General features: G+C 33.8%; 3 protein-coding genes across 7 annotated transcripts; 2 read left to right on the top strand and 1 right to left on the bottom strand.

Annotated features, from left to right (window-relative positions):
* Positions 1-16,420: 16,420 nt before the first annotated feature.
* LOC141675271 (ABC transporter I family member 11, chloroplastic) lies at positions 16,421-21,348 on the top strand. The gene is made up of 10 exons (XM_074481982.1): positions 16,421-16,574; positions 16,650-16,866; positions 17,009-17,069; positions 18,046-18,125; positions 18,269-18,320; positions 18,389-18,522; positions 20,489-20,603; positions 20,713-20,799; positions 21,000-21,048; positions 21,260-21,348. The coding sequence occupies exons 2-10, from the start codon at positions 16,811-16,813 to the stop codon at positions 21,346-21,348; spliced, it is 723 nt and encodes a 240-aa protein (XP_074338083.1). The 5' UTR covers positions 16,421-16,574; positions 16,650-16,810.
* Positions 21,349-32,601: 11,253 nt separating this feature from the next.
* On the top strand, positions 32,602-47,901 carry LOC141675268 (uncharacterized). Of its 4 annotated transcripts, none has more exons than XM_074481978.1 (6): positions 32,602-32,655; positions 38,813-38,896; positions 42,681-44,014; positions 44,185-45,477; positions 45,562-45,795; positions 45,884-47,900. In XM_074481978.1, exons 4-6 carry the CDS (start codon positions 44,186-44,188, stop codon positions 47,199-47,201), a joined length of 2,844 nt encoding a protein of 947 aa, XP_074338079.1. In that variant the 5' UTR covers positions 32,602-32,655; positions 38,813-38,896; positions 42,681-44,014; position 44,185; the 3' UTR covers positions 47,202-47,900. The 4 variants fall into 4 exon arrangements, with proteins under 4 accessions (XP_074338079.1, XP_074338081.1, XP_074338078.1 ...); XM_074481977.1 differs by lacking the exon at positions 32,602-32,655 and adding an exon at positions 36,214-36,353; XM_074481980.1 differs by lacking the exon at positions 42,681-44,014 and having other exon boundaries at positions 32,624-32,655; positions 45,884-47,901.
* Positions 32,662-36,862, bottom strand: LOC141675270 (protein LAZY 1-like). Of its 2 annotated transcripts, XR_012555966.1 has the most exons (5): positions 36,746-36,862; positions 36,613-36,679; positions 35,572-36,332; positions 34,841-35,100; positions 33,597-34,563 (listed from the first exon to the last, which is right to left on the bottom strand). XR_012555966.1 is itself a non-coding variant. In XM_074481981.1 (4 exons), the coding sequence occupies exons 1-4, from the start codon at positions 36,749-36,751 to the stop codon at positions 34,909-34,911; spliced, it is 1,026 nt and encodes a 341-aa protein (XP_074338082.1). In that variant the 5' UTR covers positions 36,752-36,862; the 3' UTR covers positions 32,662-34,908. The 2 variants fall into 2 exon arrangements, 1 of the variants encoding a protein (XP_074338082.1); XM_074481981.1 differs by having other exon boundaries at positions 32,662-35,100.
* Positions 47,902-72,089: the final 24,188 nt, after the last annotated feature.

Here is a 72,089-nt window from a genome sequence, read left to right as displayed (position 1 = left end):
CTTAAAAACAGATTGTTCTCTTTAATCCTACTATTTTCTTTAGCAAGAGATTTAAGAGATACACGCAAATGATACAGTTCAGTAGACATGTCATTAAAAGCATCATTGCACTCTTCTTTAGTAAGCTGTGTTATATCAGTAGTAATTACCTGGTTGCTTGATGAACTAACTTCATTCTCCTCAGAATCAGCCATGAGAGCCAAGTTAACATATTCCATGTCTTCATCCTCTTCTTCTCCATCAGCTGCCCAGTCTCTTTCTTGAGTAATGAAAGCCCTTTCCTTCTGTTTGAGCAGATCAAAATATTTCTTTTTGTAATCTACTTGTTCAAATTTCTTCTTTTCAGAGGTTGGCTTTCTGCACTCACTTGCAAAGTGTCCACTCATACCACAATTAAAACACTTGAACTTGGATTTGTCCACCATGTTCTTATGGGGTTTAGTGGCTCTAGTGTTTTTCCTGAACTTCATCTTTGCAAATCTCCTGGACAGAAATGCAAGATGCTCATCAATACCATCAGAGTCATCTTGACTGGAGTTGTCTTCATTTTCAGCAACTTGCCCTTTACCCTTGTCTGATTCTGGATTTCTTACACCATCTTTGGAGCTTGATGTAGATCTCACAGTTTCTTTTCTGCATTCTTTCTCATTTTCAGCTACCAATGCAACTGAACCTCCTTTCTTTCTCCCCCTCTCCAATACCTCATCCTGTTCCAACTCTAGTTCATAAGTCTTCAAGATTCCATATAATCTTTCAAGAGTAAAGTCCTTATAATCTTGAGAGTTTCTTAAGGAAACAGTCATGGGTTTCCATTCCTTTGGTAAGGATCTCAAAAATTTAAGATTTGAATCCTTCACCTGGTACACTCTACCATACAGCTTCAGTCCATTCAACAGTTTTTGGAATCTATTGAATGTGTCATTTAAAGATTCATTTTCTTCAAAATGAAAGTGCTCATACTGTTGAATGAGAAGCTGCATTTTGTTCTCTCTTACTTGTTCTGTACCTTCACACAGCAGCTGAACTGTGTCCCAAACCTCTTTGGCAGTTGAACAATTTATCACATTATCAAACATATCCTTGTCAAGACCATTAAACAAAATGTTCATAGCCTTCTTATCCTTGTGGACTTCTTCTGTGTCTTCCATTGTCCATTCTGCTCTGGGTTTTGGAATGGATTGACCAACAGCAATTGTGGCCGTAGCAACTGTGGCTACTTTGTGGGGAATGTGAGGACCATTCTCAATGCAGTTTACATAACCTTCATCTTGGGAGAGTAGATGAAGGTGCATTTTCACCTTCCAGTGGTGATAACTGTCTTTGTCAAGAACTGGGATCTTTACTCCAATATCCTTCTTACTCATCTTTGTTAGATTCCAAGATCTTTAAACTCTTTGTGTGTCAAGAGCCTGCTCTGATACCAATTGTTATTCCTAGAAGACTAACAATGAGATTTACAGAAGGGGGGTTGAATGTAAATCTCAAAACTTTTTCAAGTTTTGAGCAGTTTATAAAGTTGTGTGTTCAAGAAGAACAAGTGTGTGAATTGCTTTAAGCTAATACAGACAGATATATATTCAAGCACAAATGTAAAGAACACAACAGACCTTAAAAACTTTTCTGGTGGATTTGTTGTTCCACCAGAGATGGTATATTAGAAAATCTGTGTTCAACAATGTTGATCACAGCTGCATCCTAGTACAAACTAGATGAATTTTCTCTCAAGATATTTCTTAACAGCTCTGGAAAAATCTCTCTAATTACTAGCTTCTTCTTGGTTCATATATATTACCAAGTGTACAAGTGAAAAACAATATAAAATTACAATAGTAAAATAAGTTCTTCACTTGCTTCTTTTCCTGTTCACTCAAGTACTTTGTTGACTATTGCAACTTTGTACAAAAGAAGAACGGCTGCTTTTTCTGTTGATCCTGAAATTCGGCTACCACATCTCAGTTTTCTCTGTCAACCCACGTGCCTCTGCTTGTAGGTACAACTACCACTTATCAACGGCTGATTAGCAGAACATCCGTTGAAGCTTTCATCCGTTGATGACTTCATCCGTTGAAGGATGTTATCCGTTGAAGCTTTCATCCGTTGATGCTCTCATCCGTTGAAGGATGTTATCCGTTGAAGCTTTCATCCGTTGATGCTCTCATCCGTTGAAGGATGTTATCCGTTGAAGCTTTCATCCGTTGATGCTCTCATCCGTTGAAGGATGTTATCCGTTGAAGCTTTAGAGACATCCGTTGAAGCTTAGCTTCTCATCCGTTGAAGGTCTTTTAAGTCATCCGTTGATACCACTTCATTTATACAAAATTACAAGGCATGAAATATTTACAATTGGCCTTCCTATCTGCATATCATCTAGTAGTCAACATGACTCATAGTTTCTCTCAACTTCTAAGAATTACAATTTTAAATACAGAGACTGAAATATGCTACAATACTAGACTTATTTCTAAGTAAAGCTACACCATCAACGGATAGCCAAAGTGGTCTTATCCGTTGAGGCTACAGACACTAAATTTCTACTTAAGTGTTTTGTTAAACATATCATCAAACTAATGCACATATATTCCTAACAATTACTTATTTCTCGTGCCCACTAACTCATGCTTTAACTATTGACTATTCACATGTTGTCAGGTATAAATTGTCTGCCATACTTCATGTGGGTTGTATAAATAAGAAAGTTAAAAGATTTTATAATCTTTTACCTACTTCTCTCATTCTCTTATCTCTCTTATTTTCTCTCACCCACTAATATTCTATGAAGCTCTTTTTCATACAGGCATTTTATCAAACACCTTGCAAACACTCTTTTTCTCACTTGATTTTTAACAGAAATGGCACCAAAAGATTTGATTTTCAATAGAGCTAAGTTTGTTCCTAACAATTACTTAGTTATTCTGAGTAAGGATGAAGCCCCAACAGATCTTCATTTCATCCAGGATTTCCTTGCTCACAGTGAGATAGGTTATGCTTTGACTCAACCTGAAGCTATCTCAGGGACTCAAGTGCTAGAGTTCTGGAGGTCAGGTATGTATGATGATGGTGGAGAAAATGGGTCCCCTAGTCTGATTTTCACAATTGGGAAGGATGAACATGTGGTGACTGTGGCCACAGTTTGACATGCACTTCACCTGCCAGAAAACTGCAATTATTCAACAGTTGAGGAGCCAGCTCTTCAACAAATGATGGCCAATCTGGGGTATGAAAAGAAATTGCAAAGCTGGGCCAGTTGAAGAGACCGAACATAAGGAGGGAATGGAGTTTCTTCTTCGACTACATCACAAGAACCTTTGTAAACAAGTGTTCAAATTTTGATACCATTCCTATCCTCAGTCAGCAAATTGGGTATGCTCTAATTACTCAATCTCATTTTGACTATGCTAGTGTTGTACTAGGTTTTATTGGTGATAGAATGACAGAAGACAGAAACACAGTCTATTTTGCTAGATTATGTCAACTATTATACAGTTTTTGCTGCTCTGATGCACCACAACTTGTCAGTGAGTTGATCTCACCATTTCAGCTAACTAAGAGAGCTTTTACTGACTTATTATCCACTGATAATAAGAAAACTATTTTGAGACCCCTCCAAATTCCAATTTTAGTCAAACAGTTTTTAGTAAACTCTGATCCAGCCACATACACCTCCATATATGCTGATGTCCAACCAACCCAACCTCCATCAGCACCTACCACCACTACACAAACACCTCAAACTTCTCAACCTCAACCAACTCAAACCACCATCAGGACATATTTCAAACCAACACAATCATCTCAACCTCAACCATCAGCATATACCATTAGACCTTCATCTTCCAGGCCAAAAAGGGCTCAATATGTTCCTAAATCTCCAATAAAGAGAAGAATGATGCTTCTAAGGGATGAGTCTGATGATGAGGAGGAAGCACAGGTTCATGCATCAGAACATGTGACAGTTGAAGCTGAAACTGTGGATTCTCAGAAAGCAATTGCAGTTGAAGGTTCTGATACCTTAAAGAGATAGAGAACTGTAAACTCTAATGATAAAGCAACTCCTTCATTTGCAAGGAGATTAAAGAAAATGAGGGCTAAGAGGCATTTGGCTAAGCCTCCATCAGAGAATACTGAAGAATCTAAGGAAAGGGATCAGGAATCTCTGATCTCAAATCCAACTGTGATTGAATCTCTACCGCCTCCAGTTACAACCCAAGATACTGTTCTTGATACAGTGGTTACACCTCCAGTCTCTCCTCTTCATGAAGATATTACAGTTGAAGATTCAGGCTTAAGTCCTGAAATTGACATCAACAGGCTGCACACTCCTACTATTCTGTATTTGGAAGCTCCAACAGCAGCTCAGACATCTCCAACTCATTCTCCAATCATAAATACTGATGCTGAGATACCATCTACTCCAACAACACCTATTCTGGAGATAAATTCTGATGCTCAGAATCCAGATGAAGTCATTTCTGCTTCTCCAGTTGCTTCACACACTCTAAAGCTGTCAGAACATACTGAGTCTTCTTCAAGTTCTGAAGACAGTATTTCTGTACAAACTCCAGCTCATGTACTTGGAAAGGAGGAATTGGTCAAGAAATTTGTTTAACAGGATGCTAATGTACCTTGGGATGAAACTCATAGAGGAGTAGAGTGGACCAAGAAGTGGAATGATTCTGAATTCATTCCATGCTCTAAAGTTCTGACAGAGCACATTGCTAAAGCTGATAAGCTTGTGATAAATTCTGATATCAAGACACAGCTCAAGATCACTGCTCTATCTACCAAGAACCTTCAAGGTCTACAGTCACAAACTCAAGTAAAGGCTGATACACTACAAGAATCATTTAACAAGCTAGATATGCAGATCAAGCTTGACAAGACAAAGATTATCAGACCTACACTTGAGAAAGTACAAGCAATTGAGAAAGATCAAGAGAAGCAACATGCCCAAATCTCTGAGGTCCTGGCTAATCAGGCTTCTCAACAGGCTCAATTAAATGATATTTAATCTTCAGTGGAACTTCTTCTCTCACTCCTACTATCAGATGATGCCAAAAAAGGGGAAGTTAAGTCCAAATACTCTAATGATCAAATACTGAGGAAGAAAGATGATGAAGATGATGACCAGGGAACCCTAGCAAGGGTAGAGGTCAAGTTCAAGGAAAAGAGCACAGCAACAAGGTTTCTTCAAGGAAACTAATTACTGATATAAGCAGATCTTCTATTCATAAGAAGACAAGTTCTGAAGCTGCTAAAACTCAAAATCTGATAGCAAGTGCTGATACTCAAAATCTGATATCAAGTTTTGATGAGCAAAGTCTGATGACAAAGCCTGATGTTCTGATACAAGGTGGAAGTCAAGATTCTCAAAAGTTCATACAAACTCTGAAGCTCAAGGGGAAGCAGACTATAGTCTACTACAAAGATCCCAAGATTCAGACACTTGATGAGGAAAATTCTAGAAGATTATTTCTGAAGCATAATCCAGGAATGGATTTAGAAAATCTCAAGGAAAAAGAAGCTAGATTTAAAGCTGAAAAGAAAAATCTAAAGCCAAAAGCTTCTGTTGCAAAGAAACCTCTAAGGCCTAAGGTAAAAGGCATTGTGATCAAGGAGAAGTCACATACTGAGGTATCAAAGCCCAAAACTATATCACAGACTGAGATTGATCTCAAAGACAAAGGAAAGGGAAAAGTTGATGAACCGACCAAGCCATTGGAGATGAAAATTCCTCAAATCCTAGTGAAATCAGTGTGCAAAATGGTTCAAGTTACTGATGATACTCTTGCTGAAGATAAAGATGTTCAAACTCTGAAAAGAAAGAAGATTACTGAAGAATTCAAGATAACCTCTAACAAGGCTCAAGTTGTTCAGAGTGAAGAAGTACAATCTACACCAGAAACAACAAGTTCTGATAAAGTCATCAAGACATCAACCTCTGACAGTGCTCAAGTTGATTTAGACAAAATGAAAGTAGTTGATAAAAAGAAACTTCTGTGGAAAAATGTCAAACCATCAGATCCAAAGAAAAGCCAATTGTTATCTGATTTCATGACTGTTGGATTGAAAGCCAGAGACAGAGCAGGGCTAGGTTCTGATGAAGCTAAGATAAAAACAGGAGTTGAAGTGCTTACTAGAGATCCATTTATGCTGACAGACCTCTTGAAGATGTTACACAGAAACATATTGATAATGTTATCTCTGTTCAAGTGGTACTGGATGCTCATGACAAGCACAAAGTCAAGGAAAATCTGATTCTATTTCTTGAAGATGGAAGGACATATCAGATGTCAGAATCAGATGTGCTAAACAAATCATTGAAAGAACTTAAATTCTTTCATTACCTTTTATAGGTAAAGTCTAATATTACCAGGAGATGGTCTAATTTCATATTGAAGACCATCAGAGATAAAGCAATAATTTCTGGTTCAAGAGTTACAGAATTCATTCCTAATATTGTTAAAGATGATGGAAGTAAGATTCTAATGAATAAGGATTCTTCTAAGCTTGAAGTGATACTGAAAGAGAAATATCTGTGCTACAATGAAGATTCTTCTCATCCTAGGGTAATAAGACTGAATGATGGTTTAGAAAAAACCATCTCTCTGCTTTAAGGACTGCAATCTACCATATTGGGAGTCAGAATGAAGAGATGAAGCAAGTCAAGACTACACTCTCTCAAGTCCTGAGGATTAAAGAAGAAAAGCTGATATTAAGCTTTGTCAAGAATCATTTTGGATTCAGATTGACTCAGTGAGATTGATAAAAGCTACAAGGACCGTAAGTTGTAGTTAGTTATCTAGTTAAACTCTTATTGCATTTGTACTTAAATGTTTTTGACATCATCAAATCTATTAACTTGTATATTTTGCATAATTTACAAGTTGGGGGAGATTGTTAGATATATTTGAGATGTCATGTCTAATGTGATTCATGTTTAGTTTTCAGATCTTAACAAACAGGACATATCAGGACTTACTGAAATCAGGACTTACTGGAAGTCAGAACTTAATATCAGAACTTAAGGTCATATCAAAACTTAAGTGCGGGAAGACTTACAGATAAGGAAGGAAGCTGATTTACAGTAGAAGATCGAGACTAAAATAAAAGAAGATATGCATGGAAAGAGTTAGAAGACTGGAAGACTTGTGGAAGATATCTGATTGATATATTTTAGGAGACAGAATTGTATTCCATATCAATTAGAAGTTATCTTGTAACTGTGTACTATATAAACACAGACATATGGTTTACACTATATGTGTTATCATTATCGAGAAGATTATACATTGTAACCTAGCAGCTCTTAGTGATATTTGTTCATCACTGAGAGAGAACAACAGTTCTTATTGTAACAGAGTTTATTCAATATACTTGATCTTTATTACATACTTGTGTTAAATCGATTTGATTGTATAAACACTGTATTCAACCCCCTTCTACAGTGTTGTGTGACCTAACAAGGAACCTGTCAATTTCTAGAGAACAAGCTTGTGTCCTGGTTCAGTAAAAAGCAAAATTCAGTTTCTACTTCTACAGCTGAAGCTGAATATATTGTTGCTGGTGCACAGATTTTGTGGATGAAAAAACAATTGTTAGACTATGGTCTACAAGTGGATATGATTCTTATTTTTTGTGATAACACAAGTGCAATTGCCATCACTGAAAATCCAGTACAACATTCAAGAACAAAGCACATAGACATCAAGTACCACTTCATAAGGGAACATATAATGAATGGTACTGTGAAACTGCATTTTGTTCCAAGTGAAAAACAGCTTGTAGATATATTTACCAAGCCACTTGATGAATCCACCTTTTCAAGGTTGGTAAATGAGTTAGGCATGCTTAATTTTTCTTGAATCATTTCAGATATTTTTATAAGTTGCAATGTAGCCAGAAATTTAATTGATTTTTCTGTTTTGGATGAAATTTTGGCTAAGTCGAAATTTACATCCCGACAGATGATCATTATCCATCGAGTTTGATCATCCGTCAGAATAAAATTTGTCAATAAAAATCAAACATTTTTCGGGAATATTTTATAACTCGACGGATAACTGATTTATCCTCATCCGTCGAATTGTCTCAATCTTAGCCGTTAAAACTCTGAACATTATCCATCGAGTATACTTACAGCTTTTAAGCATGACACAACGGATAAGTGACATAATTTTTACAGTTTATTTATTTTTAAACGGCTATTTTGGGCAATTTTTATTGGTCACTTTATTTTGCTTTATTATTTTTGTTAGTTTATTTCTAAGATTGTATAAAAGCTTAATTCATTTTCAATCTTTTCTCTTATCATTCTTAAGATTCAATTGCTCTAACTTCTTTCTTCTCAAAAGCAAATTCTCTCTCTACAAACTTTCAAATCTTTAATAATGGCACCTGTAGTGAAAATCATGTCTCAAACCGGTTACATCTATGAGAAAAATAACTTCTCATCTTTAGTAAACAAGGAGATTCAACAGTCTGGTGACTATCACAAAATGATGGATTTTATGAAGAACTACAAACTCAACTATGCCATGCTAGAATCACCCACTATTTACAGTGAGGTTGTAGAATCAAAAGGTAAGCAATTTTGCATAAATAGTGATATTGTCAAAGCATGCTTTAAAATCCCTGATAACAATATTACTACTCCACACACATACACTGATATTGTTAACATGCTTAACTCTATGGGCTATGCACTCACTACCTCTAAGTTAAGTGAAATTAGAAGGTCGGGTCTTAGAAAAGAATGGAGTTATCTGTGTGATGTAGTAACTAAAGTGTTTTCTGGAAAGGTTAGCAATTTTGATTCCATCAATATATCCATGTTTAATATACTTTACATGCTAGTTACTAATAAGTATTTCAATTTCAGTGACTTGGTTTTGTTTGAGTTAGGCTTTAAGTTAGGAGAACTTAATAAGAGAGGTAAAATTGTCTATTATACTACATTCTTTATGATGCTTGCAAACCATCTTATTGAGAATATTGTGATTGAGAACCCAACCAACAAGCTGAATTGTTGGGTTCAAGAAAGAAGAATAATTACAAATCTTAATAGAGCAAATCATCACAAGGAGGTACCCTTATACTATTTTCCAGTAATGGAGGGACCTCAGGTAAGTGAGGTAATTTCTACCGTCTCTACTCTTCCAACCTCACACATTTCTTTGCCTTCTAGTGTAGCTATGACATATGTGCCAATGACCAAACAGATACCTACCCAAGTTGCCAAAACTAAAATTCCAAAATCCAAAGCTAAGAAAGCCCCCTCTGATTTCTTTCAAAAGAAATCAGTTGTAAAATCTACTAAACCTAAAGAGGGGAGTGTGAAGGAGGGTAAGAAAGGTGAGGGACAAGGTGAAAATCAAAGAAGCCCTAAGAATAAGGTTGGAGAGGTGAGTGTTTCCCAGCCTAGCCATACTGCAGTTTCTCAACAAACTGCAGTGCTTAAAAAGGATTTAAGCCCATTACTAGTTACATCCTCCCAAAAGGATGTGACTATTGAACAAAGCTCTCAGCCAAGAGCACATGCCAAGAGGGTAAGAGACACAAGCTCACCCCAAACTTATATCAGAAAGAATAAATAAAAAACCCTTGGGGATGCACAGGGCACACACTTAGTGCAAACTGGTGCTAAAGACCCAGTCACTGCACCTTCTCAAAGTCAGGTTGATGTGGCTCCAATAAATGTGGAGTCACAACTAAAATCTCTCATAATTGAAGCACCTGATACACTAAATTCTCCCATACACTCACTGGATGTTGTCATGATCAATACATCACTTCCAAATTCTCCATCTTTAACTCTCTTGGAGAAGTCAAAAATCCAAGTAAGTGAGCATCATCTTTTAGATGATTTGTTGGCTCATTTACCATTCCTTTCTGAGACTGTTGAGACATTTGTGCCAAAATTTTCATCAATTTGCACAGAGTCTACAATAGTCTCCACTCCAAACTCTTTCATTTCTACTATCCCGATGGATATTCATCATCCGTCGAGTAGTGATTGTATCCCGACGAATAAGCCTAACAGCAGTCATCTGTCGGATAGCCATACTACTAACCTGATGGATATTCATCATCCATCGGGTCTCTCTGCATAATTTCAAATTTCTTCAATTCTTACAAGTGCAGAAGACTTAGTAGTAGTGCAATCACTCTTAGGACTGAGGGAATGGAGTGATTTGAGTGAGAGTCTGGGTTGCTCCCAAGAAAAAGGAGAGAAAAAGAGTGAACAAATGTAGTCCATTTCTTCAAGACTGGCAAAAGTGAGTGAGAGGTGTCCCACCTTAGATGGTGAAGGTGAGGGTGTGAGGGTGGGGAGCAAAGGGGAGCCCTTGATGCAAAAAGAGAGAGAAATTGAGAGAAATGCAGTTACAAGAGGAATAAGGGTGGATATCATTGCTAGTGAGTCAATGAATGCCAATGATGCAGACATTGAGGGAGTATCTCAGCATAATCAAGCTATTATAAGTTTCATCTCTTTGAATGCTGAGGCATTTACTCATCCTGTTCCAGCATATCAAATTTTGGCTGGACAGGGCAATAAACATGCAGAATAAATACCGAACTTAGTGCACACCACCCAGTCAATGCAAAGAGCTAAGGATGCCATTACAGCTATGCCACCTAGAGCTGATGATGATGTTGACTATGGGACTGTGAAATTTGTTGATTTCTTTGGTGATGCAAGTGAAGAGGGGTCATCGAACATAGGGGAGAAGTAGGCCCTAGTTCCAGATCTGGTATGCCATCTTGGGCATTTTCAAAGCAATGTGATGAACACTATTTCAAGACCACCCTTATTCAACTTATAAGTCAGACACACTCTGCTCTTCAATCCACAACAAATGCCAGCACCAAGAAGCTCCTATAAGCACACCTTGCTTCTCTTCAATTACAACAAATCCAAGGTTTTCAACACACTCAGAATATCACTTCTATCAAAGGTGAAATTGATCAAATGAAAAAGGACATTTCTGAAAGGTTGGATTCTAAACTTCCAGAAGCTACAATGCTTGATATTAAGAGACAACTCAAGAAGAATTCTGATCTTGCCACAAAGATAGATTCCTTGGATACCAGAATGACTGCAATGGGAAACTTCTTTAACAGCTATACATCTACATCAAGCTCAGCAAACTCAAATGCTACAACAACTAGTGGCTGCACAATCTTCATCCTCCACTCTACTTGATGATAACAAAAAGGGGGAGAAAAGCTCAAGTAAGGGGGATGGGGAGAAAGACTCAAGTGAGGGGGAGCTACAACTAAAAATACAAGTCAGCAAAGTGATTGTGCCAACAATTGCTTTCACTAAGCCACCAGTGTTGGATAACATTGATCTAATCTAAATAGCAGTTGAAAAGTTTGAGTCAAAGTCCAATCCTAAAATGCTTGATGTTACAGCTATAGAGAAGGAACTAGAAGAAAAATGGAGAAAGATAGATGCAAATATATAACAAAAGTTTGGGCCAATTCAGAAACCAGATAAAGTCTTCAGTCATCACTCTCAAGTCATGAAAATCTCTGTGAATGACATAAATATGAACTATCTGGAAAAGGGTCAAACTTCCTGCATAAAATCTCCAAAAGCAAATTTCATCATGAAGCCTAAAAGAAACTACTCCAAGTTCTCAGACAAAAATTCTATGGATACTGTGTATGAGATACCTAGGCCAGATGAGAAGAAGCTGTTGGCTAGGTCAATTGCATTTTACAAGGATCCAGCAGATTCAGCACTTAAAAAGAGAATTGCAAATATCTACAGAAATGGTAAAGAGATATGTGTGGTGGCTGGACACCCTCAGTTTGTAGAAGCCAAAAGGGAAGAGAAAGAGAGAATAAGGCAAGAAAAGAAGCAAGCTGCCTTAGATGCTAAGAAGCTCAAACAAAAGAAAAAGCAAGCTATTATCTTAGCCAAACTTCAGGTTGTGAAGACTTCAACTGAGATCTCTGCACAACCATCTGTGATTGCTGAACCTCAAATCAGAAAATGCAACAGGAATCACAATAGAAGAAAATTCAAATACAAGCTCCATTTCAAGAGAAAATTGGACTTTAGTGATGAGGAAAAGGAAAACTCTATTCCCAAGAAGCCTACAACTTCAACTCAAACATCAAAACCCTCTGTGGTATTTGAAGAATTCAAAGTGGTGGATCCAACAAGGAATATTCATGGTGAGCCCATAATTTCTAAGGATGAGCCAGTAGACTGGGATAGTTTACCAATTTCTGAGCTAAATTTTCCTATCTTTACAAAGCTAAAGAAGACAAAGACAAGAGCAAGCAAGAAAGTGATGCCTGTGATTCTCAAATCCAAGACCCCAATCAAAGCTAAATCTATAGTCAATAAGGGAGACATGTTGTACATCTGTGACATCAAGGAGTTTTCTGACATAAACCTTTATTTAGATGAATTGGATGAAGTTAGAGGAATTGATGCTCACAGACATCTCCCTGAAAGGATGGTATTCAAATACAAGGGAGGAAGAGAGATCATATGGCCACTTCACATGATTCTTCTAGAAAGCCAATATGTGCTAATAAAGGTCTACTCTTCATTCAAAAAGAATTTTGGTTGCAATGTGACTGCAAGAAGACTAGTTCTAAAGAAGATTGAGGAGCTGATGAGTACTAGAGCCAAAGATGCACTTCCAAAAACTCTATCTATTCCTTTTACAGGAAGGAGAGTGCATCTGAGGCCCTATTGGCTGATGAAATTCAGGGATGAAAAAGGAGTTAGAAGATTCTTCAGATTGGAGGACCAATTGAGTATCTCTAGCAATAAGACTCTTTTGGAAATACAGGAAATGCTAAATCTCTCAGAAGCTGAAGAACTTGAATTCCACAGATAACTCCAGAACCAGATTGAAGAAAACAACAGAAGGCTTGGAAAGAAATCCAGACAATCAAGAAAATAGATTTATCTGCTCAGACTAGAGGAGCACCTTGATAATTATTGTGAGAAATTTCTTTGTGAACTTTGCATTGGTCAATTTTTAGTAAATTGCAGCACTTATCAGTTTTATCTACTACTTTTAATTTGTATTCTTAGAGTGTTTTGTTATCATCAAGTTTCTCTTAATTTATAGCTACAATTCCAGTAGACATAAATTGGGGGAGATTGTTAGGAATATGTTGTGTACTTGATGATAAGCTAAACAAAACACCTTACTAGATTTAACTTAGTGTATTTTGTAGCACCCGACGGATGATCAATTATAGTCCCGACGAATGATTCAATATAGTCCCGACGGATGACTAATTGATATCCACCGGGTGAGTAGCTTATGTAATAATAAGTAATGTAGCACATTTCTGCAAACAACTTTGTGTAGATTCTGTAGTAGCATATGAGTTATGTTGACTAATAGTAGATATGCAGAATATGTTAATTAATTGTAAATATTAGATGTCTTGTAATTCTGTATAAATGAAATGGAGTCAAGTGTCAAATAGCTACCCGACGGATGATCAACAAAGTTACCCGACGGATGATCAACAAGGCTATCGACGGATAACAAGCATGTACCCGACAGATGATCAATTCAAATATCTGTTGACAGTAGCAACATAGTCACATGCGTTGGGTGTTTGTAAAAGGAATGTGGCAGCCTATTTAGCAGAGTTTTGAGAACAAAGAAGTATTACCATTTCCATGCAAGTTATGAAGATTTTCAAAGATGCTGGAATAGAGTAGTGAAGCAGCATGGAGTTAGACTTGATAGGTTTTATTTTATTATCCTGTCTTATTACCATGTAAACTTGGTGATATGTAAACCAAGTGTAGCTAGTAGAACAAACAACTAAGCAAACATATTTTAAAAGAGAAATAGAAAAGGCTGTAACTGTTAAGAATTTCTCTGTAGTTTGTTTGTTCACTTGTAAAAGCAGCTGTAAGCTATTCAAGCTTCACAGGGTTCTCGATATATATATATATATATATATATATATATATATATATATATATATATATATATATATATATATATATATATATATATATATACCGGAAAGTTTTAAAGACCTGTGTTTTTATTACTTGTATTTTGATTTATATAATTCTTTCATTTCGCACTTTACAAATCAAACACTTATATATTATTGAGTTTAAACAGTTTTAAAAATCGCAAAAAGAAACTAGAATTCCATTCAACCCCCCTTCTGTAATTCTTGTTGTATTGTTAGGGAATAACAAACACAGAGATACGTAGGCATCTTGCGAGGACAGACAATCCCTACCGCGAGAGCAGCCATTAAAACTCGAAGCTCACAAACCCTAATATTAATTACTAATGCACCTTAATTTTTTATTCCACACGAAAAACTTATTTATATTGATAAATTATGATATATATATATATATATGTTCGTTATTTGAGGGATTCGAACCTGGTAGCATGGGTTGTGCATTATTTGAATATTTAACTAATTTTTATTGTTGGTGGAATTCGAACATGAGATCTTACATGTATCTTTATAAATAATAATATAAATATTTGTTGTTGGGTATTCAAATTTATAAAATTTGGTAGTGCATTATTTTATTATTTCAATCTAACAGTTCTGATCGATTAAAAAGATCTCTCGGCCATGATATAAGATAACCAAAATGAAGGTTAAATTAAATTATATATCATTCTTTTTTTGTCGGATAAATTATATATCATTCTAATTATTATAGTTTAGTATAATTAACACCATGTATCATATTAATACTAATATTTAGATCCATTTTAAATATTTATGAATTAAATATTTGAAAATATATCAACTGAATATATATATATATAAATATATATATATTAAGCACACATATGTGCATTGTAACCATTTATGCCCCTAATTGAATAAATTGTACATACTCCTGTCATATTTTAAGTAATATATTTTAATGGTACAAATTCACATAAATATAACAAATTAAAGAATTTTCATGTATAAAATAATAATACAAACGTGTATTCACACCAAGTGTTGTATGATTTATTATTCAAAATTTTAACATAATAAACACACAAAATATTTTTGATCACATTTTTAACATACAAACAAACATAATAATTTTGAAAAATTTAATATTTTATACATTTACAGAATTCTCGTGCACCATATTGACTAAAGATTATATTGTGTATAAATAGTCGACCTTGAAGATATTTTCTTATTATTTTGTCTATCGTCCGGACCTAATAAACCATTCTCTTTCTAAAGTAATGTTACTTACTTTTTTGAAATGTATGGTAGGAAATAAATACACCACAACTTTAGCTAATATTCTTCACAAAAAATTTGATCATGTTGATTTATATTGGCATTTGGATGCACATTAACACATCATAACTTGAAAAATAGTATCGATTGAAACGGATAAACCTGATAAAATTTATGTATCAAAAACAACTAGGAGGAGCCAAACATGTTTAATGATATGCATTTGTTAATAATGAACAAATAAGAGAGAAGGATTACTAAGACTCTGTTTGGGATTGCTGTTAAAAATTGTTGTGCTGTTAGAAAAAGTGCTGCTGAAAAAAGTGCTGTTGTAAAAATCAGATGACTGTTTGGTAATTTTTTTGATACGTATATGTGTTGATGAAAAAATTAAAAATAATGATGCTTTTGGTAAGCTTTGATGGTGAAATCAACATCTGCTTCCCGCAACAGCTGAAAAGCAGCTTTTTCTAAAAGTATGGGGAGACTTACTTTCTCTAACAACAACTTTTAGGTCAAAAGCACTTTTCCAAAAAACAGCTTTTAAATTTTACCAAATAATTTTTTAATTGCTTTTCAGCGAAAAGCTGCTGTTACTGTCTGCAACAGCAATACCAAACACACCCTAAGATCAAGAATAGAAATTCAATTGACTTAAATTCAAATAACAATTACTTAATAAAATTATAAGTGTATAAACTACTAGATTCTACGATAGTTTAAACAACCACATATATATTTACAACAATCCATAAATCGCATTTAGTGGTGGAGAATAAGGAACTCACTATATACCTCTATCCAATCTAATGTCAAATAACCAAGAACATGTTCAACACTAATATTAGCACACCTCTTATATACACAAACAAATATGTATTCGTCGATAATATGAATATAGCGTGAACAATTATGTCAAATATGTGTTCATCGATAATATGAATATAGCGTGAACAATTACGTCAAAAACATGCCCGTGCATTAGAGCTAACTTATATATGAGTTAAGTGTCCCGTTCATTGACAATTGTGTGTTTGTTAAACCTTATCTAACATACTACTCCAGAGACGTCAGATTTATATTTGAAGAATTTTTTTAGTCTTTCGCGAATATTTTCCATAAAAAATATTCGTAAAAGGCCATTTTTCTTTTTCGCGGATATTATTAGCGAAAAGGAGAAATGCCCTTCCACCTTTGATCTGAACCCGTGGGCCGCCCTTGAATTAAACAGTGAGGGTTGAATAAACCCCAAATTAACCCGTAAGTCGATATCGTCGCAATCAAACGCCGACAACGAACAAGAACAAAATTCAGTTCCACCTTATCATCATCTATATCCGCCTTCCGCCCAGGTACTTCACCCAAACATATACTTACAACCTTCTGTATATATATTGACACTAATTAAATGAAACAATGCACTTCAGGTGTTTGATAAAATGCCAGACAGGGGCTTATAAAATTGGTTACACACTGTTATCTTTTGTATAGTTCTAAAGTCTAGAACACAAAGTACCGAGCGGCCAGACTCTGCCCTCTGGTCTGAATTATTTTATATTTGTGCCATATCATCTAATTGAAGAGGGCCATGACGACAAGCTTAAGCTTAAACTGCTCTTTTGGCTTCAAACTGCCCAATTCAAGGCAACTCCTCTCTCTCCACTTGATGTATTATATAGACACGCGCAAACACAATGCAAACCATCCTTTTTTTTGTAATTCTTTTCTCTACAATTCACAATCTATGCTTTTGTCTTTATTCATTCAATCTGTTTCTTATGCATAGATCAAAAAAATTCAGAGATACTCGACCACTCTACATCTCGTGTGATTACTCTCGCTTTGAAGTAAGTTTTCGATGGTCATTTACGCACTAGCTACAAGTTCTTTAATGCGGATATGTTGCATCATATGTTGTTTTCTGTTTGTAAATGATGTTTATGTTAAATTTAATTGATGCTGAGCATATCATTGCTGTTAATTACAGTTAATTTGATGGTAAATGGTCTAGGGTTTGGTGTAATGGTGATCCGTTGGTGAAATCTCTGTTTAGTAACAGAGTGTAGGTACATTGTGTTTTTAGTCAGGTAGTATAACTATTCATTCTAAATGCTCTACCAGTTATAACTACTAATCATGATCGCGAATACCATAACCAAATGGATTTCAATGATTGCTATTTTTGGTCTTTAATATCGTTATTTGCCCGAAAGAATTATTAATATTATTCTAGTAGGAGGAATGGGGATAATAAATCATGTCAAATTCTTAGAATACCCTCGTAACTTTGTTCATGGATAATGTATATATAGTGTCATTAAAAGTTATTTTGTTTTGAAGTCATTGACATTTTGAATAATCGGCTTTGCAGAGTCTTTAGATGTCTATATTCAGGATCACCCTATTTTCTTAAGTCTCAGGTTGAAGAACAGCAAACTTTTGTAAAGTCCTTAAATGTTTAAATGAATCTCTCATGATTTTTGAAGTAATCAAAAGTCATTTCATGCCTTACAAGCTTTGGCATATTAGTATGCTTGTTTTTACATAATATTTGGTGCATTTTAATGGTGCATGACCTTTTCTTAGTCGTCTAATTTATACAATTAAGCTAGTGGTTGATGATATGTTGACCTCCATTGACTTTCGCACAATGTCAAATTTCTGAATGAATCCTAACATGTCACCTTTGTCGAATACTTCAGTTTGTAGACATTTTTACACGATGGATCCCGTATTTCCACCAAATTCTTTTGCAAGACACATTGGTTATTAAGTGGGAGTGCATTAAAATTGCTGACTAAGTAAATTTTGTTTTATTTTGAGATAAGGGACGTCAGCTATCGCCCTCCAGGAACACAAACTAACATACTGAGTGGGGTCAGTCTATCTCTTAAAGAGAGAAGGTAAAGGGGTTTCCAGTCTGTCTCGATCACTTTAAGTTTAAAATTTCCAATTTTATCAGTTGCAATTTTTCGTTTCCGTCTCTCTTTACACGGAGCACAGCTAATGGTTTGAACTGAAATGATTACTGACTGTTTTGCTGCAGTTTTGGCCTAATTTTTGGGCGAAGTGGAAGTGGAAAATCTACTCTCTTGCAGGTTGTTTATCAGACTTTGTATCCCAAGTTTTAATTCATGATCACAACCTTATAACATCTTGTGTACAGCTTATTGCAGGGCTCAGTAAACCAACGTCGGGCTCTATTTGCATTCAAAGATTTCGCGATGATGGTAGTCCACACCAGTCTCCTATATTATCATCTCCGGAAAGAGTTGGCATTGTGTTTCAGTTTCCTGAAAGGTAATAATGTTATCAATTTAAATAGACATAATTTTTAAGTCACAGTTAGATGTTGGTAAAATTGCAATGTATTTAGAGTTGCAGAAGTCACTGCAGCTAATGTATAGTGTCATTACTTTTCTGAACTCTTAGTCAGTCATCTAATTTGATGATTGATGATTATGCATGTTGAACACCTGCTGCTTGCTGTTGTGTGATGACTGCCACAAAGTTGTTTTATACTTCTCTACTTTTCTTTTTAAAAATAGAGTGTTATGATCTTTCTGCCGACACGATTGTAAAATGGAAGGTGTGGAAGATTGGATGGCCACGTTGTATGTTGGTACACAAGATGTATGTTATCATTAGGCTATTGTTACAACAAAACATTATTCACTTGTATATGTATACAATCATACAAAGATATGTTTATTTTATTTTTAAATTAGGTATTGTACATCTTAGGAAAAAGGGCTTGTTGGACATCTTAGTCAGTCATCTAATTTGATGATTGATGATTATGCATGTTGAACACCTGCTGCTTGCTGTTATGTGATGACTGCCACGAAGTTGTTTTATACTTCTCTACTTTTCTTTTTAAAAATAGAGTGTTATGATCATTCTGCCGACACGATTGTAAAATGGAAGGTGTGGAAGATTGGATGGCCACGTTGTATGTTGGTACACAAGATGTATGTTATCATTAGGCTATTGTTACAACAAAACATTATTCACTTGTATATGTATACAATCATACAAAGATATGTTTATTTTAATTTTAAATTAGGTATTGTACATCTTAGGAAAAAGGGCTTGTTGGAAATGTAGACATAATCAAGGATTAGGATACTCAAGATCAGCAAAATAAATTCAGAATATTCTGGAAATATTCTAGAATAATCTGATGCCTATATCACTCCTTAATTCAAGGAGATGATTACTATTGTATCTCTCTACATAAGCTCATGCATTGTAAACTAAATGATTAAGGAAAATAAGATATTCACTCCTTCAAAAACTTTTAGGGCTTTATGGGTGACTTTAGTTTATATTCAACGCTGTTTAATAATGAACCTCGTAGTAACTAGTAAGGTTGAGAAAAAAGATTAAACAGAAGTAGTGAAATATAGGTTTGTTGAGAATTGTTCAGAGAAGAAATGTTAAAATGTTAAAGTGAGAGGGATTTACACATGTCTATCGGGATATAATTTGCAAGCCTTTATAAACTCTCACACATGTGTGTATGGAAAAGATATTTAAAATCCATTAGGAAATAGTTTTTCAAGACTGCACTTAAAATGACGATCTTTGGAATATATTATACACTTTTTAGTAATTATTATGATAATAATAATAATAATTATAATATAAATATTATTTATTGTGCTGCATGCAGCATGTGCATCTTAAATAGAATAAGATATAGTGTCTTCGGCCTCACCGATTCTGCCATAGGGCGTAGGTATTGCCGTTTTGATACTTATATGAACTTTTAGGAATATAATTTTTGTAATGTGTTGGTAATTTCTTATTTCCGTCATGATATTTATACACTTTACATGTTTTACCAAAAGTTAGTGAATATACGAACAAAAGCATAGTGTATCCGGATGCATGCATCCAAAATAGATAGGTTTCTGTAGTATAGATTCAATGTGTTAATCCCTTCAACATATCTAGGCTTAGTGCAACCGAGCACTTTATGGATGTTCTCCCAATTTCACGACACTAAAGTACTATATCTTTTTTTAAAGAGTTTCATCACAGTTCTCGTAACCTTATTTGAAGTCCTATTGAGGTTGGGAGCCATGAACTAGATTATATTTACTTTCATAATTTTATTATAACAGAGTAATCAAAAGAAATTTTTCTGTGTTAATTTGTCAATTGAAAAACCTTACTGATGTGAAGATTAGAGCGTTGAAAGTAAAAAAAAGTACGTGGTGCAAAATTGCATATTTGAGTATGGTATTTTTCTGTTGTCTAGGTATTTTCTTGCAGACAATATTCTAGATGAAGTTACATTTGGGTGGCCAAGACAAAAGACAGGCCTTCCGTTGAAAGAGCATCTTGCTTCTAGACTACAAAGAGCTATTTCTTCGGTATTATACTTTGCTTAGCTTTTTTGAACTTTATAATTCTATTTTATAACATAGGGTCTATGTAGTTTGATTTAAAATGACCTAATGTCTTGTAAAACTAACCCCTTAGGTTGGTCTAAGTGGAATTTCTTTGGATAAAGATCCTAGGTCACTCAGTGGTGGCTACAAGCGTCGGCTTGCCCTCGCAATTCAGTTAGTAAGATCCTCGTATGCCCTAATTTTCTACAACAAATGTTATGCATTAAATTTGATGTGGTATATTCATATTTAAATATTAAGTTATTAACACAATTGAAGAATAATGCTCAATTTTACTTTCACATTTGTAAAATGATTTGGTTAACTTTTGATTACTTTTTGATGTTTAACCTTGGATTATTCTGTTTGACTATTCAGGTGCAGTCTCCAAATTTGTTAGTGCTAGATGAGCCTCTAGCTGGTCTTGGTATGCTTTGACAACTCTATAACCAATTGATTTACGTGAGCTCTTTTACTATTAAAATAAAATGATGATTAATCTTTATATTGCATTTTCTTTTGGCATGTAGTTACATTTCTTCTGTACTGTACCAACCAATGCACTTTTTATGCGTCGCTTCCATTCTAGTACTATATCTCATGTTAATAGCATATCATCTTTGGGGTCTTGTATTCAGATTGGAAGGCACGTGCAGACGTTGTAAAGCTTTTAAAGAATCTAAAAGAAAAATTAACCATACTTGTTGTCAGCCATGATCTCCAGTAAGTTTTTAATTATTCTCACAACTGATCTGTTATTGTTTTGTGAGTTGGTTGTTGTAGAAATTGGTGTTGTAGTGTGTATATTACATTAGTTCATTATCACAAACCTACTTTAAAACGCTCAACAGTCAGCCTATAGTTATACTAATGGAAGCAAATCATTTTATTATTCTACTAATGTAATCTAGAATATTGCTTATAATGTACTTATCTAACATAATCAAATGTTATAACTAATTAAAATTAACTTAATTCCGAAATAATAACATAAATACCATCTGTGATGCTCGGAATCGCCTGTTTACCTTGCCGTACCCGTGTCGACATGACACGACCCGGGTACGGACACGGAATCCGGGTCCGATCCTGCCGGTAAAATCTGGACACGGCCGCCGGCGATAAGATTCCGGCGAGTCAAAATTCAGGCGATAAGAATCCAATTCCGGCAGAGATAAGAATGCAAATGACGAAGAAAATGAATGACGGGTTCTTTAAATATTAAAGATTATGTGGGTATACATACAGATCTGATGAAGAGAGAAGAAAAAGTGGTTTGGAGATGGAGAAGACGAAGTGGGTGAGGTTGTTGGGGGGAAAACGAGGAGGAACAGTATAAAGGGTTATAAAATGGTATATAGATACGGTCATTTGTATGTGAGTATGGATGAATCTGGACTGTATCATGTCCATATTCATGATTTATTATTAATTATGGAGCCAACTGTTCACCAAATACCTTACCGTTTTATAATTTGGATATGGACTTGCATATCGATGTTTTAATTTCAAAAAATAATCAACTTATATAAATTCAAAATATTAATTTATAAAATAAATAATTTTAGTTGTTACAAATGTTAATTTTAGTTGTTACAAATGTTAATTTTTAAAAAATTAATCAACTTATATAAATTCAAATTATTAATCTATAAAATAAATAATTTTAGTTGTTACAAATGTTATTTTTTTTTAAAAAATAAATTAATAATGAATATAATCCTTAAAATGTATAGAAAGATTTTTTAATATACATTTAAAAAATAAAAAAGGCGTGTCCATATCCCCGTGTCCGATCCTTTTTAAACGTGTCCCCTAGTCGTTGATTTTGGAGTTCAAAGAGTCAGACACCCCGATCCGTGTCCGTGTTGGATCCTTTCAAACGAGTCCGAGCACCCTAGATTCCATTAATTAATCTTTGATTTCTTGCTGCACATCATTCGCCTCCCCTTTAAAAAAGGCTTGACCGAGGGTTTATAATGAAGAAACCTAATCCTCAATAACGACCACACATTAGGGGTGCATGTACTTTTGGAAGCCATTTAGAGATATTATTCATAAATTTGACTTTGTTGAAGATCTAGAGATGTCTTCAAGTAAAGAGTTTAAATTATTGATGTCTTCTTGTACGATCACCACATCAACTTGTATCTCTTTATTGTGTTTCCAACGGGGACCTTATAGATGAGGGGGAAATAAACTCCTCTTCAACTTGTACATTGTATTTGTTTCAAGAGTTTTATTGCACAAATCGTTAAATAACTTGTGTTGATGCATCTTGGATTTCTTGTACTCTTCATATGATTATTAACAGTACAACAATTGACTACCCAATAATAATTCGAAGCATGTAGATAAGAAATTCTAAGCACACTTTGAGATGTACTAAGGTAAAACATTTGAATTGCGGTACCAGAGGATCATCTGAGATCTATACAAGAACATGTGTAGATTTGAGACTAAGCAACAATGATCCAGAGAGAGCGTGCTTTTGTCTCGGTTGAGTGTCGACTCTCCTTGCAAACTTCGATGAATGGGTAAGGCCAGTGTTATTAAAAGTGCGCATATGCGCGCGCATAAGCGAGAAGCACAGCTCATGCGCATCGCTTTGTTAATGCGATGCGAGTTCAATGATGCGCTCGCCTTTGCGCATCTAGAGATTAAGCGAGATGCGAAAAGCACAGAAAAAGTGCGCTTTTGTATTAACAGTTGACTGGGCCATTGACTAAGCTCTCTAAATAAGCATTAATAGATATGGGTCATAGAGAAAACCCTAAATCACTTCCGGCAATGGAACCAAATGGAAAAAAATTGGTAGTATTGTGATGATGCCTGGTTTTTGGAATAGTGTCGTTCGTTATGGAAAGTGGCTGATCCTCTTGTTGGTGTTCTTCGTTATGTAACGTGGATATTTGCTTCGCATTTCTTTGCCACTGTGCCTTTAAATTATTCTAGGCTTTAAATTTATGTAATTTGACTGCATAATCATTTATGATGACTCAGTTTTGCTTATAAATATTTTATTATGTAATACCCCGACTTTTCAGACAATAATTGTACTTAAATATTCAGCTAAAACTCCAAATTATTGCCAAACAAATCCTAAGTTTCAATTAATCAAATCAATTAAAATTAATAAATAATCCATATATAATGGTAAGGCGTAAACAATATAACTTCAATGTATAGATATGCTATACAGTGCTAAACCATACTAGTTAACAATAAACATATACCATTTTGATATTTCTGAACTATAAATAAGAAGAGAAAGTACTTAATACACTTTAGTACAAAATTATATTTTAGTAATATGCAATTTACAAAATCATATAATAGTTTAAAATTAAAAATATATCAATTCAACTAAAACGTAAATCATGCTATCATTGTTCCAAAATAATTGAAATCACATATAAATAATGTATTGCATTTCATGTATAAATCATTTAATAAAAAAATTTATTTTCTAATGCATCAAAATCTTAAGACTTTCTAAGTGTGTGTGTATATATATAGATCCATATACATAATATTATATTTACTATCTAATATACAAAAAATTTAATGCATAAACATGCATATTTAATACAAATATAACTTTGGGAGCACATGAAAATTTATACGACCAACGTCAAAAAAATAAAAGCAATAAATATCTTGTAGAAAAGAATATTTTAATAATTAATTTGAAAGTAATATCATTGACATATTTGTACAAAGAATGTAAACAGTAACATGCTCTATAAAATAAGGAGGATGATTTAATCATAGCTAAAAAGTAAACATTACATGAGTAGTAATAGTTCAAGTGCATAGTAAAAATATAGAATAATATATAAAACATGTATGTATGCTGAAAAAGAAGTATAATAAACATACCTTGATAAAAGATTGCTCTCCAAACAAAAATGAACTTGATACAGGTCTATTTATTTACAAATTAGTTAAAGCCCAATCCTAGGTTTCTGGGTAGTTGTCACCCCATTACTTTTGAACTCACGTACACATTATCTTTTAAAGTACTAGTTTTTGACCAAGTAAAACATCTAAAGATTTAAAAATAAAGTATACTTAATTATATAGATATTTATAACCAAATACATTATTTTGTAATGTATTAAATAAAATCTAACATACATACATAGCATGCGAATCATACTATTTTGTAAACTATACATATAAGAAAATATTATTTTTTTATCAAAACAAATAATTTAAAATTTCAAAGACAAATATATTAGTGTAACAAAAATCCGGGTTATCACATTCTACCTTAACAAAATTTGGTCCCCAAATTTAAAAATACCAAAAATACATAAGATACCAAAAACATATAAGTGTAAACAAGTCAAAAAATATTTAACGAAAGAAAAATATAAGTAGTTTCTTGAAAATACACGCAGTAAACTCATAACTCACAGGTTTAGCGTAAAAGGCAGTTTACAGGAAGCTAACCTAGGCCCTGATTCCAACTGTAATACCCCGACTTTTAAGTCAATAATTGTACTTAAATATTCAGCTAAAAATCCAAATTATGTTCATAATAAGAATATGTTTATAGTTATCTATAAAATTCTAAAATCCGAGACAGAAATAAAATCATCTAAGCCGGAAATAAAGCAAATCCTGGGAGATGCAGCTCCAATACAAACATAATCACCAAAATATTATTCCAAAGCAAGCTCAAATCAAGTCCATCTTTAAGATGCCCCAAAAGCTAAGCACCTGAAAATTTGTAAGTAATGATCCAAAGAGCCCAACAAGAAAACAATTCTACACTAGTGGATCAAGTATCATAATTTTATAAAACCGAAATCGTTGTCCAAAAATCCATATGACATAAAACATAATTTAATTCCACAGCTCGCTAAGACCACAAATACCTGGTGTCACAGTATCAAAAATTCATAATTTCTGTTTATAATGCGCCCCTTACGAAGGTATCATAGAGTGTGCGCTCCCGAATGCATCATAAGTAGCACTCCATAGTAAGGTATCAAAAGCTAGTTCCGGAATTATACGCAATTACTAACTGGTTCATAAGTCAGAGATCACTGGGAATTCTTATTTTTAAAACAGGGTACTTGATCCATAAAATTTAAAATAAAAGCAATGGAAAAATATTTAAAAGATTTCAAATAAAAATAATAATGTGAAAGGTTAACTTACCTTAGCTGCAAAAATGGTGATCCAAAATATTGCCAAACAAATCCTAAGTTTCAATTAATCAAACGAATTAAAATTAATAAATAATCCATATATAATGGTATGGCGTAAACAATATAACTTCAATGTGTATATATGCTATACAGTGCTAAATCATACTAGTTAACAATAAACATATACCATTTTGATATTTCTGAACAATAAATAAGAAAAGAAAGTACTTAATACACTTTAGTACAAAATTATATTTTATTAACATGCAATTTACAAAATCATATAATAGTTTAAAATTAAAAATATATCAAGTCAACTAAAATGTAAAACCATGCTATCATTGTTCCAAAATAATTGAAATCACATATAAATAATGTATTGCATTTCATGTATAAATCATTTAATAAAAAAATTTATTTTCTAATGCATCAATATCTTAAGACTTTCTAAGTGTGTGTGTGTATATATATATATAGATCCATTTACATAATATTATATTTACTATCTAATATACAAAAAATTTAATGCATAAACATGCATATTTAATACAACTATAACTATGGGAGCACATGAAAATTTATAAGACCAATGTCAAAAAAATAAAAGCAATAAATATCTTATAGAAAAGAATATTTTAATAATTAATTTGAAATTAATATCATTGACATATTTGTACAAAGAATGTAAAAAATAACATGCTCTATAAAATAAGGAGGATGATTTAACCATAGCTAAAAAGTAAACATTACAAGAGTAGTAATAGTTCAAGTGCATAGTAAAAATATAGAATAATATATAAACCATGTATATATGCTGAAAAAGAAGTAGAATAAAACATACCGTGATAAAAGATTGCTCTGCAAATAAAAATGAACTTGATACAGGTCTATTTATTTACAAATTAGTTAAAGCCCACTCCTAGGTTTCTGGGTAGTTATCACCCCTCTACTTTTGAACTCACGTACACATTATCTTTTTATAGTAGTAGTTTTTGACTAAGTAAAACATCTAAAGATTTAAAAATAAAGTATACTTAATTATATAGATATTTATAACCAAATACATTATTTTGTAATGTATTAAATAAAATCTACATACATAACATGCTAATCATACTATTTTGTAAACTATACATATAAGAAAATATTATTTTTTTATCAAAACAAATAATTTAAAATTTCAAAGACAGATATATTAGTGTAACAAAAATCCGGGTTATCACATTCTACCTCCTTAACAAAATTTGGTCCCCAAATTTAAAAATACCAAAAATACATAAGATACCAAAAACATATAAGTGTAAACAAGTCAAAAAATATTTAACGAAAGAAAAATATAAGTAGTTTCTTGAAAATACACGCAGTAAACTCATAACTCACAGGTGTAGCGTAAAAGGCAGTTTACAAGAAGCTAACCTAGGCCCTGATTCCAACTGTAATACCCCGACTTTTAAGTCAATAATTGTACTTAAATATTCAGCTAAAAATCCAAATTATGTTCATAATAAGAATATGTTTATAGTTATCTATAAAATTCTAAAATCCTAGACAGAAATAAAATCATCTAAGCCAGAAATAAAGCAAATCCTGGGAGATGCAGCTCCAATACAAACATAATCACTAAAATATTATTTCAAAACAAGCTCAAATCAAGTCCACCTTTAAGATGCCCCAAAAGCTAAGCACCTGAAAATTTGTAAGTAATGAGCCAAAGAGCACAACAAGAAAACAATTCTACACTAGTGGATCAAGTATCATAATTTTATAAAACCAAAATCGTTGTCCAAAAATCCATGACATAAAACATAATTTAATTCCACAGCTCGCTATGGCCACAAATACCTGGTGGCACAGTATCAAAAATTCATAATTTTTGTCAATAATGCGCCCCTTACTAAGGTATCATAGAGTGTGCGCTCCCGAAGGCATCATAAGTAGCACTCCCTAGTAAGGTATCAAAGGCTAGTTCCGGAACTATACGCAATTAGTAACTGGTTCATAAGTCAGAGATCACTGGGAATTCTTATTTTTAAAACAGGGTACTTGATCCATAAAATTTAAAATAAAACCAGTGGAAAAATATTTAAAAGATTTCAAATAAAAATAAGTGGGAAAAGTTAACTTACCTTAGCTGCAAAAATGGTGATCCAAAATATTGCCAAACAAATCCTAAGTTTCAATTAATCAAACCAATTAAAATTAATAAATAATCCATATATAATGGTAAGGCATAAACAATATAACTTCAATGTATATATATGCTATACAGTGCTAAACCATACTAGTTAACAATAAACATATACCATTTTGATATTTCTGAACAGTAAATAAGAAAAGAAAGTACTTAATACACTTTAGTACAAAATTATATTTTAGTAACATGCAATTTACAAAATCATATAATAGTTTAAAATTAAAAATATATCAATTCAACTAAAACGTAAATACATGCTATCATTGTTCCAAAATAATTGAAATCACATATAAATAATGTATTGCATTTCATGTATAATCATTTAATAAAAAAATTTATTTTCTAATGCATCAAAATCTTAAGACTTTCTAAGTGTGTGTGTATATATATAGATCAATTTACATAATATTATATTTACTATCTAATATACAAAAAATTTAATGCATAAACATGCATATTTAATACAACTATAACTTTGGGAGCACATGAAAATTTATACGACCAATGTCAAAAAAATAAAAGCAATAAATATCTTGTAGAAAAGAATATTTTAATAATTAATTTGAAAGTAATATCATTGACATATTTGTACAAAGAATGTAAACAATAACATGCTCTATAAAATAAGGAGGATGATTTAACCATAGCTAAAAAGTAAACATTACATGAGTAGTAATAGTTCAAGTGCATAGTAAAAATATAGAATAATATATAAAACATGTAGGGGTGGGTTCTATGGAGTCCACCTTTTTATCGGAGTCCTTGGAGTCCATCTACGTTCTGCAAATAAAATATATTGTAAAACGTGTTATTTTGCAAAACATGTTACACAAATAGCATAACTTCAACAAAATTATGCAAATCTCATATATTTACGGTACAATATGTATGTTCTGCAATATGTTCTGCAACATGAACATTTATGTTCTGCAAACTAAACATGTTTTGTAGAATATATATTTTTGCAATGTTCTGCTTGTAAAATGTATGCAATCTACAAGATTTTTGATAGAATAGTGATGTTTGTCGAAAAATAATATGTTTTGCAATATTTTAAGCTATATTTTACTTGCAGAACATATATGGACTCCGAGGACTCCAATTAAAGGTGGACTCCATAGAACTTTACTCAAAACATGTATGTATGCTGAAAAAGAAGAAGTAGAATAAAACATACCTTGATAAAAGATTGCTCTGCATACAAAAATGAACTTGATACAGGTTTATTTATTTACAAGTTAGTTAAAACCCACTCCTAGGTTTCTGGGTAGTTATCACCCCACTACTTTTGAACTCACGTACACATTATCTTTTTATAGTAGTAGTTTTTGACCAAGTAAAACATCTAAAAATTTAAAAATAAAGTATACTTAATTATATTGATATTTATAACCCAATACATTATTTTGTAAGAGAATAAGGGATATCAGATTAACCTTGTATAAGCAAGGTGTTTTGGTCATATTAAACGACTAGAAATAAGCGTTTAGAGTATTAGTGGGGCACATGTCGTGTAAATATAGGTCGACATAATAATTACTTTATGCTGTTGTACGAACCATGTGCATGTATTGAAATCTTATTTTTTGAATTTATCTTTTACTCACATATTATTTGAATCTTATTTTTTGAATTTATCTACTTCCCTTTCTTCAAATAATTTCATTTAATATGATTTTGATGTTTTTATTAATATGTATGTATTGTAATTCAAGAGAAGGTTCAAATTATTTTAAATTATTTTACTTCAATAAAAACTAGTTGTTTTTAATATTATGTAAATGTTTAAGAAATAAAAACTTGTACTTAATATTTAAATAAATTAATAGTAAATCACAACCAACCTATATAATTAGATACCCACATTAATATCAATTTTTAAATTTACTTAATTTAATTTATTTACAAGAAAATGAAGTAATTCAAAAAACTTAAAAATACAGGAATAATTCCCTGTACATGACATGTGACCCGTTGATACACTAAACGCTAGATCCGTAGTCATTTAACCTGACCTACCTAATTACCCTGCTTAACTGAGGTCAATCTATTATCCCTTATTCTCATTTTGTAATGTATTAAATAAAATCTACATGCATAACATGCGTATCATACTATTTTGTAAACTATACATATAAGAAAATATTATTTTTTTATCAAAACAAATAATTTAAAATTTCAAAGACAAATATATTAGTGTAACAAAAATCCGGGTTATGACATATTATCCGTATGTACATAATGTTTTACAATATAGATAATAATTATATATATATATATTTCATGTCTTCGATGAATCAGCGCGTTGCGCTTTTGCCCCACGAGGCCTTTGCGCTTCGGTGCACATATCGCGTTTAATAACACTGGGTAAGGCTGGAAAGTTGGATCGAAAAAAATTAGCTAAATTGAAGTGTATTCGGGATTTTGGCTTTATTGGACATTGGATTGGGTAGAGAGGGAGTTTAAACAAAGGACAAAAACTATATTTACAAAGAATTGATAGAGACAGATGGATTCTACGATTCATCAAATAAATGTCATTATATAAAATTTATTTTCTCTAATGAATGATAAGAATTAAAATAATTGTTATAATGGAATTCATGTTACTTAAAAGTTAAAAGTGAATTTTTAATAGAAGAAACTGATCTGTATTCTACTAAATCTAGAATATTCTTTATACTGTAATTGTTAAATTTACTAATAATTTGCTATAAACCTTATTCCAGAACAATATATCTATTATTTAATGTTTAAATTTCTTGATCCACATAATTTACATCTTTACAATTTGTATGTTTAAAATATGAATATGATTGATATCAAAGTGGTCAGTAAAGTGAACTACATGTTTCGATTGTTTGATTGTAGTTTTCATGGTTTCATTTGACTTGATAAACTGATGCATAATATGTTGCTTGGATGGAAAAAATGACGACATTAATGTGGGCATTTCGGCTTATTGACATGTCATAAATGTTAAATCGGTTTTTACACGAGCACTTGTTATTAAAATATTTATTATTTTTATCATATATATAATTTTACATGTTAAGATTTTCGTTCAGACCTTAAGTTTTATACTTCAAAAATTAAACTATATATTTAGAACCAATATACACTATTTAATGATGATATTAGTACTTAAATAGTGTTTAAAAATTATTGACCAATAATATCATTTGTTTGTTATTATGTAATTTTTAAATATATTGTTTTATAATAAAAATTAATTTAGCACAAATTGAAGTAATAAAGCTAGGAAGTATGTATGTATATATATGTATGTAATTTTAATTTAAAATAATATTATTTATTTTTATGATTTTACATTATCAATATGTGTACATTGATGCGTTCAATAATAACGTGACTCCGACTAATAATTACAATACCTGATCATATCTACCATTTAAATTTATAATTTTGTGGGCCTTTTCATCTATTTATTAATTTTGAAACTAATTTATGATGAACAAATATATTATTTTAACTATAATTATGAAACGTAGAATGATATTTAATATGAAGCATACACATTTAAAATAAATCAAACTAAAAAAAGTTGCTCACAAATATGTTGACAAGTTTAGCGTGATCTATGTATTTTAATCATAAATATATGTTTCAGAACGTGCCTATGTTGCTAAAGTAAGGTCGATACATATACGGATATATGCGCGTGTGCAATATTGTATTTTTCTTGTCGTATTATATATTTTATAATTACATGAATATCTGATTGAATCTAATATTACGTACAATTAGTTGAAATTTGACTATATTTAACTACTCCTTCCATTCCACCCATTTATTTACATTTGGGTTGGCATGGAGGTTAAGAAAACATGTAAAGTAATAGTGAAAAATAAGAAAAGTGAGTAAAGTGGTGGAAGCTATCAATATTTTATGCATAAAGTGAGCGTTGTGGAGAAAAGTTGTGGATGTAGTTGATTTTTATATTATAAAACTCTACTACTTTTAGAAACTTTTGAAATGTAAAGAATTGAGAGGGACATCGAAAAAAGGAAAGTGTAAAGAAATGGTTGCGACGGAAGGAGTATTTATTTAATTAAAATATTTAGTATTTATAGTTTATGTGTAGTAAGAATATTTGAATACACTTCTTTTTTTTAGAATAGTTAATTGTAGAAATGGATGTGATCGTGAGGGTTTGCTCCGTGAATTTCTTCCTTGTTAGCCAGAGAGGCCAAAAGTTATTTTTTTTTTCTTTCAAAATCGAGGTAGTTGGGTTTTAAGACAAAAGCTCTTCTTTTGAAAAACAGCTTTTTAAGTTCAACCAAAAACTTTACTGTTTTTTAGTTGTGTTGCCATCCACGACGTGACCATAGTTGAGGACTTAAGCTAGCTCTATTTGAATATTGCTAAATTCTTTTTAATAATGAATAAGCGATTTGTAAGGTTAGCTGTGTATGATTATCTATCATAATTATAGATAGCAATGTATCATCATGCATTGTACTCTCTTTTTTTGGTTAGTTATGTGTAAAAACTGTTTTACAATGGGGCTGTTGTACGTGCAGAGAAATGGCAGCTCTAGTTGACCAATCATGGCACATGTATATGGGCGGAATGCTCAAGGAAGAGCCTCTTCCTCTTTAAACTTAATTGTTGGGCTTGCTGGCTTATGCATCATGTTGTATTGTTACAAAATGAGGTACTATTTTAACGCTTACGTTTTGCGTGGTTTTGTATTCGGTTTTTATAATGATATTTTTTCTTAAAAAAATGAATCATGACTACATGAATTACACTTATAATTATTTTATATAGTGATGATTTTAATCTTGAGACTCACGTCTCAGGAGCCAATTGCTGACGTCAAAGAATAGATAAAATTTGCATATTCTCATTTAGTATTAGTACTTTAAAAGTGAAATTCTTGATGATAGATGAAAATGTGCAGTAATTTAGATAACTATTTTGCAAAAACCCAGGGCTTTGGAAAAGCACTTATATGAATTACCTATATTTGAAACTCCTCCTTGGAAACAACTTTAGGCAATAATCAATCACAGTCTATGTTAGCTTAAACACTTTTTGACCCTTGACGTATCCATGTCAGGAGACACAAACCTTTACTATTACTATCCAACATACAAAACATATGTAACCTAAAATTTTTCATTTGCATGAATTGATCCTTACTCCGATAATTTTAATTTCTAACATGAAGTTTTGATTCTGGAAATCTCACAAAGAAATGATTTGGTCACACGTTGATTTGTTGTTGGTGAGAGAAACTATAGTAAATAATTGCAAAAGTTGTTAAATTTAGAGTTGGTTTATTCACATTAAACTTTAAAGAATAGAGTATTCAATTACTTATTTGGATTTATATGTTCATATTGGTACCCTTTGAGGGTAGGAAGGTGATCAAGATAAATTTTTATTACAATGTGAAAGTAAATATTTATTATATCCGTACAGTTAAACATTTTTCAAAAATTTTCAAGCGTTTTCTAATAGGTTAGGGATCCCTGTAGAAACAACCATTTCAGTGCTTGGTTTGATTCATTATATTGTTTTTTTAGAGGTACCATTTACCAAGGATTTGACTTGAGGTCTCAAGCTAAACCAAGCTTCCTTTAATTTTTTTTTTAAACTTTGAGCTAATAGGTCAAAGCAAATCCACTAATATGGATCATACATCTTTAATAGAATTACGTTTCCATTTTAAGCACAAGGTTTATAAGGAACCTATTTTTTTGAAGGCGAGAGGCATGAGGTTCCACCGAAGCCTAGATGTGCGATAAGGCGGGATTTATATAATAAGTTAATACATACATACAATATATATATATATATATATTATAAGAAATTTAAACTCAATGATTAGACATGGTTTGTATTTCCTTCTCATGTTTTTTAAACCCAAACAAGACCCTTTTTTTGTATGTTAGTAATTGACAGAAGAAATTGTGTCTACACAACACAACACGGCAGTTAATTGTAATAAATAATATAGTAAGAAATGAAATTATATCTAGTTGTGCACTTTCGTGTTACACACGTGATCTAGACGAGAACATGACGTGAGATATTTTCATGTAATAAAAACACTAAAGAACGTGAAACACAAAATTCATAAATATTTAACTGGAATTTGTGTCTCTTGTACAAAAATATTGTATCTATCAATAAGTACCCAAAAATATTTTAAACAAGATTGAACACATAAAATCAAGATAACAATTAATCATTGTATATACATGTGTTGCCTTTTCATTTAATTAGTGTGCTTCTTAGCTCTTTTGCTTCAAACAACTATGCTGTTATAGCAGTAACGATTTGCACATTATTACACATCCTTGGATTTTGCACATTATTACACTTCCTTGGCAACTATGTCAAGATTACGTAACAACTATTATGACCAGAGTTACCTTGATATAAAAACTTTCACTTGACTTGAGATCACTATCACTCATACCACATGACTAACATGATACTTACCAAAACAATAAACCATGCGATTAAACTCACGCATCACACTTAAATGGCAAAGACGAGATCAGGAGAATATGAATGTATTGTTTGGCTTTTTAGAGCTCTAGCACGAGATCTGCAGTGATAACAGTGAAGAGTGTGAAACAAACAGATGGTAGCTCTTTCGTAGTACTTTTAAGTACTTATATGTAACATATTCTGGGTGCGCTAATACATCAACTAAGATAAAAGAATATTTTAATTTTCTTTTAATATATATTTGTTTGTGGGCATGTGAATTTGTGCGGGCATGTATATCTATTTTAATATGTTATGTGCTGCTTTTGAGTTTAGATTTACTAATCTTTAGACTGTGTTAGCATTCTGAGTATGCAAAGACAATTGGTACTTACAGTCTGCATCTGTTTTAATCCAGTGTCCCCCATTTCCAACTGAATGGCTCCTTTCGAAGCTGTCATGGTTATTGCTCACAGAGATTGCATTTTTTTTTCAAAATAGCCTTGTTTGGAAATTTGTGATTGCCTTTTTTTAGGATTGGCACAGCTCCATCTTGATGTCTGATTTTGTTCTCATATTTGCGTGACTTGGTCATTTTATGTCCAGGAAATATTGATATTTCTGGATAAATCCTTTTCTGCAACAGTTTTAAGACCTGCTATGCATAGAAACCCGACATTTAGTTTACTTGTGATGTTTTGACTTGGTAATATGACCCACTACTTGAAAATAGTCAAAGAGATTATCATTATGATTTTCGTGTTGGTTCATTACAACGTAAGATTATTGACTTGGTGATATGAATCCTTTTCTGTAACACTCTTAAGATTTGCATGTATGCATAGAAACACAAGAAATTGTTTACGTGTGATGTTTTGACTTGGTAATATGACTTTCTCCCTGATAATAGTCAAAGGAATTATCTATGTGCTTTTTGTGTTATTTCTTTATGATCTAAGATTATAAAAATTTATGGTTTAAGCATCTGTTCAAAAGAATATTGAAGCACTATAAAAGGCTAGGGAATATACACTCTACATGGCATAACTATATGTCTATAGCTTTTATTCTTTTTTGTTAAAAGTTTTCATGAAAATAATAAGAGAATTAGTATTAGGTGACCAACCTTAGGGAGTTTCTTCTTAGTTGAGGCATTGCCAGCAGCATGATCATTAGCAGAAGCTCCGCTTCTCCTTGAGGTAGAATGATTTTTTCTAAGCATCTTCTTCATGAACTTTAAGGCACATGTTCCTTTAGTTGCCGTCCTGCCTTCTGCATTTTGTTCCTTTTGTTGCTCAGGGTTATTTTTATCATTTTCAAAGAGCTCCCCAAGGGATTGCTTTTCTTTCTTCGTCTCTTCTCCTATTTCTGGATATTCTATCGATGAATTAAATAGATACTGCTGTAGTGGGCATGCCACCATGTTTTTATCTTCTTCGGCATCAGTCCCTTCAATTTGATAACCACTGAGCGTAATAGTGCTAACAAAGCTGCTCCTTTCTGACGAGTCATAATTAACATAGTTTGCTTCAGCTTCAAGAAACTTTTCTAACTCATAATGTATAAGCTTTAACCCCGTCTCTTTCACTAAAGTTTCTTCCTCATATACACTCTGACAAGATATAGCAAACTTTGGTGTTGTAGGCTCTGCAACATTAGGTTCTGAACCGAGTGTTCCAATTGTTAGAAAACCACGGAAGAGCTCAGACATCATGATGGCGGATTCTTGTTCAGAGGCTTCTTCCTCATCTGACTTGAGGCCATTAGAAGAATATCTTGAACATTCCCGTTTGGTCTGCTTTGCGTTTGCAGAGGTGTAGCTGGGTTGTAACTGGTGTTGGTGCTCGTCAAGTGACAGCTGTGCAGATAGACAAGAACAGGAGTTCCCTGAAATAATTCACTATAATGGTTAGTTAACAGGACGAACAGCTGATCTTTCATATTTAGTGTTAGTGATGTATGTTTTCAATAGGAGGTTTTCATTGATTGCTTTGAACTGTCTGTAGTTTCAAGCGCCTGACCCAGGTGAGTATATGCATTTATTTCTCATTATCTGGTCATGAGAAGTCAGCAGTTTATGGTGTTCGAGTCAGTAAATGGCAGTGGAGGAGAACTTAATGAAAAGAAGTACAAATAAGATACAGTGGATTGGGCAAGGTGGACTAACCAAATGATATTTTTTTTAGGGGCTCAGTGCTTTCTTTCCTTGATTTTCGGTACATCCAACTCAGAACCTGCAACAGTAAATATAATGCTTAAAAGCTTTGTATGTAAAGTAAATTTGATTAACACAGACTAACCTTCATGTTTGAACTGTCGATGATAAACTAGTTTTGCTGCGAAAGGAGGTGTAGTTATGGGGTAATTTATAATGTTGACACAGGAAGAAATTGGAGGATGTTTTTCGTGATGGTCAGTGATAGGAAACCATGAGCTGCTAGAAGTGTTTGAGATAGAGATAAGTGGAGAGAAACACAGAGAAGATTACAATATTGTTGTTGGCTGTTCCTTGTCAAAATTGTGTCATGCGAAAGAATTTGGTAGTCAGTTAAGGCCCACATGTTGGGGGATATTACTACTCCATGTAAACACTTTCTTGGAGTTCGTTATTACGTATTATTATTAAACTATTAAACAATTATCAAGTGATATTATAGTGCGTTGATATTGAACATGTCTAAGAGTGCTAGTTGCCTGTTCTTATATCAAGGTGATAAATTTTCCCAGGGAAAATCACGCCATTGGTTTTACCAGATTTTTACTAAAATTTTGCTTCTTCTAGAGATGTGGGTAGTGGCAGATTTTTCTAGCGAGACGTTGCTGAAATATAAGGAGCAGTTTTGGGATGAAAGGGTCATTTCATAATGAAACAGATTTCAGTTATTAGGTGTACAAGTGAGGCCCCTTCTAAGTTTTGGTAGGCTTAGCTTTCAGTATGGTGCTTCAAAATGAAGAGAAGTGTATGAGAGATATATCCAAGTTCACTATTGAATATAACTTCTTCTGGACACGAACTAAATTTACAGAAGTTGTCAATTGTTCAATAATCCTTGTATTATTGTAGCTATGTAAGCAATTTGATAGTAGATTAGCAGCAGTCTTTGTGAAAAGAGCTATTTTGCTCCATGTGGTAATACCTTACCGCATGTGCATGTGCATGGGTAAACCTATTATGTTTATATCCTTAAAATAAATATAAATGTGAAGGGATATCAATAACTATAATTGCTACTTAATTTACCCAAGTGAAGCGAATTATGTACTCTATCCAATCCCAACAAAAGGTATATATATATATATATTATGTCAAATAGAAGAGGCTTTCCTTTCAATTGCTATTAGTAATTTACATTCTTCTCTTTCTGATCATGTGCCAGAATTTAAATTATCACACAAGCCCTTAGGAGGCCTAAACCCTCAACCTCTTATTATCAAGAGAAGGGTATATGGTAAGTTATAAGCCAAGGAATGCTTGTGTGCTTACTCCCTCCGTCCCGCTGAATAGTTTACATACACTGTTTGCACGTATTTCGAGACTTCAATAAAATATAGTTTCATAATGTTTTTTTCTTAAAATTTTTTTTGAATAAAAGTTTAAACATGAAACTTTTTTTCATAATTTTTTTTTTTAAAATATATTATGGAAGTATACTTTAAACGAGCATTGAAAAGCGTGCCGAAAAGTAATGTAAACAATCCAGTGGGACGGAGGGAGTACTATTTAACATGTGCTCTGCTGACATAAATAACCAAACCATGTACTGTACTTGATACCTGCAAAGATCACCCTATTGTGTTGTAACATTAAGAATGGGTATAGAGTAGCTCGTGTACATTCTTATAGTTAGTAACTAAAGATTTTGTGGTGCATTACTTTATTAGCTATTATGAGGTCAGAAAATTATAGTCATGACAAAGTCTAGTGGTTAGTGTGCCCTACTCTTGTGTTTCAAAGGATTCAAAATCTGTAACTTGAACCTTTGTGCATTGTAATTCTGATGATCCCTTTCCTTTTTCATTTTCTTTTTGGTTTGATGACAATATTAGTATTTTAGTTGACAGCCTTTATTAATGCACAACTTGAAACCCATATCTAGGAAGTGTTTGTCTAATTGTACTTGATATGATTTAATCCTAAGGTTTCTACTTTCTAGTTGCTGCCTGTAATGCAACTCCTCGTCACATCTTGTATGCAGAATGATATGTCTAAGTTCACATGTTTTCCATAATCTAGATGTTAATAAAAATGCTAAACAACAAGTTTACTTGGTTGTTGGGAAGTTCATTCACTCATTTCTTCGGTTAGGTTAATTGTAATTATACTGTAACTGTCACTTAATTCTGTTGATGATGTTGTGGTTTGACAGTATAGTGAGTCTGTGAAAGGGATATTCATCCGAAGAAAATACTGGAAGCAGCTAGTTTTGCGACTTAACATCAACTGTCATCAGGTTCATCACTTTACTAGAATTATCTACTCACTATAGAGCTTTAATATTATTCGACATTCAAGCATGGAAAAAGACTACATTGCAAAGTTTAATGGCAATTTTATGTCAATATCTCAATTATTACATCCCAGGAGAGGGCTGACAGATGGAAATGCCATATAGATTTTTTTTGCCTCCTTTTCCTTCCTATGACAGAGAAATAGTATCTAAACTTTATATGAGCAGCAATAAATAAAGTTAGACCTGTGCACCATAAGGAACCTCATTTTCAGCTAAGCTACAATTAGCTAAAAAACAGTGATGTTGCCTCTTTTTGTTAAATAAAGACAAAAGGGGTAATGTAACTACTCCTTAGTTCTCAATCAAACAAGCAAATAACTTCCAGAAATGTTGATCAATTTGTCGGGTATGCTAATGTACATGGGAATCTCGCTGATTGCCTAAACCGTGACACTGTGGTTGCATGTAGGGCTGCACATGGGTCGGGTTGGCCGGGTTAGAGGCGATTTTACAACCCGACCCAATTAAATCGGTTTGAAATTTTTTAATCCAACCCGTAAAATATAAGTTTGTAACCCAACCCTACCCGTCGTACATCGGTTTGGGTCGGGTTGGGTCGGTTTGGATGGGTGAATAATCCGATAAAAAAAATTTGAAAACTATTTATTATCGCTCGTTTTGAAAATTAAATAAAAATAAAATGTGTATAACTTATAATTATAGTGCTAATATTAAAATTTGATTAACATCATAGTTTTAGTAATGTATATCATATCATAAATCACATGCATCCTCAAATAAATTAACCATACATCTGTAAACGAAAATGAATATGCAAACATAAATTGAACAAATAAAATTCTATCATATTACTTAGAAATCTTAATATGATATTGGAGATGGAAAAAAATACACAAACCATTTAAGATATTGTAGTAGTTACGTGAAAACATATGATACATATCAAACTTCAAAAAATTAAGATATTATAGTAGTTACGTGAAAACATATGAGAAAAGGTATAAATACATATCAAACTTAAAAATTATATAAAATTATGGATTGGGTTGGGTTAGGGTAAAAATATTTATAACCCGTATCCAACCCATTTATGTCGGGTTGATCAAGAAACAACCCATCTATAATTCGGTTTACGTTGGGTCGGGTTTTTCGGGTTGAAAAAGGGTTGGGTTGGGTCGGGTTGGTCGGTTCCTAGTTGCATGTGCTTTTGTTAGAACTCTAAGGGTTTCTGAGTATGGGGGAAACAATAGTGATTCTCCGGTGTCAGGAAATAAGATTTATTTTATTCTTCTGGCCATATTATTTTATTTTTAAATTTCCGGGCAATATTTGCACCTCTTGATTGTAGCAGGTATTACCTTTGTCATGATATACCCTTTGTATGGTCATATTACGTGAGAGTTATGGAATGAGTAAAATAAGCTTGGAATTATAAATTAGTGCATAGTTATGTATTCCAATAGCGTTTAATCTATGCACAAATATTGTCAGTTCTGTATATCTCAGGTTGGTTGTCAGAGAGGCTCAGAGTAGTTAATAATTGTGGACTCCAATTAAATCTCGATCAAATAATAATCAATAAAATCATAACCTCGCTAAAATAATATTTTTCTCTGGTTCCAAAATAATAGACATTATGTATCTTTACTCCCGATAAAATAATAAAGACTTAATTGGATGAAAATGGTATGAGTTATAATTTTTTTGCACAAAATGGCTAACATATAATAATAGGCAGCCGTATGACTCATATATAATTTTTTTATCACCCAATTGCATTCCGTTAGGTATCTTTAACGGACGTTAGGATTTTCATAAATTAAAGATGCAATTGCACGAAAATGGCCTAATTATAATATTTTTTGCACAAAAATGATCAATCAAGAAATTAGAAATCAAAGAGCATTTATAAAATAAATCAATCATGTAATTAAAAATCAAATAACAGCTATAAATTAGCAGAAAAAACTTATTTTTTTTATAAAGGTTAAAGACTTTTCTTTTGTATAAATACAGAATCACACCTTAATCTAAATTTCCAATCTAAATTTCCAGGACATAGCCAAGACGAAAAATAATACCTTAATCTATATTATTGGGATAGAGCCAAAACGGAAAATAGTAAACCATATTTCAAACATAAGCATTCAGTATTAAATTGAACGCCTTAATCTTCATCTTCTTCAGCTCTGTCGCTAGTTTTTTTTGAAGCATTCTTATGGTTTCTTCGTTTAACTCTACCAGGTCAATCACCAGCAAAAGGACTTGTAAGTGAGAAGTCAATATGCTTATGATAATACACTTTTTTCATGAACGAGGGAACATTCATCACCTGCCTTCCAAAACTATAGTATCCACATAAAATAAGTGTTAAAAACATGCATATCGGCCATGTTTTGCTTAGAATTATGTAATTTCTTATTTTCATGTACAGTCTGGTAACATGGAAAAAATAATTAAGGATACTAATGAAGAATACTAATATACCAACATATCATGATGAATCCAAACTCCATATCGAATTATAGGATTCAAAATTTTATGCGAGGTAACATCTAGAAATGATAATTATAGAGTATCAAAGTTTTACATCTTAGGGACGAGACAACTTATACAAAATTAGTACATATTCAATAAGCATTATAAGATAATGAGCATGATGTAAAAATACCAAAATATTTCAGTATAAAGCCAACACAGATAGAATAAATTAAAGAGAGACCTTCAGGTTATACTGAAAAAGCCAAGAAATACACACAAAGTCATGCACTCGACTTCACACAAGAAATTAGCAAAACCGTTCTTTTCAACGGGGGGTCTGGGACAGAACTATAGAAAGATTTATAGCTGCTCTTTAGTTTTTAATTTCGTAATTGATTTAATTTGTATATACTCTTTGATTTTTAATTCTTTGATACATCATTTTTGTGCAAAAAATTATAATTCAGAACATTTTTATGTAATTATATTTTTAATTTAAAAAAATCCTAATATCTGTTAAAAGTTACTAACAGAATGCAATCGGGTCGGAAAAAAAATTATATACAAGTCATACGGGTGCCTATTATTATAGGTCGGCCATTTTTGTGCAAAACAATTATAACTCATGCCATTTTCGTGCAATTAAGTCAATAATAAACTTGTTGAAATAATATTGTTTTTTGGTACCGACCCTATTACTTTAAAGAGATTTAACTTTAGTTATAAGGTTTGACACAACTTAGTATCTACAAGGGAGCTTCCAATTTTTCACTGGTTACTCTCACTCATTTCATTTTCGGATCTTTTAAATTATTGCAGTACCAAATACTATTCTTTTTATTCGTATTACTTTTTTCTTATCACTGATTTATGGTAATTTTTTTTCTGGGTGATGGCCCTTAATGCCCGTCACAAAAAAACAAATGGCCCATGCTCAGCATTGAAACTGATGATCCAAAATATTGACATAACATATTTGTAGTACATGCATATCTTTTCTTTTATTTCGGTAAGCAAAAATTGAGAAAGTAAAAAATAAATTAAAACAAGATATATATTTGTATAATGCGTGTTTTTTGTAACTAATTTAAAAAAAATAAGTGAAGACATGCATACTTGGAATGCGTGTAATGGGATGCACATTTAAAAAAAAATGCATATTTCTTGCCTTTTTGAAATAAGTATCCCGGTCGGTCTTTAGGGCTTTGCACTTGATATCCGAATATTTTGGGCTATTAATGCTGAAATGTGATATTTTGGGCATTTTGTTTTTTTTGTGCAGTGAATTTTCTTTGTATTCCCATGAAATAAAAGTGCAACCATTCGTTGATGGCGTTATATAACGAGAGAAAATCACTAGAAGTGTATGCTTTGGCATGTAAACAATTCGAACAATTAGACGGTAGAGTTTGAGTTGCTAAAAGTATATCGAACTCATCCAACCAGTTTTTTTCTTGAGTTGGGGCATATCGAGCTGTCAAACTTTCAGCTGATTAAGAAAAAAATGTTGACAACCGCATTTTACAAAATTCAATCTTCAGTCCAATATGTTTAAGAAAGAAATAGAGAAGGATGGATGGTGAAGCAAGTAGGCTTGGGGTTAGTGGAGGATTGGGGGGTATGTGTTAAGGGTAGATAAGGATCTTACGGCTGGTGGCTGTCCTACATCAACGCCCCCCGCCCCGCCTAACAAGGTTGCTTGCTTTGTAATCAATAATTATATCCTCTAAATGTAATAATTAAAACCACTACAAAAAAAAAAGAGATAGAGAACAGAATCAGTGTTGACCAGGAAAATGATATCATTTGTAGCAGCGTTTGTGTTCCCCCTCTAAACTACAATTAAACTCTTACTCACCGTTCTAATTCCTGATTTTAATGAAGTTTAACAATAAAATTACTCTTTGCTTCTCATCTCATCTTCACCAATTTTCTTTCCTTGCATAAAAATTGTTTGTTGTCTGAATATTTTATTATGTATATACTATATATCGTAAAATTACCAACTTTTTTGAATTACTTCATTTGGCATGGCGAACTAACATTAAATTCAACCTAAACAGAAAATCCCATTGCTTTTATAGATAAAATGCTATATAAAGAACTAAATATATTTGTGAATAATGAAATCATAATCATATTATGTTCTATCCAAAGATTTTTGTTAATCTTAAAGGTACTGATCGTGTTAAATTTAGAATCTAAATGAGTTTTTCTTTAAGGGTTAAATATCACTTTGGTCACTGAAGTGAGAGCCTAGTATCAAAATCTTCATTATTTTTATCGGGGTCTCTAATGTACCACTCTAGTGGCGAATAATGACAACGCCATTAGATTGACCAGTTGACTTAACAGAAAAATTAACGACGTCAAAGTGGAGAGTACGTGGCAACATCGTGGCAGATACTTGGCGTCTGACGTGTTCTAAATATATATTAATAAATTAAATAATAGTTATATGTATAATATATCCTAACAATTTAACATAACAGAGATAAAAGAATTGGGGATTAAAAACCCTAATTGCTCAATTGCTCTTGAAGAAAACTCAATTGACCATCGATTCAACTGCAAATCTGCTTCGATCTTGCTCGCAAATCTTCTTCAGTGAGAGAGGTACGTTTAATCGATCTTGAACAAACTCTACGAGCCTGTATATGAACATTATGCATGTCCTTGTATATTTGTGTGATATGTGTTGATAAATAATAGTTGTTTTGTGATTTATATATATTTATTATTGAAATCGTATCTTTTTTGTTTTTGTTCTTGTGTTTAATTGACAGTATGGATTCATCGGTTACTATTTACATACATCACCATGGGGATTTTGAACATAAACCTAAACCAAAGTATGTAGGCGGTGATGTAGAAGTTATACCTGGCTTTGCCCCTGACTTGTTTTCGTTTAGAGACTTGGATGATTTTGCTGTTAAATGTAGTTATGCAAAATCTGACTTAGTGTATTTTAAAAATGATGGTCTGACTTTTGAAAGTGGTATGAGACTTTTGTATGATGATAGTACTGTGAGAGCTATGGTAGACATTCATAAACCAATTGGTAAAATTAATTTGTATATTGATCACTATGATGTGGATGAGGTAATTGATAATCAGGAAGATGAAAATGATAATGAGGGAGGGGAATATGGTAATCAGGGAAGGGAAAATGAAAATCAAGGAGGGGAAAATGGTATCCAGGGAGGGGAAGATGGTAATGAGGGAAGTGGGGATGATAGTGATCCTGATGATCCAGAATATGGTTATGAGGGAGATGATGTAGAGACTGAGAGTGATGAATCTGAAGATGAGAAAGGCTATGATTCTTTCTGTGACAGTGATGAAGAGTTGAGAGAGTTTAGAGAGAAAAAGAAAAAATATAAGGATTCCTTGAAGCAGAATCATGGTAATCTTCTTGAAGTTAGAGAGAAAGTGATGAGTTTAAGTGATGATTCTGAGTATGCTTCTGATGAGCTAAGGTCGGATTCATCTTCCAGTGAAGATGAAAATCACAAAATTGGCTATGTTGGCCCTCCCAACCCCAAGATCAAGAAAAGAAAAAGAAATAGTGTGAAATATGGGCAAAAGAGTGACACAATAAAATGGGAGGTTGGAATGAAATTTGCAAGCATGACAGAGTTTAGAGATGCTGTTAGGCAATATGGAGTTGTGCAGATTAGGACCACAAGGCTGAATGAGGGTGATTCCAATAAGTTTAAAAGAATCTACCTTTGTTATCATGCTTTAAAGGAAGGCTGGAAGGCTGGATGCAGGCCTGTTATTGGTTTTGATGGATGTTTTTTGAAGACAATTTGTGGTGGTCAGTTGCTCTCAGCTGTGGGGAGGGATGGTAATAATCAAATGTACCCCATAGCTTATGGTGTTGTGGAAAGTGAGAATACAGAAAGTTGGAAATGGTTTACTGAGTTGCTAAGTGAAGATCTCAGTCTTGGTGATGGTTTTGGTTACACCATAATCTCAGATCAGCAGAAAGGCTTGGATAATGCACTGAAAGAGCTCCTCCCTAGAGTGGAACATAGATACTGTGCAAGACATTTATATAGTAACTTCAGGAAAAGGTTAGACATTTACATATTTTGCATCTTATCTCTTACTTACATATGAATTTTCTGTTTATATCCTGAGTTGTTTTTATTTGCTAGGTTTTCATCTCTGGCCTTGAAGAGGGCATTCTGGAATGCTTGTATGTCACCCTATCCTGCAGCACATGCAAGGGCAATGAAAGAGCTGCAAAGGTTATCAAAGCCAGCACATGAACATCTTCATAAGCTGGACCCAAAGGTTTGGACTAAGTCACATTTCAGCACATTCTGCAAGGCTGATAATGTAGAAAACAACATGAGTGAGTCATTTAATGCATGGATTATACATGAAAGGTACAAATAACTTCAACTATTTGGAACTTTTAATGTTTACAAAATATTTTGGATAAAATATAATGATTACTGTTTTACATGTTACTAGGTACATGCCTCTGCTGACAATGATGCAAGAAATTCATTTCAAGCTATTGACAAGAATCAGATTGAATAGGGATGCTATGATCAGAAGTGATGCACAACTTTGCCCAAGAATAAAAAGAAAGCTGGACATACTTGTTACTGAATCCAGAAACTGGAGAGCTAGCTGGAATGGTGCAACCAGGTATAGTGTCAAACATGGTACAAAAGTTGTTACAGTTGACTTAGATGCAAAATCATGTGATTGTAGGAGGTATGACCTTACTGGCATACCTTGTGAACATGCCATTGCTGCAATACATGATAGGAGGCATCAGCCTGTGGATTATGTCTCTGATTTTTACAAGAAACACAAGTTTTTGGCATCATATAACTTCCCTCTAGAAGCACTAAAGGGAGAAGAATTCTGGGAGGTCCATTCTACTGATGAGCTTCTACCTCCAGATCTTCCAAAAAAACTAAGGGGAAGGCCAAAAAAAATGAGAAGGAAGGAGGACTGGGAAGGTGGGAATAGAGTGCAAGGATCTCAAACTGTAAGTGGTCCAGTTATGCAGAGGTATAGCAACAAAAGGGTTATGCATTGCTCCTTGTGTGGGGACTCATCTCACAGGAAGACTAATTGTCCAACCAAAAAGAATGGTGCACCACTTGATGAAGAAGCTGAGATGAGGACAGTTGAGCAAGGAGATGCAACAAGGCCTGACCACAACACAACTTCTGCTAGTAAGAAAAAAGCCCCAAAGGAGATGAAGAGACAGAAGCTTCAGATAAGAAGACAAGACAAGGGAAAAGCTATTGACAATGAAGGACAACAGAACATATGGGATGGTAAGAAGTCATTGAAGGTGCCTAAAAAGAAATTGCCGTTTGTTAAGGAGGCAGGTGGTGATGTGGTGAAGAAAGGCAAAGATCCAACTCCTTTCCAAGAGAACCTACTAGGACCAGTTGGGTATAAAGCAGTGTTCATGCCTACACCAGGCTTTGTCCCATTCTTGCCCCCAAGAAGCACACCAGAAGCTTCTACACCTCCAGCACTTCACTTGTCTAGCCAACACAGTTCTACTACTCGAGTAACTCCATCCAATCTAGCTCAAATCTCCAATCCAGCTGACATAGGGGCTCAAGAAGAAGCTGGACTTGCAACCATGGAGGCAGAAGAAGAAGATGAACTTGCAGACATGGAGGCAGCAGAAGAAGATGAACTTGCAGACATGGAGGCAGAAGATCCACTTCAACCAAGCAGGAGGACAGTAAGACTTCTTGAGAAGAGAGCATTCAAGTGGACTAACACACCAGATGATCCAGTTAAGCTGGATGATTAGACCTTTGTTATGCCTACTTTTGCTTTGCTTCATTAAGTAGATTTAAGACTATGGCCAAACTTTTGAGATGAGATTTGTAGTTCTTTTGTTATGCTTTGGACCAGGAGTATGCTTTTGTTTTAAGACTATTATGCTTGCTTTTTGTATGGCTACTATAATATTTGGACATGGCCTTATCCTAGTGGAATGGAATCTTATGGTTTTATTTTATTCTAGTGTCATCTTTTCTATAAATATTCATTACTTTGCACATGTTTTACCTTGTTTGCGGACAATGATAACTTTAAGCACACTCACACACAGAACCTTATAATACACAATGGCAATTTTAATTAAAGAAACCATATCAACCAACTGCAATTTCATTAAAAAGAACCAACTACATCAACCAACTACATCTTGTACATAAAACCAATTGCATCAGTATTACATCTACCTAACAAACAACATTATTAGGGCTGCTGCAACAGCAACAAACGCACACAGTTTCAAATTACTTCTAAGCCTTTCTATTTCAGCTTCCAGGTCCTTGTTTGCCTCCTCTACTTGCATCTTCTCACCCTTCACCAATCTTCTTTTTTCAACAGATTCCTCCAGATTTTCTTCAACAAGTTTCAGTTTTTCCTCCAAATACACCCTTCTGTGATTCAAATGAGTGACTACATCATAAGCCCTCCCATTAAATCCTTCATCAATCCACTCAAAGAAGTGACAGCCTTGAACCTCCTAATTTCATAGCAAAAAAATCAAACACATTGCATATTATCAAAATTTATTTTGTAAAACCTTACATAAACGATAATATATACCTTAGGTTTTTGACATGTATAGAACCTTCTCCCTGGATTTTTCAGTGTCCAAGAAGTACTAACCCTTGCTAATCTCCCACAAAAACATTGTTGATAACCGGATTTTTTCACTGATTCAATTGAGGTGCTACCGCACGTTTTTGTGTTAGGGCTTCCACTCATCATCAACGACAGCTGCTTAATCTTCAATGAATTACACTAATTTATCCTTTCACTCCCACTATTGGATATTTGGTGTAAGAACCCTAATAATGGTGTAGAAGAAGATGACTGTGGACTGTGGTTTCTATCTGTTTATTTATAACCATGTTTGTTTATAGCCGTTAACAATACACGTTACAATACACGTAACAAGTTGTTTACACTGTGTCCAACAAAGCACTGCCACGTAGATTCTTCCGTTAAGTCAAGTAAATAACTTAACGGCGTTGTCATTATTCGTCACTAGAGTGGTACATTAGAGACCCCGATAAAAATAATGAAGATTTTGATACTAGGCTCTCACTTCAGTGACCAAAGTGATATTTAACCCTTTTCTTTAATCATCTATATTTTTCATTTTCATAATTTGTATGTATTTTAATAACATAGTTGTATTTTTTTTGAATAAATTATGCAATTACAAAAATACGCTTAATGCATTCACATTAAAAACCCTTGTGTGAGTTACGTGAGTGCATACGAGCAAGGATCCCTAAATATATTTTTATAATTAAATACACAAAGTAGCGAAGACTTCTAAAAACATAAAATTTGGTAATTTTTTATTAGTAAAAATAACATTATAATTTTTATCCAAGAGTGGAATATTAAAAAAATAGTATTATTATTGTAGTAAACACATAATTTAAAGCATTCGGCAGGATTCTGTGATTAATCAACACATAATTCATCGCACAGTTACTGTTTCCTGTGTTGCATATACTCCCTCCATTTCCTATTATTTATCTTGTTTTCACTATTCAATGGTCAATTTAACTAAATTTTGATAATTAATTAAAAAAATTATTAATCATTTTGGAAAATTCAAAAATAGATTTTCAAGAGAATTAGTTTATTTTCTAATAACATAAGTTTTTAAAATTTTTGTATTATATAATATGAACTGTCAAATATTGGTCAAGTGAGACATCCTAATAGTCAAAATAAAATAAGATACATAATATGAGATTGACGAAATAATTTCTAAGAATCAAATTCGTCGAAATATGATCCAAATCATATTCTGTTTACAATTAAATATGATAATAAATTAAGTATATCTTTAATAATATTTATCTTATAATTCTTATAGCCAAGTATAATTTTTAATTATCAATCAAATTAGTTTAACTTTGAATTTTTTTATTACGTGAGTGACGGAGTAGCTGTGCTCCCCATCACATTGTGCCCCATGCCCCCATCCTCCTCAGGCCTGATATGATAAATGCAAGTTCATAACAATTGTCCACTACAACTATCAGTAGCCTGAAGTCGTTCTTTTAGGGTATTGGCTCATCCTCGTTTATTATGGTACACAACGGGAATAATGAGATGTCTTAGAAGTGAAAGTTATTTTATTTATTTCCGAGTCCAATTATACAGCCAAATACTCCTATTATGTTATAGTATTAGAGATGGATGGATGTTGAGTTTATGATTGATATTATTATTAATCAACGAAGGTGACATGTGCATGTCATCAATTTATATCGAAACAAAATACGAAGGTAAAACAATAAGATAAAATCATGAATTGACAAATAGAGGAAAAAACACTTAGCTCTAATAAAAGTTTTAACATATCTGAAAGAACCAATAACAGCTGCGTCGCTTAGCCTTCGAGAAGTTTAGATTGTTCTTAAAGAGATAATTGTCCCATTTACGCTGTGTTAGGTTGTCGCAATATCACTTCCAGGATAAAACAACACAGAGCACTCCGTTCATAGTCACGTAATACTCAACGGCGACCTGTACCTCAGTTCGCTCAGAAAACATATGCAAAGATCTCTATGATGTGGAGGAGAGAAAAAGAGAAGAGAAGCAGTTAGGGTTTAACAAGTCTGTGATGTGTATCTATCTTTCTGAAATGTTCAAGTCTGTATATAATACAAAACAAAACGTAACTGAAAATATTCATTAATTAAAATAAATATTTTGACTTAATATGCATTTAAAATATATCTCAGAATCACACACGTAACAGTCAGTATCAGTGTTTATCAAATCCTGATACAAACAACCATGTTACAGTATCTATTCAGGATTTATTTAGTCTCGGCAAATCCTGATTAGTATTTATTCCAGCCAGATCAGCGTTTGAAAATTTTGATCAGCAAATACTGATTTACCCTATTACCCAGACTCAATATTCATATTAAAATAATGTAATAAGTCAGAAAATATTTTAATTAAACAAGTAGTAAAATTCCTCGCTTAGGTCGCCACGCGTACGCGAGACTCCGAGACATTCGCCCAAATCGCTCTTCAACCCAACTCGTACCGTGCCGTTGCGTGGCGATGCGAGGCGGTGGCGCGCGCGCGAGGCACACAATAACACTATGCGCACCCACATGCCTTAGTAGCTGTACACTACACTTGCACATGATACTATATAAAGTACTCAACCCATGTTTACCTTATCAATGTGTGATAAACCCACACAACCCATTTCAAACTACTAATTTCACCTCAATTTCTATATGGATCCAAACATGAAAGTTTAAGTCCTCATTACAAGGAACAACCTCCAACAATTAATTTTACAAAATTACATCAGGAACATGTCTAAAACAAGTCTCAAACTTTCCATTTATTAACAGTCCCCCATAAATTCATACAGAAATCCATATCAGATTTTATCATAATTTGCTTTTCAGAGTCGGTACTCTTCCGGGTTTGGACCCTCCTAAGTCCCCTACTTCAATGGCTACCAGATATAGATGAAATATTTTACCTTGAATTTCTATCCGTTTGGGGTAACCACACTCCATAGATGATAACAAGTCAAAAGGCTATGGTGCAGATCTACGACTTTGAGACATTATGGTCGTGTCTCGATCCTGCTACTCGAATGCTTCAAGGAATAACCCTGTCCTCTAATTGCGACCTCACAATTGTATTCACTTAGCTGGGTATCTCCAAAGATGTATTTCCAACATCTCGTCTTACGACTTGACCATACTCAGAGTTAATAAATCCTGACACGATATTTAGTCCATTAGTATTTATCAAATTCTAATCCAAAACTGTTTCCATCAGAGTTTATTAAAACTCTCGCTAACTAGCAGTTCAAGTACCTCTTAAGGTTTATAGGGGATAAACTTAGATAGATAAATATCTATATATATATGGTAGGTGCACACAACTCAGCCTCAAAAGTAGACCGAGTAACCAAGTCTGTCTAGAAGACTTCCAAAACACTACTCTACCCGCAAGGGTAAACACATATACAGTCACTCCATTGCAACCAGATTTCTTAGCTATCCAACTTGAATCACTGTACCCCTCGAGTACCCCCGGAAATCTCCGATAATGTAAACCAAGGGAATAGTTCCCTTGAGATATCTAAGAACTCTATCCGGTACCTCCCAATGAGTCTTTTTTGAACAACCTGTGTAACGACCAAGAAATTATGCTTGTATTATATCATAATAAAGATAAATTATGTGTATTATTATGTGATTAATTGTGTTGAGTCATTAAACCCTAACTGCTATGTGTTACGTGTTGTCTGTTTTGATCCAAACGTGTTTTGGATATTTATTGAATATTTTATCGTAAGTTATATATTTTATATCAAAACCCGTACAGCTCAAACCATGTTTTAAAAGCCCGTATTTCAAACAAAATCATTGGCCCTATTTTTCCAAAAACAACCTATACCATATCGCTATTCTGAACCCCTAGACGTTTTACAAATTTACCTTTTTCGCGAAAAACGACTTTTCCGGACCCCTTCGGGTACCAAAAACCCCACAAAAATCACATTTTTATTTTTATATAATCATGAAATTATCATACATCAATTTTCTTTGCATTTTTGTAATAATCATAATTTTTGGGAATTTTTAGCATTTATTTTGTATTTATTGGATATATAAAAATTCATTATTAATACCCAAAAATAATAAAAATTGGGGCCAAATATTTTTATTAGGAGTGTAATTAGCCCCTTAATTTTATTTGGGGGTATTATTTTACATAAATATAAATATCTAATTATTAGTAATTAATTAGTTAATTAATCATAAAAAAAATCAGAAAAATCAAGAAAATCCCCAATTCTCTGAAATTAGGGTTTGGAGTTCTTGGAATCAAACCGAAGTTTGAACGTGATTCTGTGCACCGATTTGAACATGTAAGTAATGGTTGTGAAGCTCTTTCGATCCTGTATCTGATTATGTTATCAATTTCAGTTATTAATTACTCAATTTTTGATTTGTATTTTCGGGTTTAATCATTGAATTCGGGTTTTTATTTTGGTTGATTGTTAGATGTTTTGATTGTCATGAGAGTGTAGATTGTCGTGTTGCGAGTCGAACGACACCGGTTTCACGTGATTTGGTGTTAGTTTTAGCATCGCCGGAAAGCGGTGACGCCGCCGCTGTTCTTCGTGATTCCGGCAGGGTGGTCGACGAGGACGAAGGAGAAAAGAAGGGAACGTCGTGTGGTTGATGGTGAAACAGGAACGTGAAGAAACGAGACAGAAATCGTGGCGTTGTTGCCGTTTTTGCTCGCCGGAAAAACCCACTGGAGCAACGCCGGTGGGGCTGTTCTTCATCAACCCGGAGTCGACCCGGTTTTGACCCGGGAAACGACCCGGGCTTGATCCTTAAAACCCTAACCCTTTTCCTGTTTTTGTGTTTCTGATTTTTAGTATTTATTTTATTTTTCTAAAATCAGAAAATTATTTTATTAATTCTAAAAATCAAATAAAAATTAGATTTAAATTCTGAAAAATATTATAATTAATTGCTAAATTATTTTATTAATTTAAAAATTTGAATTTAATTATTTAATTATTTATTAGTTATCTAATTAGTTAATAATTAGGTAATTAATTAATAATTAGGTAATTAATTAATAAATAAGTAATCGAATAATACGAATAATAATCCGATAATTAGTTAAATATTCCGAGTAACTCGTATCTATACGAGTAGTGATTCGATAATTAGAATTATTATTCGAGCGATAATTTATTCGAAGAGTGTCGTAATGATTACTCGTATCGAATAATTAAATTCCATTAATTAATTAATTAAATAATCGTATAAGTAATAATAATAATAATAATAATAGTTCGATAGTTATACGAGAATTGCGAGTAGCTCGTATTTATACGAGTAGTTAATCGTTGCGTTAGGTTATGATTCGAGTAATATTTATTTATTCGATAAATAGCGTATCAGTTAATTGTGTCGATTGGTTAGTTATAAATAATCGATCTAATCAGTAATAATAATTTGTAAATAATTGTAATAAATTGTAATTAATCCTAATAATTAGGGATTAATTATTTTAAAATTGAATAATTATTAATTAATTATTTAAAAATATAATTGTGGATTATTTAATTATAATTAATTATTTATAATTAATCATTAATTAATTAAATCTTCTTTAATTCATAATAATTAAACTGTTAGTCTGATTTGAGCGAAACGAAGACTCCTAGACTCAGAAAAATGAAACGAATCCAATAAAAATAATTGTCAGTCATAATTTCTTCCGGAAGAGAGTGGTCTTGTGGTATTTAATGGTTTATAGACCCTAATAGGGGTATAATCGAGTCAAATAAATCCCGAAAAATTGTAATAAAATCATATAGGGTTAGTTAATACAGGTATGAGTCTAGTATCGATTCTAAAAATATTTATAAGTCTAAAAATTAATTATGTGCCTTATGTGCTTTACGTGATTATGTGAACCATATGTGCTATATAATTATATGTGTATATATGCGAGTCAGATAGAAACGCATGGGTAGATTGATAGGGCTGCGTAGTATCAATTCCAGATACGCGTATGTAGTAAGTTATCCAAACGACTATCTTTCTATGATTGGTTCAGTGTCAACAAGGCCGATTCAAGCTAGAGACAAAAGGTGGTAAGTTGAACCAGGTTAAGTACGCGCAAGGCAAGTTTTTCCCCTATTCTAAATTCAGAATAGTGAATTATATCCCATTTTTCCATATCAGTTACCTTTGATAATTCTTGTTCATATACACTGTTACACAATTATTGAATCTTGTTTCTATTCATTTCGATTCTTGATTTCTCCCAATTTATTGAATCCTTTATTCATATTTCTATACTTTTACCCTTGTTGCATATACTCGGATATATCCTGATGTTGGGATACATCAAAAGCATTCCGATTATTCCGGATGCTCAGCTTTGGACTGGATGGTTACGATACGGGCTGAGTTTTACCCAGACCTTTAATTAATAGGCCATAGTTGCCTGAGTACTCCTTATGTTGGTTGGGTCTATGCAATTGGCGCACTGTATCCTGACTGATCAGCAGGTTATAGTGCATATGTTGGTTCTTGTTTCCAGTCTTGTTCATTTGGCACTCGCCAGTGTTGGCAAATTATTATTCTATTCAGATACAGATGGTTGTTCAAACCTGCAACTTATTGGTTCACTTATTCTTCTCTCTTCATACTATATATATATTGTTGCAGGCTTATTGAGCAATTTTGGCTCATCCCCTTTTATTGTTATTCCTATTTTTTACAGTTAAGGTAGAGAATGAAACCCATCAGGACCCGCGTAGTCAAGAAGCGAGTCAAGCAGCGGGACCCTCTTATACCAAGAGTGTTCCTTCCTATTTCCGAAGAGAGCTTTGAGTTACCAGATCTGGTGTAACAGGATAATTAGTAATGTTGGGTTGAATAAGAGTTTTGTGTGGTTTGAATAAAAGTTGTGTGGTGAGAATGTAGATAGAATAAAGTTTTGTAACAAAGAGAGTTCTTGAGACAAATTGTTTTTATTTGGGTTTGTAATAAAGTTAGTGTGTTGTTCTTGTTTTCAACTCTTAACCTTAAAAGATCCTGAGTAGTAGTAGTTCGGGGTAATTATTATATTTATATTTCGCTTGTGCAGGTTTAGTTTGTAGTTGTTATTAATAATGCCCCAAATCTATACCCCGGATTTGGAGGGTGTTACAGTTGGCATCAGAGCTTAGGTTTTGACCCTTGAAAACAAGAACATTAGGATTAAGATAAGATATGAAGATCATATAGGATAAAATTAAGAGTGTTAGGATTGTTTGTTTATGTGATTAGAAGTTATGAGTTTTAGGATTGTGATTTGATTGTTCTTGTGTTATTATTGTTATGTATATTATATGGCTTCTTCGTCATCGTCTACGGAGCGGACCGAGACAGATCCAGTGGTTGCACCAGTATTGGCACCAGTATCAGTGCAGATCTTTCCTCCATTACCACCACCTCCACCATTGCCACCTGGACCAGCACCAGAGATACCCCCTCCCCCAGAGGTACCGGATTTTGCAGATTATTTTCCATATTTTGAGCCGGAGATACCTGATTTTCCACCATTAGAGTTCCCAATATTTGATGTACCTGACATGGTTGATATTCCGCGGTGGGAGGATTTAGAGCCCCAGGTACCTATGCCACCAGTCGAGATTCCAGAGATTCCACCGATGGAGCCTGAGGCAGAGCCACCAATATATGCACCTATGGAGCAGCCTGTTCTGTTTCCTGCCCCGCTAGCTATCTATGCCCCTGTTCCCGGGGTATACCAGTTTCCACAGCCGGAGTTCATGGACAAGGTAGTAGTAGATGAGCCATTACCTTCTTGAGGTTCCCGCACGGATCTTCGTGAGCATCATACAGTTACATATCAGCGTTTTCAGATAGAGAGAGAGGAGAGGGTTAGATGGCAGGATCAGTGTAGAGAGATCCTTGGATTATTTGAGACACATGCGGATGGTCCAGTTCAAGCACTTCACCCAGACTACATATTGAAAGAGAGGCTACGCCAGATTCATAGAGTTGGTTCTCAGGAGCTTACTGATCTGAGGCAGCAGGACATTAGTGCAGAGGAAGCATACCGCAGGGCGATGAGACTTACAGAGGCAGTGTTAGAGGCTTTGCAGGAGGAGCTGTGCCATGTGCCACCAGGATTCTGATCTTAGCAGACGGAGGAGTGTTGTATCTATCTGTAGATAGAGACAACGTAGTATTGTATGAATAGTTTGTATGAGTGTAGCTACTAGTTTTGACAGATAGCAGTAGCAGTATGACTGGCATATCATAGACTTTTGCATCAAGCATTGACACCTGCAGCTGGTGTCCTACCCATAGATATATAAGATGAACCTTTTCATGTTTTCTTTATTTCCCAGTTATTTAAGCATTTACATTTATTTCACTATTTTACCATTGCATCTTTTTTTAAAAAAATATTGTTTTATTTACAATCATGTTGTACCCTTTATGTTTTCACAATATTAAAATTATTTCAAAATGATTTATTTAGACATCACACTGTTTTATTTATTTAAATATTTAATAAATTGTTTTCTTTCCCCATATCAACTGTTTTAACACTGTTTTAATATTATAAAGACTGTTTCCATTCCGTAACACCTATTTAGTAAATTGTTATTAAGAGAACCCATTGTTTTATTATCAAAAAGATGGCACCTAAAAGAAAAGTACGACCCGACTCGTCTAACGGAAATACCGAGGGTTAAAATGATAATAATCAGATGGATCAGATATTTCATCTCATGCAATAGCTGATGTTGATGATGCAACAACAGATGCAGCAGCAACAACAACAGTTTCAACAACAAATGCTACAGCAAGCCGCTCATCCAGAACATCAAGTACCTCCAGCAGCACCTGTAGTTACTTTCAAGCAATTCCAATCGGTAAAGCATTCGGAATTTTCCGGTTCCCCAGATCCTACCAAGGCGAGAGCTTGTCTGAAGGAGATAGAAAAGGCTTTTACGTTGGTGAAAGTTGAGGAAGAACAGAAGACGGATTTTTCCAGCTACTTTCTGAAAGGCAAAGCCAATTACTGGTGGGAATCGAAGAAATCTTTGGAAGGGGAAGGTGTGGTAACCTGGGATAGATTCACTGATCTTTTCCTGGAGAAATATTTTCCTCGCTTCATGAAGAATCAGATGGAGATCAAGTTCCTGGAACTGAAGCAAGACAACTTATCGGTCGCGGATTATGAGACCAAGTTCACTGAATTAGCCAGATTTGTTCCTGAGCAAGTGGATACAGATGAAAAGCGGGCCAAGAGATTCCGGCAGGGACTGAAACCATGGATTCGTAGCAGAGTAACTGTATTTGAGCTGACGACTTATACGACTATTGTTCAGAAGACCATGATCATTGAAGGTGAGAGTGAAGCAGTTTAGAAAGCGAAGGGACCAGGAAATTCCCAGAACCGTTCAAACAGAAGGCCGAGATTTCAAACCCGGGGAAAAGTAAATGCCAGGAGACCAGAACAAAATAACCAGAGGATGGGTAATCGACTTCCCGCCCTAACTCAGCAAAGACTTATCCGACCGCCTATACCTGATTGCAGAATATGTGGTAAAAAGCATACGGGGATTTGCAACAAGCCAAATGTCACGTGTTTCAAGTGCAAGCAAAGGGGATACTACTCCGGAGAATGTCCGATAGGAAGAGCAGAGGTCACTTGTTTCCAGTGTGGAAGAAAATGACATATTGCCAAGGACTGCAGAGGAGTTGCAATGGCCGCTAGTGTTCCAAGGGTTTTAGCATTACCTCCACCTCCACTACCACCACAAAATCAGCCCAGAGCAAGGACTTTCAACATGTCAATGAAGGAAGCAGTACAGAGTCCGAATGTGGTTGCAGGTACGCTCCCCGTGAATTCCGTAAATGCTCTAGTATTGATTGATTCAGGAGCTACTAGATCTTTTATTTCTGAAGATTTTATCTCTAAGATAGACTGTGAGACTCAGTGGTTAGATGAAGTGCTAGTCATAAAATTAGCAAATGATGATCAGGTTATGGTAGATCGAGTATGCCCAGGTTGTGATATTGAGATAGGGAGATGTCATTTCTCAATTGATTTAATACCTTTCAGGTTAGGAGAGTTTGATATTATTTTAGGAATGGATTGGTTAGCTAGTAATAATGCTCAGATTGATTGCGCAAATAAGAAAGTGAAATTGCAGACTGAAGAAAATACAACGATAATATTTAAAGGAGAAAAACAAAAGCATAAATTCTTAATAATAATGCAGACAAAACAATTACTACATCAAGGATATCAAGCTTATTTAGCCTACGTGTTGGATACTAACAAAGAAAGTACGAAGATTGAAGATATTCCTGTAGTTTGTGAGTTTCCCGATGTCTTTCCTGACGAACTTCCAAGACTTCCACCGGATCGAGAAATCGAGTTCACTATTGATTTGGCGCCAGGGACTGAACCAATTTCGAAAGCTCCATATGGAATGGCACCTGTTGAAATGAAGGAATTAGCAAAGCAGTTGCAAGAACTTCTCGACAAAGGAATTATAAGGCCAAGTGTATCCCCATGGGGCGCACCAGTATTGTTCGTGAAAAAGAAGGACGGTAGCAAGCGACTGTGTATTGACTATCGTGAGTTGAACAAGTTAACTATCAAGAATAAATATCCTTTGCCTCGCATCGATGACTTATTTGATCAACTGAAAGGAGCAGCATGGTTTTCGAAAATCGACTTACGATTAGGTTATCATCAGTTAAAGATCAAGGCAGAAGATATTCCAAAGACTGCGTTCAGAACGAGGTACGGACATTATGAATTTCTCGTGATGGCTTTTGGACTGACGAATGCACCTGCAGCATTTATGGATTTGATGAATCGAGTATTCAAGAAGTATCCGGATAAGCTTATCATTGTATATATTGATGACATCTTGATTTATTCGAAGACAGAAGAAGAACATGCAACACACTTAAGAACAACATTGGAGACGTTACGAAATGAGCAGCTCTATGCGAAATTTTCAAAATGTGAATTTTGATTAAAGGAAGTACAATTTCTAGGACACATCATCAGTATGGAAGGAATTCAAGTGGACCCAGCAAAGATAGAAGCTATTTTAAATTGGGAAAGACCAAAGACGCCAACGGAAGTCAGAAGTTTCTTGGGATTAGCAGGTTATTATAGAAGATTCGTTAAAGATTTTGCAAAGATAGCCACACCATTGACGAAGTTGACGCGAAAGAATGAAAAGTTCGAATGGAACGAGAAATGTGAAGCAAGTTTCCAAGAATTGAAGAATCGACTAGTAACCGCACCTGTGCTTGTTTTACCTGATGATCAAGGAGATTTTATCATATACAGCGACGCTTCGTATCGAGGACTCGGATGTGTTTTGATGCAACATGGAAACATGATCGCATATGCTTCTAGACAGTTAAAGCCGCATGAACAGAAATATCCGACGCACGATCTCGAGCTAGCAGCAATTGTATTCGCACTGAAGCTTTGGAGACACTATCTATACGGCGAAAAATGTGAGATTTATACGGATCATAAAAGCTTAAAGTACATTTTCACCCAGAAGGAACTTAACATGCGACATCGACGTTGGCTAGAGTTAATCAAGGATTACGACATTTCAATCAATTATCATCCAGACAAAGCCAATGTAGTAACAGATGCGTTAAGTCGAAAGGAACAATTAAATCTGTTAACATCTTCAGAGGACTTAATCAAGGAATTCGATAAATTAGAGATTGAAGTTTGTATTCCAGAAAACTCTACTGAAAGGATTTACGCTATGACTTTTCAGCCGGAACTATTGGAGAAAATAAGAAGGTGTCAGGAAGAAGTAATGAACCAGGAAATCGACAATTTGACAGGAGATGAGATTACCAGTCAGAAGGATGCCAAAGGAATTTTTCGAGTTGCTTTGAGGATCTGGATACCTAATGTACCGGAATTAAAAGCGCAAATTTTACAAGATGCTCATAGTTCAAGATATTCGATTCATCCTGGAAGCACAAAGATGTACAGAGACCTGAAGGAAAACTTTTGGTGGCCAAATATGAAGAAAGAGATATCGGAATGGGTCAGCAAGTGTTATACGTGCCAAAGGGTGAAAGCTGAACATCAACGTCCGAGCGGACTATTACCACCACTAGATATTCCAGAATGGAAATGGGAACACTTAGCTATGGATTTCGTAGTAGGACTTCCAAGGACGAAAGCAAATCATGATGCAATTTGGGTTATCATTGATCGATTGACGATGTTAGCACATTTCCTTCCGATCAATAAAAGGTTTTTACCGGACAAGTTAGTGCACTTATATCTTAAGGAAATCGTAATGCGTCATGGAGTACCCGTATCGATTGTATCGGATCGAGATCCCCGTTTCAATTCGAGATTTTGGAGATAATTCTAAGAATGTCTAGGAACCAAGTTGAACATGAGTACTGCTTATCATCCACAAACGGGCGGGCAAAGCGAAAGGACAATCCAGACAATCGAAGATATGCTACGTGTATGCGCAATAGAATTTGAAGGCAATTGGGACGAACACTTACCGCTAGTGGAATTTTCTTACAATAATAGCTATCAAGCAAGTATCGGGATGCCACCTTATGAAGCTCTATATGGAAGAAAGTGCAGATCACCTACATGTTGGGATGAAATTGGAGAACGCAAGATTCTAGATCCAGAACTGATTCAGCAGACCAAGGAAAAAGTAGAACTTATCCGCAAGCGACTTGAAGCAGCACAGAATCGACAGCGTAAATATGCCGATCAATCCAGAAAAGATATGGACTACCAGGAAGGAGAGCATGTACTGTTAAAGGTATCACCATGGAAGGGATTAACTAGATTTGGCAGCAAAGGCAAATTGAAACCTCGCTACGTTGGACCATTTGAAATTTTGAAGAAAGTTGGAAAGGTTGCGTACGAGTTAGCTCTACCACCCCATATACAGCATATTCATAACGTATTTCATGTATCTATGCTTAAGAAGTACAACCCTGATACAAGGCATGTAATAGAATATGAGCCAATAGAACTTCAGGCAGATTTGTCATATGTAGAGCAGCCGATAAGAATTCTAGATCGGCAAGAAAGGGTATTAAGAAATAAGTCTGTGTCATTAGTGAGAGTTTTGTGGAGAAACCCAGTGGTTGAAGAATCAACCTGGGAGCTCGAAAGTGAAATGTTAGAAAAGTATCCTCAGTTATTTGCATAGTGTGATTCTGAGGACAAAATCCTGTTAAGGAGGGAGAATGTAACGACCGAGAAATTATGCTTGTATTATATCATAATAAAAATAAATTATGTGTATTATTATGTGATTAATTGTGTTGAGTCATTAAACCCTAACTGCTATGTGTTACGTGTTGTCTGTTTTGATCCAAACGTGTGTTGGATATTTATTGAATGTTTTATCGTAAGTTATATAATTTATATCAAAACCCGTACAGCTCAAACCATGTTTTAAAAAACCGTATTTCAAAAAAATCATTGGCCATATTTTTTCCAAAAATAACCTATACCATATCGTTATTCTGAACCTCTAGACGTTTTACAAATTTACCTTTTTCGCGAAAAATGACTTTTCCGGACCCCTCCGGGTACCAAAAACCCCACAAAAATCACATTTTTATTTTTATATGAACATGAAATTATCATACATCATTTTTCTTTGCATTTTTATAATATTCATAATTTTTGGGAATTTTTAGCATTTATTTTGTATTTATTGGATATTTAAAAATTCATTATTAATACCCAAAAATTATAAAAATTGGGGCCAAATATTTTTATTAGGAGTGTAATTAGCCCCTTAATTTTATTTGGGGGTATTATTTTGCATAAATATAAATAGCTAATTATTAGTAATTAATTAGTTAATTAATCATAAAAAAATCAGAAAAATCAAGAAAATCCCCAATTCTCTGAAATTAGGGTTTGGAGTTCTTGGAATCAAACCGAAGTTTGAACGTGATTCTGTGCACCGATTTGAACATGTAAGTAATGGTTGTGAAGCTCTTTCGATCCTCTATCTGATTATGTTATCAATTTCAGGTATTAATTACTCAATTTTTGATTTGTATTTTCGGGGTTAATTATTGAATTCGGGTTTTTAGTTTGGTTGATTGTTAGATGTTTTGATTGCCATGAGAGTGTAGATCGTCGTGTTGCGAGTCGAACGACACCAGTTTCACGTGATTTGGTGTTCGTTTTAACATCGCCGGAAAGCGGCGACGCCGCCGCTGTTCATCGCGATTCCGGCAGGGTGGTCGACGAGGACGAAGGAGAAAAGAAGGGAACGTCGTGTGGTTGATGGTGAAACAAGAACGTGAAGAAACAAGGCAGAAATCGTGGCGTTGTTGCCGTTTTTGCTCGCCGGAAAAACCCACCGGAGCAACGCCGGTGGGGCTGTTCTTCATCAACCCGGAGTCGACCCGGGAAACGACCCGGGCTTGATCCTTAAAACCCTAACCCTTTTCCTGTTTTTGTGTTTCTGATTTTTAGTATTTATTTTATTTTTCTAAAATCAGAAAATTATTTTATTAATTCTAAAAATCAAATAAAAATTAGATTTAAATTCTGAAAAATATTATAATTAATTTCTAAATTATTTTAGTAATTTAGAAATTTGAATTTAATTATTAATTATTTATTTAATTATTTATTAGTTATCTAATTAGTTAATAATTAGGTAATTAATTAATAATTAGGTAATTAATTAATAAATAAGTAATCCAATAATACGAATAATAATACGATAATTAGTTAAATATTCCGAGTAACTCGTATCTATACGAGTAGTGATTCGATAATTAGAATTATTATTTGAGCGATAATTTATTCGAAGAGTGTCGTAATGATTACTCGTATCGAATAATTAAATACCAATAATTAATTAATTAATTAATCATATAAGTAATAATAATAATAATAATAGTTCGATAGTTATACGAGAATTGCGAGTAGCTCGTATTTATACGAGTAGTTAATCGTTGAGTTAGGTTATGATTCGAGTAATATTTATTTATTCGATAAATAGCGTATCAGTTAATTGTGTCGATTGGTTATTTATAAATAATCGATCTAATCAGTAATAATAATTTATAAATAATTGTAATAAATTGTAATAAATCCTAATAATTAGGGATTAATTATTTTAAAATACAATAATTATTAATTAATTATTTAAAAATAACGAAGACCCCTAGACTCAGAAAAATGAAATGAATCCAATAAAAATAATTGTCAGTCATAATTTCTTCCGGAAGAGAGTGGTCTTGTGGTAGTTAATGGTTTATAGACCCTAATAGGGGTATAATCGAGTCAAATAAATCCCGAAAAATTGTAATAAAATCATATAGGGTTAGTTAATACAGGTATGAGTCTAGTATCGATTCTAAAAATATTTATAAGTCTAAAAATTAATTATGTGCTTTATGTGCTATGTGCTTTACATGATTATGTGAACCATACGTGCTATATAATTATATGTGTATATATGCGAGTCAAATAGAAACGCATGGGTAGATTGATAGGGTTGCGTAGTATCAATTCGAGATACGCGTATGTAGTAAGTTATCTACACGACTATCTTTCTATGATTGGTTCAGTGTCAGCAAGGCCGATCAAGCTAGAGACAGAAGGCGATAAGTTGAACAAGGTTAAGTACGCGCAAGACAAGTTTTTCCCCTATTCTAAATTCAGAATAGTGAATTATATCCCATTTTTCCATATCAGTTACCTTTGATAATTCATGGTCATATACACTGTTACACAATTATTGAATCTTGTTTTTATTTCATTTCGATTCTTGATTTCTCCCAATTTATTGAATCCTTTATTCATATTTCTATACTTTTACCCCTGTTACATATACTCGGATATATCCTGATGTTGGGATACATCAAAAGCATTCCGATTATTCCGGATGCTCAGTTTTGGACTGGATTGTGACGACTGAGAATTTTGCGACGTAATTAAGTCAATAAAGTATGTGATATGTGATGTGATTATAATTATGTGACTAAGTGATGATTAATTGTCTTAACTGTATATTAGAGTTTAGGAGCGTGGATAAAAATGTTCCAATTTAAAGAGTCAGCTTAAAAGTTAAGCTGTGGTGTCGGGCCGTCTGGTAGAACGGAACCCGTCCTAATAAAGAGTTAAAGAACATAAAATGTGAATTATGTGTGATTGAATGAAATGAATGTTTAAATAAAGTATTTCGTCCTAAGTGATGTGTTGACCGGAAAAGATAATGAGAAGCGTAATCGAAACGCTGAGCGTCGGGCCGTCAGGCTGAATGTCACCCGGTACTCGTAAAAGAGGATAAAGATTAAAGAGGGATAGATTCTATGATCAGACTTGAGTCGTTATGTGATTATATATGTGAGATTGTTGTCTGTGAGCATGGCTATGTGATCTGTGATAGTTTTTGTGAAGTTTAAAGGAATTACATGATTTAAATAAAGGTTTAATTAACCTTCGTGCATTTTTATAAAATCATTCGAGTAAGATAAAAACATGGGATTTGTTCTGTTATCTTCGTAGTGGTCCTAGAGACTTTTTAAAAATGATAAGTGAATTTGATTATTGGTCTTTGTATTTTTAAATTGATTTTATGTGAAAAATGTTATTATTAAGGCAAGATTGCGAAATTCATATAAAATCAACCGTCCGCTCAAAATCTTATTATGAGTAATGGTTAAAAAGCTAATTTCGAGGCCTACGTATTAAAAATGTCATTTTCAATAATTCTCGACTTCCCGAGAGAGATATATTTTATATTTAATCCTTGTTTCATTTTAGTAAAAAGAAGGGACAAATAAGAATGAAAAGGGAATTAGTAGATTACAAATTTGCCCTTGTTTCTAAGTGGTATATAAACCCACTTTCCTTTCTTTTTATTTCTTTTGTGCACTCACTTTCTCTTCTCTCTTTTCTCTCTTTCCCTCCCGAACCCTCTCACACACTCTCTCTCTCTCTCTCTCTCGCTATACCTCTCTTTTCCTTGATTAATCTCACCAATCATCCCTAAATCTTCTTGATAAACACCTATATGTAGGTAGAAGAGTGTGCATGTGTGTATACCCACTTGCATGTAGATGTGTGTGTGTTGTGTGTGTTCGATGTGTGTGTGTTCACCCGAGAACCACTTGGTTCTTGTTGTTGTTGATATCATCTTGTTTAAGCATGATTCCTTGTAAATGAATGATAGAGAAGACGTGCATGTTGGTTATTTTGAGTAATTGATGGAAAATGGGGGTTTTGTGGTTGGACACCCTCGAATGAGGGCACCACCGTGAAGCCACCGCCACCAGTGATGAACTCCGGTGAACCGGTGGTGAGTTATGATGTGTAAACTGAACTTTAGACTATATACACTCGAATTTTAGTGTTTGCATGTGGTGTTTTCTATAAAGCTGAATGGGTTTTTGTTTTTAAAAGAGATCAAGTTGATTTTTGATAATGAAATTGATGGTGGATAGTTGTTGATAGAAAGTATAGAATAATTACAATTGATTTGTGATTTATAAACTTGAGATGATGCATGCATGTTGTTTTTTAGGTGAAATTCAAATTCTTGGATTTGTGTTAAGAAATTTAGTTGGTTTAATCGATGAAAATGAGTGTTTGATATAATGAAGAGATGAATTTGAATTGCATGTGAGCATGTATGTATGTTTTGGTTCGAATTATTGTTGATAAAGAAAAGGGTGTTAGTTTAAATGTTGGATTATGCTAAGATTAAAGGTGCATGGTGTAATTTTGAGAAATTTGATTGTATATATATGATTATGGTTCGAATTTTTATGATTAAAAGAAAGGAGAATGATTCTTTAATGGTGTTTGAATGAGTTATGTGTTTATGTAAACTAAAGTGAGTATTTGGTTAATTTTGTGTGATAAGGCCGAATAGGCCATAGGGATTAAAAGTCAAAAACTTGGTTTTGATGATCAAAAGGATGATTGAAGGTGTATAAGTGAATATCTATGAATTTGTTTGCTTGATTGTAGTATGTGGTTCGAATTAAGGAATAAAAGAAAAGGGGAACTAAGTTGATTGATTTTAAAAGATATAAGTGATAGTTATGGACGTAAATGTTTGGTTGTGAATAAATCATGTACTCGTAAGAGTTATAATAGTGTGATTTGAGAAATAGCTAAGAATAAGCAAGTGCGCTTCGATTATTAAGTATATAAGGATATAAAATTTACGAAAAGAGATATGCTATGTGCTATGTGATCGTTCCGGGAATGAGAGTTGAGAATCTAATTAAGGTTTTGGTTTTATTGTAGATTCGGAGCGTGAGGGCATTTAGGCTAGGAAAGGAAAGGATTTACTAGGTGGCAGTAGTTCAACCTTCAGGAAAGCAAATCCAGGCAAGTAACTCTGATTACTTGTGTAAATGGTTAAAAAGAGAATGTTGTTCATACCATGTAGAGTATTGAACTGTTTAATTATGAAACCCTTGTTTAATTATGAAACCCTGATATTGATTTGAAGTACCCTTGTTCTTGATAATTTGTTATTGATAAGCTTATTGATTCCACCCTTTGATAATCTGTCCTTTCTGTTCAAGTTATCTATTAAGCTATGAATCATATTGAACCCTCTGATTATCCTTCTTAACCCTGTTTAATGATACCATGTTTCTCTTGATCACCCTATTGATCCCTAAAAAAATGTTGATCCGTCTAACTTAAGTGCTTTGTTATCCCTGATACAGAATTCTTATGAATTGTTCCTTGCGTACCTTTGAATCACTCCCTGAACTTTGTTTCCTTAAAATCTGAATTAAGAATGAGTTTCGACTTGAAAGAGTCCGAATGATTTCAAATGCTTGGTAATGATAAAAATGGATTTTAGAAAACCTATTTGTTTTTCCAACTCAAGGTTTTCCAAATGAATTCCTGATGGATTGGATTGGGACATAAGAGGCTAGTGGGACTAGTCCAGTCATGGTAAGAGGCTAGCGGGGCTAGTCCAACTTAAGGTTGAAATTATGCCGATTGGTACCTTAAAGACCGGATGGAGGTCGGTACGGGCTGATCACCCGTACATAATGAAATGGAAAGATTAGTGATCCAATCAAGGGTTCTAATTGATTATTTAAAAAGGGGAAACTGAAACTTTTTGTTCAGTAAATTGATGTTTGAAAATGAAAATGGTTTTTATTGCTTTGAAAAGAGTTGATTATGTTACCGTGAAGCTTAAAGCTCGAGAACCCTGATTCTTGAAATTGTTGATCATATGATTGATTCTATATATTGAAATACTGTTGCTTTCCTCTATTGAAAGATCTATTCTGATCCTTTAATGATTTGTGATGAATGTCGGCTTTCGTCCTGCTTTGAGCCTTGTTCGTTGAAAGCCCCATACTATTCTTCAGAAACCTTTCCTTAACCCAAAAGATGGAAATCTGCCACCTAGATCAAATAAAGTAGAATGCCCTGAGTTTGGTAAAGCATATTGTGAATTGATATTGTAGAACTGCTATATAGTTACTTGCTGAGTTTTATACTCATATGTTTTGTTTTAATCTAACCATGACAGTTAAGCAAGAAGATGGCCAAGCTTAGGCGCACTGCTCGTAAGAGCGTACCTGGTGGTCCCTACCGTGTTGAGGGCTTCCGGTTGCCAGAGCAGGTAGTGGTAATTATGAGTGAGCTCACGCCTAGAAAGAAGTGTTTAAAGATACAATGGGTTATCTGTCGGTTCCCATCCAGAATCGATATTGATTATTCAATAATATTTTGGGTTTGTAAGTTATATTTTATGATTGGTAGTTGTGATCTTGTCTCATACTTTATCCTGTTGATCCTGTTAGTAGTTAATCATGGTTTATGCATATTTAATTATTAGATTAGAGGTGTGTGAGTCCTCATTTCCTAACCCCGAGATTGAGGGCGTCACAAGTTGGTATCAGAGCTACAGGATCTAGTCCCTAAGACAAGTTAGGATTAAAAAGGGGTATTTTGGGAATATATCTTTATCGCGAGAGAGTTCGACTCATATAGAATTGAGTTAGACTATTAGGTATAGTCTAAGGAAAGTGTTTATTGGTAAAGCGGAAACTAGAGTTAGGGTGTGAGTTAGCTGGAAGCTTTATTTAACCCTAACATTGTTTCTTTGTTGTTGTTTTGTGTTTTCTCTCAGGATCCTAGTAGTGGTAGTGACTTAGACTCAGAGATTAGTTTGACTGGTACCCCTGTGGACCCCATTCCACCCTCTTCAGAGGAGCCTGTGTATGTTAGTTCAAACCCAGAGGAGGACCCTTCTGAGAGTAGTGAGATCCCCATGCAAATTTCACCCTTGAGGCCAAATCCAGAGACCCCAGCCCCTGAGCCAGAGTCCGAGATGCCTAAGACTGTTCCTGTCAGTGTTGGTGGCAAGTTAGCCCAGGATCGAGACTTTGTGTACTCCCGCATTCCGGAGTTGGGAGATTTGGTAGATAGGTTGATTCGGGATTCCAGACAGAGGACTTCAGTGGTGATGGAGGAGGGGAGAGCTAGGATTCAGTTGGTGGAGCAGGTTGCCAGGAGGAGATTGGATGAGGGACCATCCACTAGTGATGCTGATGCTGAGGCCCGGAGGATGCATAAGATCATTCGCTGGATGTTGGTTGTGTTGAGAGAGATTCTAGATGATTAGACGGGACTGTTGGTTGAGCCCGTAGATTGTTGTTTTTCAGCGCCGGTAGGCTTTGGGATACTTGGTCAGATGCCGGGATCCCTTTTCATTTATCTTGTTGTATTTTAGATGAGTGTTATAGTAGTAGTAGTTGGAAGTTAGGGGTAGATAGGGGGATGTTTTCCAGTTTTTCCTCTGTTTAACCCTACTATTTATTGTACCTTATCTCAGAACTTATGATATCCAGAATTATCTCTATGTACCCTTTGTTTAAATAAATCCATTGTCTTGCTTTCCATTGTGCACCTTGATTATCTTATAAACTATTCTCAATACCATGTTTTAACACAACCATGTTTTCGTGTACCATGTTTAAAGCTCATAAAACCCTGTTCTGTGCCATGATAAAACAACACTGATATGAGAATTATGTAGTAATAGGATTGCATGTGCAAATTGGGTAAAACTTAAAACCCACAAAAGAGATTTCATAGAAACTGTTGTTATATATATATGCCATGCCATCGTTGTAATAACCCCAAAATTTTCAACTTTTTGTAACCCTTGTGAATAGTGTTTTAGCTGAATGAAGAAACTTTTCACGCCACACTATGTAGGGGTTCTGTTATGGATATTCTGGGATATTATTAGTACTCCATGAAGTATATAAGTGTATGTAAAGATCGTCAGAATCCAATTCCGAACACTTTGGTTTTTCCCGGAAATCCACAAGATACGAAGAGAATTGAGTATAAGGTAACAGGATAAAAAGGATTTAAATTAAAGGATTATAATAGAGGATCATAAAAAGGAATATAATGTATTGAGAAAGGTTAAGGGAACCTAGGTAATAAGATCCCGGGTATGATCCTTCAAACGATAAACGAGAACAAAAGTTAAGCGAACCGTATAACAGATCAGCGGTCATTAGGCAAACGATTAGGAAGTTAATCAAAGGGATTAGTGGGAATGATGTCATCCAACCAATAGAAAGAGGACAAGGAAGGGAGGATGACATCATGAGGATGACATAAGCATGACATGAGAAGGAAGGAGGTGTGGTGGCTTTGTAACCACACAAATTCAAGGGCAAAAAGGTAATTGACTAAATCAAATACAAAAACCAAGCAACCAAGCCAAGTAAATTCATTCTTCATCAAAAATCAAAAAGAACCAAGGCATTAGTTCTTCATTGCTCACGGCTTTTTACTATTCATTAGGCAAGAAATTTCAAAAATTCAAGATCCAAGCTTCCTAAATTGGTGAGTAAATTCCCTAATCATCTTCATGCTTAGTTAGGGCTATATCATGAGTTTAAGCCATTAATTCCTTCTCAATCTTCTTCATTTAATCAAAGAAGAAGACTATGAATAGTGTTTTCAAGTTTTTAACTTGAAGTTTTTCTTGTTTTTCTTGAAGATCCAAGCTTTCCTAAGACTTCTCAAAGCTTCTTAAGGCTTCCTAGCTCCTCCCACCACTTCAAGGAAGGTATACCATCTCCAAACCCTAGATTCCTATATATTATAAGATGATTTTGATTAGTAGGATGATATTGTAGCTTGTTGTTGTGATTAGAGTTTGGGATTTGAAATGGTAGTGAAATGGAATGGTAAATGTTGAGGTTTTGATGAAAAGAACTTAAGTATGGTTAAATTAAGCTTAGGCATAAGTATAAATGATTAAATTGAATTGGTTGGGGTTGTTATGATGTGATAAGGATGGATGTTGGTTGTATGTTGGATTTGAGGTTGAATTGGGAGGGTTTTGAATGGTTTAAAATATTGGAAATCGCGTAAACATAGCCGTCGTAACGTCCGATTTTCTTTGGACTGTTTTTGTGCATAGCATTAGAACCCGAGAACCCCCTGCTAGAATATGACCACTGCCATGTTTAGATAGCTCATGTTACGAGCTTCGTTTTGATATGTAGTTCGTTTGATTCCGATGCACGGTTTAGGAGAAACGACCGTTTCAAGTAACGGCGTTTCGCGAACAAAACTTTTTCCCTCGCCTTACTTTGAAACATAGGTTAAAGACCAAAAAGGGTTAATTAATGTATGAAACATTTATGGTAAGTGTGTTAGGCAGTTGGTAAGACACTCGCGAAGGAATCGCTTTAAAACTCGTAAAGGTTAAATTATTAAAAATGGTGGAGCCGAGGGTACCCGAGTGACTTAAGCGAATCAGTGAGCGCAAAACAAGCGTTAGAATCTAAGTTAGTTAAAAGTATAGATTTACAAGTGACTTTGGTTTAATTCCAACTTACTTGTTGTTTATAGGTTATCAGACTCGTCCCGAGCCTTTCTCACCCCCAAGTCGCTCAGGCAAGTTTTCTACCCGTTATAACTGTTGTGGTGATGAGTATATGTATTTGCATTATCTTGCGATAGATGCATGCTGGTTAATTAGCAAATGTTGTTATATATTGAAGCATGCTGCTATGGTATATATATATATGCATGCCTGTTTCGTATTCTTTCCATATATAATTGTTGATAATACCTATGCTAGAGGATAGCGGTAATTTGCATACCCCCTGAGTATAGGGACCCAAAGGTGGAAATATTTTCTAAAACCGGGAGTCGAGGATCCCGAGTAGATTTTGTATATATGGATATATATATATATATATACTTATATATATATATATATGGTCATAGTTTTCAAAACTATTAATCGAATAAGGTTTATTCGATTACTTTAACTTTATTTTATTATTGAATATTATTTTGAATATTATTCGAAGGCGTATGACTCCTTTTATTTATTTATCTGAATATTATTTGAATATTCATTCGAGGGCTTATGACTCAGTTTATATTATTTAATGAATATTATTTGAATATTCATTTGAGGATCTATGACTCCGATTATTTGCTGAGGTATATTCTTTATTTTATTAAAGAATAAGGTGTCAATAATCAAACTTATTTTCGATTATTCAAATAAAGATAGTACTTTCATATAAGTATATCTTTGGTTATTTAATACTCGTTTCAAGTATAAGTTTTAATACTTCTACTTCAATTATTTTTATAAAGATTATTCTTTATGGGAATATTATTTAAATAATAATATTCAGTCATTTTCTAAATATTCTGGGGACTGATTTACTTCATTAAATCAGCTTTACTCCAAACACTCTATAAAGTGTTTTCGAGTCTTCAAAATAATTTTTAAAAGTTAGAGCGGATCCCAAAACTCATTTTTATATTTAAGATCTTCCTTTTTAAGGGGATTTAAATACTCGCCTAAAACCTGAGGGATCCGGCTCTGTGGTGTATTTTATATTCGCAACAAGGTTGCAGTTTTGGTAAATGAATTGATTACTTACCCAACGTTCGGGAAGTAAGTCCATCTATTGAGTCGGCATAAGCAACATGGGCTCAGTGGGCGTCCATGATAGTGTAAGTGGCTCAGTGGGAGTCCATCAAATGCATAAGT

This window comes from Apium graveolens, chromosome 7, assembly GCF_009905375.1.
Source record: "Apium graveolens cultivar Ventura chromosome 7, ASM990537v1, whole genome shotgun sequence".
Lineage (NCBI taxonomy): Eukaryota > Viridiplantae > Streptophyta > Magnoliopsida > Apiales > Apiaceae > Apium > Apium graveolens.
This window is presented reverse-complemented; position numbering and strand designations above follow the sequence as displayed.

What these genes read in the sequence shown, in the direction of transcription:
- LOC141675271 (XM_074481982.1), top strand. Translation starts at nt 16,811, where the DNA reads ATGACGACAAGCTTAAGCTTAAACTGCTCTTTTGGCTTCAAACTGCCC. An exon ending in GTGATTACTCTCGCTTTGAA is followed by an intron (nt 17,070 to 18,045) that starts GTAAGTTTTCGA and finishes TTTTATTTTGAG; the next exon opens with ATAAGGGACGTCAGCTATCG. An exon ending in TACAAAGAGCTATTTCTTCG is followed by an intron (nt 20,604 to 20,712) that starts GTATTATACTTT and finishes CTAACCCCTTAG; the next exon opens with GTTGGTCTAAGTGGAATTTC.
- LOC141675270 (XM_074481981.1), bottom strand. An exon ending in CCTAAAAAAAATATCATTTG is followed by an intron (nt 36,333 to 36,612) that starts GTTAGTCCACCT and finishes GAATTATTTCAG; the next exon opens with GGAACTCCTGTTCTTGTCTA. An exon ending in CTAAGAAGAAACTCCCTAAG is followed by an intron (nt 35,101 to 35,571) that starts GTTGGTCACCTA and finishes TATGCATAGCAG; the next exon opens with GTCTTAAAACTGTTGCAGAA.
- LOC141675268 (XM_074481980.1), top strand. Translation starts at nt 44,186, where the DNA reads ATGGATTCATCGGTTACTATTTACATACATCACCATGGGGATTTTGAA. An exon ending in TATAGTAACTTCAGGAAAAG is followed by an intron (nt 45,478 to 45,561) that starts GTTAGACATTTA and finishes TTTATTTGCTAG; the next exon opens with GTTTTCATCTCTGGCCTTGA. An exon ending in GCATGGATTATACATGAAAG is followed by an intron (nt 45,796 to 45,883) that starts GTACAAATAACT and finishes ACATGTTACTAG; the next exon opens with GTACATGCCTCTGCTGACAA.